General features: G+C 32.3%; 5 protein-coding genes across 5 annotated transcripts; 3 read left to right on the plus strand and 2 right to left on the minus strand.

Moving 5' to 3' along the window:
* The first annotated feature begins 14729 nt into the window (after window positions 1-14729).
* Window positions 14730-15642, plus strand: LOC110630461 (heavy metal-associated isoprenylated plant protein 23). The gene is made up of 2 exons (XM_021777972.2): window positions 14730-15062; window positions 15215-15642. Exons 1-2 carry the CDS (start codon window positions 15008-15010, stop codon window positions 15511-15513), a joined length of 354 nt encoding a protein of 117 aa, XP_021633664.1. The 5' UTR covers window positions 14730-15007; the 3' UTR covers window positions 15514-15642.
* A 13838-nt stretch (window positions 15643-29480) lies between these two features.
* LOC110629419 (photosynthetic NDH subunit of lumenal location 4, chloroplastic) lies at window positions 29481-34466 on the minus strand. Its single transcript, XM_021776384.2, has 6 exons — window positions 33958-34466; window positions 32686-32778; window positions 31562-31622; window positions 31391-31459; window positions 30616-30731; window positions 29481-29788 (listed from the first exon to the last, which is right to left on the minus strand). Exons 1-5 carry the CDS (start codon window positions 34324-34326, stop codon window positions 30652-30654), a joined length of 672 nt encoding a protein of 223 aa, XP_021632076.1. The 5' UTR covers window positions 34327-34466; the 3' UTR covers window positions 29481-29788; window positions 30616-30651.
* A 907-nt stretch (window positions 34467-35373) lies between these two features.
* On the minus strand, window positions 35374-38058 carry LOC122721507. Its single transcript, XM_043949353.1, has 9 exons — window positions 37851-38058; window positions 37364-37498; window positions 37185-37249; window positions 36998-37079; window positions 36737-36871; window positions 36327-36563; window positions 36194-36204; window positions 36026-36100; window positions 35374-35406 (listed from the first exon to the last, which is right to left on the minus strand). Exons 1-9 carry the CDS (start codon window positions 38056-38058, stop codon window positions 35374-35376), a joined length of 981 nt encoding a protein of 326 aa, XP_043805288.1.
* A 9525-nt stretch (window positions 38059-47583) lies between these two features.
* On the plus strand, window positions 47584-50673 carry LOC122721508 (agamous-like MADS-box protein AGL104). The gene is made up of 11 exons (XM_043949354.1): window positions 47584-47768; window positions 47857-47910; window positions 48002-48020; window positions 48125-48186; window positions 48379-48406; window positions 48684-48745; window positions 48822-48921; window positions 49030-49080; window positions 49266-49396; window positions 49483-49696; window positions 50548-50673. Exons 1-11 carry the CDS (start codon window positions 47584-47586, stop codon window positions 50671-50673), a joined length of 1032 nt encoding a protein of 343 aa, XP_043805289.1.
* A 14114-nt stretch (window positions 50674-64787) lies between these two features.
* Window positions 64788-66749, plus strand: LOC122721280. Its single transcript, XM_043949355.1, has 2 exons — window positions 64788-65070; window positions 65473-66749. Exons 1-2 carry the CDS (start codon window positions 64788-64790, stop codon window positions 66747-66749), a joined length of 1560 nt encoding a protein of 519 aa, XP_043805290.1.
* The last annotated feature ends 5340 nt before the right edge of the window (window positions 66750-72089 follow it).

Raw genomic sequence — 72089 nt, forward strand, 5'->3', positions numbered from 1 at the left:
ATTATAAATGATTATTTTTTATAAAAATGAGATTTTATAAATTAAGATTTAAACTTTTAAATAACAAATTAAATTTAATTTAACAATGAATTTATAATTTAAATACAGTAAAATTCATCCTCTGTTCTTTATAGAAGTTACAATTTTTTTTCTTTTTTTTCTCTTGATTCTTATTTTTATCTGTTCAATTTTTTTTAAATATAAATTAGTCATACTTAAAATAGATTGATAAAAGATAAATTTTGATGTTTTAAGAAGTTTGTGAAAGATTTCAAAGATGAAAAAAAAAATTATCGGCATTTCATTTCTTTTTTTATTATTATTTTAAAAAATTATTATACTCATATATGAGAATCATTATTAATATTTAATATTTTAATAGAGATGTAATGCTTGATATTTTAAAAGTGAATAATATTCAAAGTATATAGTGAGATAAATTTTTAATTTTATTACTTTTAAATTTTATTGTAATAATAATTTATTGAATTTATAAAAATTTTAGTTTTTTTTTGAACCAAATCATATAATTTGTTAATTATTCTAATTATTAACTATTATATTTAAATCTTAAAGTTAATAAATGAATATTTGAATTTAAAAAATAAATAAAATAGTAAAAAATTGAAATTTTGAGATAAAATTATTAAAATAAATATCAATTTGATAATATTTAATTATTAGATAATAGATTTAATATAATAAGTGATTCATTATAATAAAATTTATAAACATTAGAATCGTTTAAATTTAAATCTAACATTTATTATTGAAAAAAGTATTCACAATTTAAAATTCAATCTCTCTATTTTTATATAAAATATTATCATTACTAAACTTTATTATCAATGGATAATGACAAACTAAATTTATTAATATTAAATATTGATTTTGTTAAATTTAATAATAATTTATTTATTAATTCAATTTATAAAAATAATTAATAATATCATACAACTTACTAAAAAAGTATAATAAAATATTAATTAATTTTAATAATAATAATAATTAAAATATTGAAATGAATTATTAATAAATATATTTATATTGAATAATTAAAATATATAAGAATTATCACTAAATTTACACAAATTATTAAAATAATAATAAAATATTAAATAACATGTTTAAATTTTAAAACTTCTTACTATTTGATGTGATTGGAAATGAGCTGAATTACAACTAGTTAATCTACAAAAGAGAAAGAATAAGGTAATTGGCGTTTATGGACAGTCACTCCGATACTTATATCAGTAAATTGTTAAAAAAAATCGAGTGTAATAAATTTTTTGAGTTTAAAATGAGTATGTAATAATATATATCTTGAACTCTGTATATATTTATTTTATACAGTAAAAAAATAGAATTAGATATCGAATTTTTTAAAAATCCGACTAAACTAGTGAATAAGAAATTTCGCAATTATAAATATAATGAGAATATGTTAGGTTATATTATCCTTTACGGTAACTTTGTTCCATAAAAAATTCATCGTGGCATTCTGAATATCGAGTGTCACGATATTCTAATCTTCCTTTTAATGGATGAAATTTCTACGACTACATATTATAACTTATTAGGATCTTATAACATAATTATGTATCATAATAATAGTTTATAACTTATTTTATTTGATTACTATGTTGGATAAGTATTATCTATATTTAATTTTTATTATAATTTAATTCATAATATATATAACTCACGATTAAAAATAAGTATAAAGGAATTTGAAAAGAAAAATTATTAAAACTAAAAGTTTTGATTAGAATATCAAAATGAAAAAAGCTTAAATAATAATAATGATTTAAAGATTAATTTATCTAAAAAGGTCCACGTTTGCATATATTTATATTTTAATTTTAATTTTTTAATCTATCTATAAACTTTTAAAGTTGATAATTTATGTGATAAATTAATAGTTTAACTTGTATGACAGGTATATTATTATTATTTATATAAATTAATGACTACGTGATTGAAAAAATTTCAATATTTATATTATTTTATATTTTAATTTAAACAATTAAACTGACCTAACATTTATATTTCGTTATAATTTTAGTAAATTTTTAAAAATTAAAATATATGAATGTAAATAGAATATTAAATGTAATATTTTATTATTTTTTAAATATAAATTAATTTTACATATAAAAAGAATATTAATTCATATCAACTATAATTAAATAATATAATTAATTTTAAAAATAATAGTAATTTAACTGTTATATATATTTACTGATAAATAAATTTTATTTTATATTAATAATTATAAATATTTTATAATAAATATATTATTTTTAATTATTATATATATTATTAATTTAAATTAAATAATATATTTATTATAAAATATTTATAATTATTACTATAAAATAAAATTTATTAATTTATAAAATTTATTACAGTTAAATTTAATAATTAAATTATTTATCTTTAATTTTAATTTTAAAAATTAGTTAAAATTACACTCAAATATAAATTTTATTAATTTATTTAAATTTAAATATTTAAATTAAAATATAAAATAATATAAATATTAAATTTTTTTAATTTATTGATGCTAGTTAAACAATTAAATTATTATATCAATTATTAAATTTAAAAATTAAAAATTAAATTAAAAGTTAGATTAATTTTAAAATTACATTAAAATATAAAAATTAGATTAATTAAATTAAAAATTAAATTTAAAATAAAAATATAAATATAAATATGCACAAAAATTAAAATTTTTTAAATCAATTGACTTAATTTAAATAATAATAATATTAATAACAATAATAATAATGTAGTTGTTGTAATAGGGTCTTCCAAACCAGTTAGATTCCAGTATATAGGACAGGCTTTAGGTCTTCTCTTCCAACGTTAATTTTAGAATAAGAAAATTAAAAAAAAAAATAAAATTAAAAGTTGCATAATATGAATCTTAAGCTTATTAGTTATTACCAGCAGCTTGACAACTGGCTCCCGCGGCCTAAGGGGTCCGGTCGGTTCTGCTACGCTCCCCATGAGCCAATGCACAATCCCACTCCACTGCCCAGCGCGTGGCCTAAGCTGATAATTTAATACCAACTTTTTTTTTTTCTGCTGTAGCTAATTATAGAATAATTATGTAAAAATAAAAATATAAAATAGACATATACTCTCACTTAATAATTTAAATAGAAACATAAATATTATATATTTTAATTATATATATTATATATATTTAATTTCTTTTTTTATTCAAAAGTATAAAATTTCTAAAAAATATATAAAGCGACTAACAAAATGAATGAAATGAATAATTCGAAACCACTGAGATTTTTTGAGTTTAATTTAATGTAATTATTACAGGATTAACTCTGTCATTACAATTATTAAATATAATTAATAATAAAATCTGCATTGATTTAATATAATTATCTTTTAACCATTGGCATTAGAAAATTAGTATGAGCGCCTGAAACTAAATATTTTATCTGGATTAATTTATTATTATAATTTTATTAATATTATTTATCTGCAGTTTAATTTTAAAGTTTTAATTTCATAAATTTTAATATTATTTGAATACTATTCAATTAATGTTCCTTACTATAATACGGACTATTTTTTTGACAATGCAATTAAAAGGCTACGTGGCAGGCTTAAAATGCAGGAGCCAAAGTGAAAAATGCATATACAGAAACTTCGAGTCGGGTCCATGAACACAATCTCCAGACCCATAAACCACAAGCCGACGGCCGAACCCCAAGTCATTTGGTGAAACAAGTACTGACCATCATCTCTTCCACCGCCTTCAGATGTTTACAAGTTCGGTGAATACGACAAAGATATTTTTTCTTTTTTAATGAGAAAATTATTGTTTAATTTTTAAAATATAGTATAATTAATAAATTTATTTTTATTTTTTATAATTTAATATTTTTATTTTTAAAATTTAATTTTATTAAAATTTAAATTTTTTCATAAAATTTTTTTATTAAATTAATGATTTAAAGAAAGAGAATAAAATTAATTTTAAAAATATTTTTTATTAATAATAAAATAAAAAATTATTATTTAATTTTTATAATATGAAAAAATTCAATATTTAATTTTTTAATTTTAAAAAATATATTAAAATATTTTTAATATTTTAAAAAGTCTATTAATTAATTTCTCTATTAATTTTATTACTAAATATTTTAGTATTTAGTCCCTATAATTTAGAAAAAATTATTAATTGGTCTCTCAAATTATTAAAAAGTTTACTAATTAGCACATTCATATCAGGGATATTTAAATTTTTTTTTATAATACTTAACGACTAAAATTAAAAAAAAGATTAACTAGTAAATTTTTTAAAATGTCAGAGGCATTTTAATGACTTTTTCAAATGGCAAGCAGTGATTAATAACGAACAGCATTACAAAAATAATTTTTATTAACTTTTAACTTTTTATTTTTAATAATTTAAATTTTATATATTTTAATTTTTATTATTTTTGTTCAATTTGAATATTAAATTTATTGAAATTTTTATTTATTATAGAGATTGAATTTGAGATTTTCTTTCTTGAATTTTAACGAAATTAAATTTCAGATACTAAAGCGTTGAATTTGAAAAATAGAAGGACAAATCTATTAATTATGTAATATCTTAGAGACGAAAATATATTTTTTTTCCTTCAATTCTTTGAGAGAGTGACCTATAAATTTGTAAAAATTAAATTTCAGATACTAAAGTATTAGGTTATATAAATGATATTTCGGTCATTTTTCCTGTCATTAATGGCATTTTTTACGGAGAGACCTCTAATTTTAACGGAATTAAACATCAGGGATGAAAGTATTGAGTTCTAAAAATAGAGTAATGAATCCGTTAATCACACTGTACCTCAGAGACTAAAAAGTAATTTTTTCTATGTATAAAAAAAGAATGTGATATTTTTTTTCTTACGATATTTTCAAACTGATATTTTTTATATATTGAAATAAACTATTTCAATATTTAGAGTAAAAAAGAATAGTTACAAGAGGTTTTTCAAATCGGAAAAAATTATTTTTTTTTATTTGTCAATATATCTAATTTTGAATTTTCTTGATTCCCATCCAGATAAAAAGTTTGATAAAGTAATCTATTTTTACATCATGTCTCTTTAAAGTAAAAATGGCACTACAAAAAAATTGTGAAATTGCGACCAAAATTAGCGACCAAATTTTTTGGTCGCTATATAGCGACCAATCAGCGACCATTCTGCTACTAAATGAATGAAATAATATTTTTATTTAATAAAAAGCTTAGCGACCAATTTTTGGTAGTTAATTGGTCGTTATTTAGCGACCAAATATAAAATGGTCGCTAAATCTAGCGGGAATTAATGGCGCGAATTATTAGCGACCATATTTGCGACGAAATTGCGACAACTTTTTAGGCGGGAATATAATGTTGTAATTTGCGACCATATTTAGCTACTAATTTTTTTAGTCGCTAAACAGCGACCAATCAGCGACTAATCAGCGACCATTTCATTTTTAAAATTTTAATTTAATTTTAAATTAAATTTTATTTTATTTAAAATTTAAAATTAAGATTAAATATACTGTTAAAATATTTTTTTATAATTTTACGTATATTCTTATTTTTAGTACAATTTATTTTACGTATATCCTATGTCACTGCAGGTTTGGATGAATATTTTGAAATTGTGATTTCAGATGTGTGCTTTCTGAGGTTTGTGAGATCTAAATATTATGATTAAAGAGGAACAAAACATGACTAAATCTTTAATTATTTTAACTAAAAAAATTAATTAATTAATTTTAACTTAAAAAATAATTAATTTATTTTAACTTAAAAAATTAAGTAATTAATTTTTAATTGAAAAATTAACTTAAAAATTTAATAACTTAAAAAATTATTTAATTTTTAATTGAAAACTAATACATTTCTAAAATAAAAAGTCCTAATAGTTTTTTTAAATATATTTTTTAATTAAGTTATAAATTATTTTTTTTATTATTATATATCTTTATCAGTGTATATGTATATCTAATTAAGTTATTATTATTAATTCTACTCAATTTAGATTATTATTATCTATTATATTAAGTTAATTTTAAAAAATACAATTTTATATTGAAACCCTAATTCTAAAATCACGTTGCATCCCTCACCCACTCCCCCTTCTCCTCTCCTCCCTGCTCCTCCCTGCTCCTCCCTGCTCTCTCTCGCTCGGTCTCTCTCGCTCGCTCTCGCTCGGTCTCTCGCTCGGTCTCTCTCGCTGGCTCTCGCTCAGTCTCTCTCGCTCGCTCTCTCTCGCTCGGTCTCTCTTGCTGGCTCTCGCTCAGTCTCTCTCTCTCGCTCTCTCTCGCTCACTCTCGCTCTCTCTCTCGCTCTCGCTCGCTCTCTCTCGCTCTCGCTCGCTCTCTCTCGCTCTCTTGGATTTCTATTGCTTCTCTCTCCTTAACTCTGTAAGCGAATCCTTGCTTTGTAAATTTGAATATTTATTTTATCACTTTGATTCCTTTGATTTTTTTTCTATTTCTTAAATTTAGAAGTTATATTTGATTTTTTTTTTTTATATATAAATGTGTTGAAAGAGTGTGATTCCAAGAATTGTGTGAAATTAGGAATTTTGATTACCTTGTTCCCTGTTTGTCATCTGCTGCATTTGATTACCTTGCTCCCTTGTGTTAGCATTTAAGGTGCATTTAATTTCTCTCTTAAAGGAAATAATTTGTAAAATTTCTTTACATGTTTGAGTTAACATTATTATTATTATTATTTATCAAAACAGAGTTGTGCAGGAACTTTTCAAAAACTATGGACATTTCAGGTAACTTTCTTGAAGTTTAATTCTGTCTTGGTATATACAATGTAGCTTCTTAGTTGATTTTATTGTTGAATATTTTTCTGTTTTATTTATTCATGTAAATGGCTGATATTATTGCTTTTCGATGGGAATTGCGGATTCAATTCCATGTAATAATATCAGTGGTTGCATGTGCTTCAAAATCAATCAATTTCATTTTTAGTAGGTGACATAAGTACTAAGGAAGCTTTTGATATTATTGCTGAACATTCTTTTGTTTGCATTTTCAATAACGGTGATCAAGTAATTTTCAATAACGGATTATTTATATTGTTTAGTTTTGGTGCTTTTCACTGTACGTATTATTTAATTCATGTAATTTTAAATATCCATATTATTTAGTCTCTCTAGCCAAGGCTAAACAAGGTTAGTTGCTAAAAAAGGTTGACTAACAGACTATTGACAGAAGTACTAAACAGTTTGATTTACAAAATATAAGGACATGTTAATTGAGTGATTTTAATTATAGATGAACTAGTGAATTCTCTAAAATTTCAATGACCCAATAGTAATTCTCGCTTAACCCCCAATATTCACTAGATTACTGCTTTTTTCTCTTCCAAGTAATGGAGATCAAATTCATATAATCCAGTTCTTTTGTCAGAAATCTTGATGTGTGTGCCAATTCTCAAACTAAAATTTTGTATAATGGTTTCATTTTTGTGTTACAAATTTTGTTTATATGATCTTACATTCTTGAAATTTTGCATACTATGCTTTTGTTGAATGCTGAATTTTCCTTTGACTAGGGCATATTAAAACAAGCATGCTTGCATGTGTGCTCTCACATTTTTTATTTTCATGTATTTATTGAATGAGTCTTCTTCAAAACAAGTTGTACCCTTTTTTTCATTCCTTTTGAGAATTTTAATTAGCAATGAAGTTGTTAATAAAACAAGGACACACCAGCTTTGATCCTCCAAAAGCTATTAGTTTTCTCTTTCTCCCCTTTTCTGCCTGTTATCATTGTTGAAGGGAAATGCTTGTAGTGTTAAGATGTACATTTGATCTCGCTTGTCATTGTCTTTACAGCTTGCTTGCGACAAAGCTTGGCTTCTTTGCATGTGCTAGTGGAATTAGAGGACTTCGTGTTGTTTTATGACATTTATTGAGATGCTTAAACCACATTTTTTGGCTCTTAGGATAATGTTATCTCCACTCCTGCAATAAAAGGGACAATCCTACCTGGCATTACAAGGAAGAGTATAATCGATGTTGCTCGAAGCCAAGGATTCCAGGTACCCATTTTAGACAATATATCCAATATTATTCTCATAAAATGTAACTGTCTGACAGATATTTAGGATATCCATTATCTAATATAATATATTTAATGTTAGGCATATTGTATTGAACTGAGATGACGAAAGTTGGAGATTTGTTAATTCTAGGTCTAATATTCTTTTCTTTGATAAGATTTACAGAAATATAATTTTAGTTGAATTCTAGAGGAAATCAATTAATTATTCTCCCCCGGTACTAGATGCCTTAACGTCAGACTTTGCATATATGGCTGTTTGATGAAATTGTTTAAGCAATCCATGTTGTTAGTCATTTCAGCTTGGCGAGGCCTGGTACTATTGACTTGCAAATCTGGATATTTAAATTGACGCTGGATTTCTACAGTTACTCTCCTAAGTGTATAATTTCTTAGATGAAGGCTCACAAATGCCTTAACGTTGGGTATTGCATTATTCCATTTCCACTTTAGTTGTTACATGACTATTCTGCAGTAGCCAGCAGAATTAGTGCTCAACTAACTGCATTTCACATTGCTCATCCGGTAAAATGCCAGGTTGAAGAACGACTTGTGGCAGTGGATGAATTGCTGGAAGCAGATGAAGTTTTTTGTACTGGGACAGCTGTGGTTGTTTCACCTGTTGGCAGCATCACTTACAAGGGTAAAAGGTAAGAGTATCCTGGCTAGCAAATTTATTGAAATTAGATTGTGCTATCGAACACTAGGAAAAGGACTTGTAAAGCACCAATTTTCTTCTTAATGAGGGTAAAAGATTTTCCCATTTGTGTTTTGTGGTATTGAAGTTGTCTTTTTTTTGCATTTTTTGCAGGGTGTCTTATGCAGAAGGTGGTGGCTTCGGTGCTGTCTCACAATAGCTGTATACTGTGCTTACTAGACTACAGATGGGCCTTACTGAGGACAAGATGAGCTGGACTGTTGAGCTGTAATTCAGCCAAGTGAATGAAGTAATCAGAGTTCTACTTTCATTTTTTTTCCTTTTTAATTGCATTTTAATCTTGTGTAGAGGTTGCACGAACTCCATTCATCGTGTGGCAGTTGAAAGCTGTGCACTTTGGTTTGCTATCTTTTTCAGTCATATGTAGATAGTGTTCTCAGACTTGTACTTAGTTTTATTTAGCATGTTCTTAACTGTATGTTAAATGGCTATGCAAAAAAATAAAAAAATTAATTTTATCGCCATCTCGAATTGCACCAACACAAGTGAGATGTTTTCTGAAAATATTTTCCAACAGTTTTTTCTTTCTCTCCCATTGAAAAAGAGAATTTTTGATGATTATGAACCAGTGTTATCAATGTGAGAGACACACTAGAGTGATAAAAACTCTTAGGCGAGCTGACCTTTTTTTTAAAAGAGCGACAGATACTAAAATTTTTATATATTTTAAATATACACATAAATATAATAGACACACATTATGAAATGAAGTTTATGTGTATATATTGTCTTTGATGTTTTATGTATTGGAATGTGTGTGTAAATATTGATATTATAGCAGGTTTATGAATTTATTGAAAAAATGATATGAATCAGATTTAAATGCATTTATTAATGACTAATCAGCCATAAAAATAAATTAAATAATAAATATTTTTTTTATTTTACTATTAATTTGCGACGAAATAGCGACTAATTGCTCTTCTCTGATGCGATCAAATAGCGATTAAATAGCGATCAAATTAGCGACAAAAAATGACCAATTTACTTCCACATAGCGACCAAATGCTCTTCTCTGAGGCAATCAAATAATAATGAAACAGCGATCAAATTAGCGATCAAAACAGCGACCATTTAGCGACCAAAATTTAACGACCAATTTATTTCCACATAGCGACCAAATGCTCTTCCCTGAGGCGATCAAATAACAATGAAATAGCGACCAAATTAGCGACCAAAATAGCGACCATTTAGCGACCAAAATTTAGCGACCATTTAGCGACCAAACAGCGACTAATATTTCTAATACCTAATTTGCCACGACACCAAATTAGCGACCAAAAAATGGTCGCTGATTGGTCGCTATTTTAGCGACCAATTTCCAGATTGTCGCCAAAAATTTAGCGACTGGCCAAACACCGACCATTTCATTTTGGTCGCTAAATGGTCGCTATTTCATAATAGCGACCAAATTCTGCCTTTTAGCGACCAAAATTTTGGTCGCTAATTCACTGTTTTTTTGTAGTGTGGAATTCATCTTTTATTTTTTCCTTTTCATTCACTTGGATCTGATACGAATTTAATAGGGTAAATTTCCAATAATAATGTGAAACAACCTTATATCATTCAAATATATTTGAAAAAAGGAGTTCAAAATTATATTTATATGATTTAAATACGCTTAAGGCGTGTTTCAATTCACATGTAGCAAATTTGGTATAGCAAATTTGGTATAACACTTGCAATTATGAGTTTAGAGGGTCTAATCAAGTCTATGGGGTAAAACTACACAAAGAGATTGTTAAAGTGAAGGTCAAGAAAAGTTTTAGTGAAAATTCAATTTTGTTATAATGGGCTTGCAATGTATTATTTAAATACATGCTTTATAGAAAAGTTTTAGTGAAAATTCAACTTTGTTATAATGGGTTTGCAATGTATTATTTAAATACGTGCTTTATCTTGACTTTATTTGGACTTGTATTCTTGTTCTAATTTATCTTCTAAATTTTAGAGTGTTTGGTCATATTTTGGCCTTATATTTTATTATTTATGAATTTGATATATTATTTTAGTGTGTGAATGAATTTGAACCTAATATGTAGTTTGCCTGAGTATAAGAAGAGTGTTTTAAAATTTTTTTTTTTTGTTTTTCTTGTAAGAGATACCAGAAGATAAATTGAAATAAAAAAAATAAATTGAAAAAAGAAACAAATAAAAATAGATAAATATAAATTTATTTATCATCGTGCTCTGATACCAACTAACGTGGAATTCTATAACATAAGTCTCAAACTCACACATACAAGTAGATATAAAATGTAAAATTTTGATAAACTTACCTCCTATGGTACCCCACACTTAGAGAAACTGAAATATCAATGATAGAAAGATTTAGATAAGAATCCGATAAATATCAACTACTTAGCAAAGATTCTTAATACAATTGATGAAAGCAAATTCTCAATGTCATTCAAAGCAATATATGCCAAAGGCATAAAAAAGAATTATGAAAATTTTGATTCAAAAGTTCCTCTTATAAATGTTATTTATCCTTATATAATAAGGAGAAAAAAAAAAAACTCTAAGACACTCTTTTTAGACTTGGCCGAAACACACACAAGGCCTAAACTCATTCACACACTAAAACAACATATCAAACTCATAAGTAATAAAATATAAACAAAAAACATGGCCCGATACTATAAAATTTAGAAGATAAATTATAGTCAGACCACAGTTCCTAATAAAGCCAAAATAAAACAAATGTTTAAATAATAATACATAGCAAACTCATAATAAAGCTGAATCTTTACAAAATCCATTCTTGATCTTCATTTCAAAATTCCCTTTGTGTAGTTTTGGCCCATAGACTTGATTAGACTTCCTAAACCCATAATTGCAAGTGTTGTACTAAATCTGCCCATATGAATTAAAGCACGCCTATGTGTATTTGAATCATATGAATATAATTTTGAACTTCTTTTAGACCCATTTGAATGATATAAAGTTACTTTATACTATTGTTGAAAATTTGCTCTATTAGATTTGTATCAAGATCTCTTTCGTTTTATCGATTTTGTCCGGATCTTCCTTTTCTTCTGAAGAAAGGAAAGAAGAAGGATCTTCTTTGGTAGATCCCTCTTGTTCCTGTTTAGTCCTCTTCATTTCAGAAGTTTTTTCTATTTCTACCTCCCTTTTGTCCATTTATGAGGTTTTCTTCAGTTTTTTAGTAAAAATGAGTGACAGTATTTTGTCTAAAAAGTAGATATAGGTAAATAAGAGAATACTAAAAATTTGAGTCCTAGAATTTCTTATTTCTGATACAAGGTACTTATTAGATCGAGAAAGTACATTAGATCTAATAGAATTATTTTATTGTATTCAAACTAATATTAATTCAAGCCATTTCATGGTACTAATAAGGTATCAACAACTTCTACCCCTACTATCAGCCGAAGAAAAAGAAATTATAAAACACTCATACATCAAGTTGCAATGCAATAGATGGATATGCAATCCAAAACAAGAATATGCACGCCAACATAAAGATTGCCAGAAAAGAAAAATCCAAAAAACTCAGAGAATGAGCTAGAGAACAAGCAAATTCAACCTTCGCCAAACAAAACAAAGCCACCAACTCCCAAATTAAATCTTGAAACCAGGCTTTGAGGATAAAGACTCCATCACTGCACAAAGGAGAGTAGTGTGACAGAGCTCATAACTGCAATATCCCTTAAGAGCAAAAATCACCGGATGTAGCAGCGCAATCCTGAATTGTCAACATTGACAACAACAGTAATTTTCTCTAAATAGATATAAAATTTCTAAAAATAGAACTATACCAAACACAAATCACAAACAACAAAAATAAAATTAAAACAAAACAGAAAAACCAAAAACTATAAATTTTTGAATAGAAAATGAAGGCCAAAGCCTAATTTATACTGTTAGAATTGCAAACTCTAATTTGTAAATGAGAAACAAACTAAATTATTTTTTATTAAATATATTATTTAATTTTTTTATAAATTACACTTAAAATTTAAGCAACTATTAATAAATGAGAATAAATTTCTTTTGCAATTCCAACGTTTAAGACATGTTTGATTTAATTTTCAGATATAGTTAATAATGGTTACTATTCGTAACTAGTAGTTGGATAATTAATTTCAAATGATATATTTTAGTGTTTGATAAATTATGTGTAACTGTATTATTATCATATAAAATGATTAATAAAAATATTTTTTTTATATAAATTAAAAAATATTTATTTATTATGCAACATGTATAATAATTAAAAATAAAATTTAAATAATAATTACTTTTATGTATAGAAATAATTTTTATAGTATAATAATAAATAATAAATATAAAAAGTAGCTGATTAGTTTTCTATCAATTATCATCTAATATTTTTAAAGTTACTGAATAAATATTTGGCTTGCCTTATAAAAATTAACTTATAAGCACTAATTGTTTAAGATTTATAAGTATTAAAATTGTAAGTAATTATGTGTTTAGCTAAAATATTTTTATGTAGTTAATAAACAATTAATATGTTTGTTATAATTAGTTTAGAAGTGTATTATTAAAAATTATTACAATAAATATTAAATAAAATATATAATAAAATTTTAAAATTAAATAAAAAATATAATAATTTATTTAATAAAACCAACTTATATATTTAGTATTCATAAATATCAAAATTAAAAGTTGCCTTTTCCAACTTAATGTTTTAGTTTATAAACTGCACTTATAAAATAAAAAAAAATATAAAAAAATTGTTTACTTTTAAAATTTATAAACTAATTTCATCGATTTATTACCTCTAAATATTTTAGTTTAGCTTTTAAATGCTCAATTAAAAAAAAAAAGAAAAAAAAAACTGTTTAGTAGATAAATCAAACACGGTTACGGGGATTGCAGATGTGGAAAGGGAAGAGCTGTAAAGTGCTCGTACGCGCATGTTGAGAGCGTGACACTATTACGTTGTTTCTACTTTCTACGCGCCTTCTGACCGATCAAACCCAATCAATCCGAAACAACTCGTATAACAAACAAACAAACAGACGGCCCCAGCCAGCTCCTCTTACCACACCGATCGTTGATCATTGCCACTTTCCAACTTTACAACCGTCGATTTTCTCCAAACATGTGCTGTGATATTCGTTGCAACGTGCCTGCTGCTTTCCCTTAATTAATTTTGATAAATTTATTATTATTATTTTTAGACCAAATATGTTATTTAGCTTTTAACCTTTGAAAAATTAAGTTCGCATGGTTTATATTTAATAATTAATTTTTATATAAGAGCAACTTTTAATGTAATTATTAACTTTTTAAATTTTATAAAAATTTAATGAAAAGTATCGTGATAAAAAATTAAAATGTTTATAATTTTACAAAAATTAGATATTAAATAATTAACCACAAAGATTAAAATTCTAAGTGACATGTGACTTAAAAAAAAAACAGATCAAATGACGGATTTAACATTTTTTATTTATTTTTTTTTATAATCATGCTTGCAAATAGATCACACCATATAAAGGAATAATAATTAATGTGCTTAAAAGTTTTTTAGGCCAAAAATGGATATGAAATAAAGGAGGCTTAATGCAAGATGGATTTTAATCTTTATACAAAAATTTAATTATCATTATATTTTTATAGTACATAGTTATAAATTTTTTAAGGTTAGCTGTCAATGTTAATGATAAAAAAAAATTAAAATGTCAATTGAAATTTTATTAAAAATAAAAATTAAATATTTTTTTCATTCCATAATTTTTATTTATTTATTTATTTGTTCTTGATTAGTTAGAAGGCAAGAAAAGAATCCATTATTGAATATTTTGCAAGGAAGTTCCTTGTAACTTCTCTTTTCTAGCTACCCACTGTTGTAATTTTTCTTTTGTCTGCTGCTATAAATTTTCCTTCTCACAAACCAATCACTCTTGTCTCTCTTCCTCCCTTTCCTTTGTTTTTCCCTAGAAACTACTCTCTATTTGTTTTCTTTTTTACTTTCTGTGAAGCTCTTGAAACTCTTGATTCTACACTTGTTTCAGAAGTCTTTCTAGACCCATTTTCTTCTTTCTCTTGTAGCATCATAATACCCAAAAAAGGAAAAAAAAAAAGGGGGTTGGAGGGACTTTGGAGTATTTGTCTGATTTAGTGGGAAGCAATGGCCATAAACGCAAGAAGGAGAAGCAATTACAGACCGTAGAGCTGAAGGTGAGAATGGACTGTGATGGCTGTGAGCTCAAGGTCAAGAATGCCCTTTCTTCACTAAGTGGTAATTCCATTGCCTTCATTTCTCTTTGTTTCATGCTTTTTCAAAGTAAAGTTTACATACTCCACTGTTATAACTCCTAAGTTGGTGTACTGCTTGTGTAAATTAACCATACTTGAGTCTTATGAGTTATATTTTGTGGTATATTTTCGCAGGAGTTAAGAAGGTAGAGATAAACAGGAAACAGCAGAAGGTGAGTGTAACAGGGTATGTTGGTTCAAACAAGGTGTTGAAGAAGGCTAAATCAACAGGAAAAAAAGCTGAGATTTGGCCTTATGTTCCTTACAATTTAGTGGCTCAGCCTTACATTGCTAAGGCTTATGACAAGAAGGCACCTCCTGGTTATGTCAGAAATGTAGAAACCACAGCAGACATTGGGACTGTCACCAGATATGAAGACCCTTATATCTCCATGTTTAGTGATGACAATCCAAATGCTTGCTCTATCATGTAATGAAACCCTAACCAAAATTCCAATGTATTTTATTTTTTTAATTTTTGTTTGGTATTATAGTATTGTGTTTCATTAGTGTAACTTCTGAGCAGATTGGTGAGTTCATGAATGTTTTCTTGCTTTGCTCTTTGGTCTGGACTTGTTCTGTTTTTACCCATTTTTGGTCTTTTTGAATGCCCTTATCATTAATTAATCTGTAATTTTGCTGAATCAGCTGGGAGTGTGCATGTGGTGCCCCCGAAGACAAATTTTTTTAAGGAAAAATTACTATTCAGTTAATTTAGCTTGATTTCAAAAAATATATACATTAAATATCTTTATATTTTTTAAAAATTTAAAAATTAATCATTTTGTGAGTTTTAGATATAATTATTTATTATTTAATTTTTTAGGAATTAGTTATTAAGTTATAAAAATATATTAAAATATTTCTAAAAGTTTAAAAAAATCTACTAATTAATTTTTTTTGTTAGTTTTAATAGTAAATTATTTATTATTTAATTGAGAATTAATTTTTTAATTTTAGAAAATATATTAAAATATTTTTAAAATTTTAAAAAATCTATTAATTAATATCTTATTTACTGTTTAATTTTTATAGTATAAAAAAATTTACTAATAATTAAATTTTCAATTTTAAAAAATACATTAAAATATTTTTAAAGTTTTAAAAAAAATTTACTAATTAATTTATCCGTATTGAATGATATTTTTAGATTTTTTTCTTTATTTTTAATTAATTAAAAAATAATAAAAAGATTAATTAATAAATTTTTTAAAAATTTTACATATGTTTTTAATTTATTTTTTTTTATGCTTGCTCTCTTTTAAATAGAGCGATACTTCACATAAAATTATCTTTATCAAGCAATCCAGCAAATCTTCATTATGCATGTAGTCGCAAAATCACCAATCAATTAACTGATAACATCCTTATCAAATAGTCGGCCACATTAGTACCAAATTTTCAGGAAATATTATACTTAACTCCACCTTCTTACAATATAAAAGTTAACGATCACAAAAACAAAAGTTAACGATCACAAAAATAAAAGTACACAATTCTTATACAACTACTTTTGTATTCTAAGCAATTTCTTATACTCGCACTATTCTCTAGTTTACTGACTTGAGTGTCGGAGTGACTGCTGTACGTGCCAACCACTTCACTATTTTTTCTCTTGCAGATTGACTAATAACAATACAACTCTTTTTTTTCAGTCACATTATTTGGTTCATTGCCGGAAACTAAATTGAATTCTCTCTCTTTTTTTATTTGGATTAAAATCAGTCTCTTATCCCTTTTCTCTGAAAAAGAAATCTTTCTTTTTATCTCTTTTGAAATGGTCGACAATTCACGAGCAGTTGCTAAGGTTGCTACCAATGAGGGCACTATCATCTCTTCCACTTCTGGCAGTGGACAAAACACACCCTTTATGGTCAACGAAGTAGATCTTAGTAATATGAACAATGAGAAAATGCTCGAATATATCCAAAGGTTGCAGGCTACTCTTGAATAGTATAAGGCTCGGGGGGAGGCGTCATTCATGGTTCCTAGGGGGAGGGAGGAAGCCTCCGTAGACACCTTAAGGACTCGGACACAGGTGATCAAGATGCAGTCGAAAGGGAAGGCTAAGTTCGAAGAAAATGAATCAGACGAGGCTTTGAAAGGTATCGATTGAAAGCTAGTATGGGTTGTTCAAAGGTACCTAAAGGAGAAAGAGGAGGACTTTGGTCTAGATGGTGCCTTCACTCTTTCAGAGGAAATCTTAGCAGGAACTTTCTCAACCAAATTCAAGCTGTCTAACTTGGACAAATATGATAGAACAACAGATTTCAGAAGTCACTTGGCGATCTTTAAGATGACTATGCAGTTTTAGAATGTCAACGACTTCATGTTGTGCCGAGTGTTTTTGTTAACATTCACAGGTTTGACTCATAAATGGTACCAAGATATGAGCCTCGGTTTAATTCAAAACTTTATACAATTTGCTATGTTATTTAAGTCCAGATTTATTACTTATATACCTCCTAAAAAGCTCTTTTTTGACTTGCGGAAGTTCTGCCACAGAGAGGGCGAGTCTTTAAGGAACTTTATCTCACGGTTTAATATAGAAGCAATACAAGTGAATGAGTTAAATCATGAGATAGTGTGTGAAGTGATAGAGCACAAATTAGTCCATTTTATCTTAATATTATTGATGATTATTTACATGATTTCTGCTTAATTTAGTGCTTTTGATATTATTTTGCAGAAAATGGTGTAAAAGGACATTTTGGAGAAAATCTCCCTAAAACTGCCTTAATTGGAGCAAAAGAATGCAAGCCTGCCAAGTTGAAATCAAGTCAAACTAAATAAGGAAAGTTCTAAATAAGGAAAGTAGCAAATATGGAAAGAACATTCAGCCAAGGCAATTTGAAATTCAAATTTCAAAACTCCAAGTAGCCTTTTCCTTATTCAAGAAGCCAAGTTTCAAGTTGCCATAAATGAATAGCCAAATAAGGAAAGCATTTTGAAATTCAAATCTCCAAAATTCATATTCAAATTTTGAATTTCAAGATTCAGCTTAGTAAGGAAGCCAAATCCCAAGATCACATGTTTCATGCCATGCACATTCAAAATTCAAATTGCAAAAGGAGGCTCCACCTTCCTTAATTGTGCATGAGCGGCAAGGATAGTGTGAAGACAAGTCTTGGGCACCTTGGGCAGTATCTTGAAGACACTTGGGCAGCAAGCAAAGACCAAAGGCCCCACTCCTTGCACTTAAACACATGCCCCACGTTTTTCCCTTCTCACATGTGCATGGATGGCACATCTTGGACCAAGGGCATTTTGGGTAGCCTCTTGAAGTATTTTGGGCAGCCTCTTGACACCTTGGGCAGCCTCTTCACTAATTAGGAAGCAATTATCATCTAGGGCAACACTTTTCAAGTATAAAAGACACATAAGGAGCCTCCCCATGCCCTTTCAAGCCCCCTTGGAGGCACCTACGGGATTGCAAGTGGCCACTTAAGCAAGTATCTCTTGAAGTCAAATAAGCTCTTTTTGCTCTAGATCCTTTATGTCCACTTAAACTCTTACTCTAGACCCCTATTTGAATCATTGCAGTGAAGAATATATGCATCAAGGTTACTCACCTTCTTTCCTTGTTTCTCTTTACTTACCATGGCTAGGATTTGTTTTCCTCAAGAGAGACATTGCACATGCACATAGTCCTGTTCAATTAAGATTTTTTTTTTTAGCTTTCAGAGTGATTTTCCCTTTACTTGAAATACTTTATTCAGCTTTTTGCACATTTAATCTTGCTTGAACAAGTCACCAACCTTTTTACGTGAAAGTACATATTGGTGATACCCACCTCTAGTTACTCAGTTGGTCACCTATTCAAGTGGCTACTAGCTCTGTTCATAGTCAATGACCATTGGAACAGTTTTCAATTTGTGCTTTGAAGTTTCTTTTGCCATTGCCGAATTGCATTCTCTTCAACGGATTTGGGCAAATCAACACTAATTGCTAAATCAAGTCACATTAAGTTCATTCACACAATTTTCAATTCATTCTCTCTAATGAAGGTCATCAATATATTTTTCACCATGGCAAGCTCAAAGATTCAATTCAAAAGGCAATTCCCAAAAATGAATACAACTCACTGCAATTGATTCAACTTAAGTTTAAAGAGTCATCACATCAATGGGGTCATGGAAAGAAAGCTCATCCAACACAATCTATAAGTTTGAGTAAAGCATCTCAAAACTGAAAGAGAAACTGTGGCTACATGTGTGTGTTATTGAAAGCAAAAATAACAAAAATGAAAAAAATTTTGCCTAATGCAAGCAAACTAAAGATTAAAGCAAAAATAAACTTAAAAGTAAAAATTCATAGATATGCATCCCCACACCTAAATCATGCATTGTCCTCAATGTATTGGAAATATTAAAATGCAAAAGAAACTGAGTACTCCCCTGGGTGTGGTGTGCATGGTGCGATCCTCTTGATCAAGGCTCAAGTAATTGGAGAAGGAAAAAGCGTCCCAACTGCATTGAGCAAAAAGTGTAGCATTCCTTTTGATTTGGTCATAGCCCATCCTATTTTTTTCATGTAATCATGAAACAACATGATTAGCTTCTCTTTTTTCAGATGAGGTGTGCCTCTAGCCCTTATGTTTGCATTTTTGAGCACTTCCAACTTCAATTCATATCTCTCCATAGCTAGCTACAATTTAGTACTTAATTCAGGCAAAACAAACTCTACCTTATCCGGAGATTTGGGAAGGCATTGGTCTGCATGGTCCTTTGGTTTGGGCTCTTGAACTTCCACTTGTTCCTTGTGAGCATGGGCTGTTTGTGTTGGTTGTCTGGCTGAATTGGTTTTCGGTTCCTCTTTCTACGCAGGACTTACCTGAAAGGGATGATTGTCTTGCGGTTCAAGCTAAAGACGCGTGCCTGGAATGCTCTCTGTCTGTGCAAGGTTGATCTGCGCACCAAGCTGAAGTGGTGCGATATGCTTTTATTCATTCTGCGCATGGCTGCAGTCCATCTATTGGATGCAACAGTCAGTTTCTTTCAGTTCTGGCTCTTTTTGGCTCTCTTCCCTGCATAGATCATTATTTAGTATATCATCTTGATTCATATAAAAAATTTCTTGGCTCATACAATCAATGATATCTAAATCAACAATAGGTTCTGTTTGATCGGTTTGTTTGGGCAAACAGTTTTCTGTTTGTTTTTCTTCAGCAGCTTGTTCTTGTACTTGCGAACTTTCATCATCTTCCTCATCATCTTGAAGTTCTTGCTCTCTTCTTAACATGCATGTTTGCTTTCATTGAGGTGGCCAATTGTCCTATGTCCTGTAGCATGCTTTGCATGGAACTTACCATTGTTTCTATCATCTTTTCAAGGTGCTGGATGGAATTTGGAGGTTCTGGTTGGGCTTGATATCCTTGATAATTCTAGTAGTCATTATCCCATGCATAACTGTAGTCTGGACAGTCTCTCCAACCTGGATTGTATGTGACATAGTAGGGCTCATGTCTTGGCTGTCCATAGAATCCTCCAAATGTATGTACTTATTGGTCATACTCATAACGTGTAGGACATTGATCAGTTAGGTGTCCTACATATGAACAGATCCCACATGGCCTTGGTAGCTGGAATGCTTGAAGCTGTAAGAACTATTCCTATGGCAAAATCTTTCATAACAGATGTGAGTTGAGAATAGAGAACAGATGTACTTACCTCATCCATGATTCAAATCTGCGATGGTGACTTCTTCAGAGGCAGATTCGGTGGTGCTTTTTTTTTTGTCCTGAAAGAAAAACAAATAAGTTAAATCAACTCCCCGGCAACGGCGCCAATTTTTGACTCGCGGTTGTCGAAGCCGGTCAAAAATAACCTTTCTGGTTATCAACAATTTTACAACTGTAGATAGTGGTGAAAGGATCGAATCCACAGGGAATTGAGAACTTACCAATTTTTCTTATCAAGACCAAGAGAATTAACTGAAATAAAAATAAACTGAAAGAGAAATAAACTGAAACGAGAACTAACTGAAAGCAAATAACTGAAAGAGAAATAACTGAAATGAGAATTAACTGAGAGAAAATAACTGAAAGCGGAATAAACTGAAAGCAAATAAATTGAAATGAGATAAATCTGAAACCAACTAAACTGAAAGTAAAATGGGGGGGGGGTTTAGAGATTGATTCAAGAGATCTAAAACTGAAAGCAATAAAAGAAGCAAATAGTAAAAAGAAATAAAGAGAAATCAAATATGAGAAAGATCTAGCTGAAGAGTTGGATCCACTTTAGTTGTTGGGATTGATCATTGACACTTAGTTTCCCTTGATAGATTCAATAGATTAGTTATGGAGATGGAAGACACTTCTCACCACCATGTCTCTCCTTATGATTAAACTAATTAGGGAACGTCCTCTAATTAATTACTAATTAACAAATTGCCAAGGAACATCCTTGGGCCTTAGGCATCAAAACAATTGTTAATTGCATGAAGAGATAGAGAGATCCAATCCTAACTACTCAAACGCATGAGATGTCGTTAGATCATACAATTTCCTTAGTTTTTACACCAAGTGTTCTTATGTTTGAATAATCCAAGCAATTACGGACTTAAATCATCCAAACTAACATATTATTACTTTGCAATCAAGAATCAACGTAGATCTAAACAACAAAGCAATATTGAAATCAAGCATGAAATTGCACAAATATTGAACAACCAAAAGTTAAATAATGTTTGATCAAGTCTCCCAATCCATATAACAACTAAAGTATCACCTAATCTTCAACTAGAATAAAGGGTTTCAGCCTCTCATGGCTGAACCAAAAACCAAAAAAATAGAAAAAAGAAGAAAGGTAGAAGAAGAGATGTGGCCACTTGCAATCCCGTAGGTGCCTCCAAGGGGGGCTTGAAAGGGCATGGGGAGGCTCCTTATGTGTCTTTTTATACTTGAAAAGTGTTGCTCTAGATGATACTTGCTTCCTAATTAGTGAAGAGGCTGCCCAAGGTGTCAAGAGGCTGCCCAAAAGACTTCAAGAGGCTGCCCAAAATGTCCTTGGTCCAAGATATGCCATCCATGCACATGTGAGAAGGGAAAAACGTGGGGCATGTGTTCAAGTGCAAGGAGTGGGGCTTTTGGTCTTTGCTTGCTGCCTAAGTGTCTTCAAGATACTGCTCAAGGTGTCCAAGACTTGTCTTCACACTATCCTTGCCGCCCATGCACAATTAAGAAAGGTGGAGCCTCCTTTTGCAATTTGAATTTTGAATGTGCATGGCATGAAGTGGGAAACATGAGATCTTGGGATTTGGCTTCCTTACTAAGCTGAATCTTGAAATTCAAAATTTGAATATGAATCTTGGAGATTTGAATTTTAAAATGCTTTCCTTATTTGGCTCTTCATTTATGGCAACTTGAGACTTGGCTTCTTGAATAAGGAAAAGGCTACTTGGAGTTTTGAAATTTGAATTTCAAATTGCCTTGGCTAAATGTTCTTTCCATATTTGCCACTTTCCTTATTTAGCTTGACTTGATTTTAACTTGGCAGACTTGCACTCTTTTGCTCCAATTAAGGCAGTTTTAGGGGGATTTTCTCCAAAATGTCCTTTTACACCATTTTCTGCAAAATAATATCAAAAGCACTAAATTAAGCATAAATCATGTAAATAATCATCAATAATATTAAGATAAAATGGACTAATTTATGCTCTATCATGAAGCATTGAAAAAAGAAACACGCACTGTTAAGTTCATGGATTTCTTAATAAAAAACCCAGCTGCTACATACCAAAAGTTGATGGATAAAGCCTAAAAGTATATCAGACTGGGTGATGAGGTCCAAGCACTGAAAGAGGACAAGTGGGTGAACCAAAAGCAAAATCAAAAGTAGGAAAGGCAAAGATATGAAGGAGACTACAAGAGTTATCCCGTCTCCCGAATGAGGAATGACCAAAGTAAGTATAAGAATTATACTTCATTAAATGACTCACGGACACGTATAGTAATGTGGATCAGAAAAATGACAAGGAGGTCAAGTGGCCTCCTAAGCTCAATCCCAATAAAGCAAAAAGGCGAGACAGGACCAAGTATTGCAGTTTTCACAAAGACCACAGACATACAATAGAAGAGAGTCGGAAACTGAAAGATGAGATTAGGAGATTGATAAGGGACGACACTCTTTGAAACTTCACTAGAAAGGGAGGAGAGGAGACTTGAACTTGAGCAACAACTTGCGAAACCACCCTTGATAGGGAACCTGTGGGGATTATTTATATAATTGCAGAAGGACCCAGTGATGATCAGAAAAAAAATAAGCGAATTATAGGAGATGTAACAGGCGGTTTGGTAAAATGGGCGAAAACTAGAAAGGACCATTTAGGACCTTGAAGGTTATTCGTATAGGGTTTTATAAGCTGGCCAAGTTAGATGACCGAGTCATTCCCCACTCATGGAATATATGTAATCTAAGAAAATTTTATCAATAATAGTTAACGAAGTATTTTTTGATGTATTGTGTTGTTCAGTGATAAGGAACAATGGGGTTAGCTTCTTCAAAAAAAAAAAAAAAGATTAAAGAAATTCATGCTAGGCCACAAGTTGGGTTTTGTTAGGCCAAATGACGGGGTGATGGTCCCACTGTGCAAGACCAAAAGTGGGTTCCACAAAGCTAGAAGACTGGGCGTTAGTCCCACTATGCAAGGCCACAAGGTGGATTCCGCCAGGCCAAAAGATAGGGCGTTGGTCCCACTGAACAAGGCCACAAGGTGGATTCCGTCAGGCTAGAAGACTGTGTTAGTCCCAATAAACAAGGCATTAATACCAGACCACAAGGCCATGAAGACCGGGTATTATTTCCAATAAATAAGGGCATTCATGCCAGGACACAAGGCCATAAAGACCAGGTGTTAGTCCCAATAAACAAATGCATTTATGCCAGGCCATAAGACCATGAAGACCGACCGGGTGTTAGTCCCACTCAATAAGGCCATAAGATAGATTCCGCCAGACCATAATCTGAGTATTAGTCCCGTTAATCAAGACATTTTATGCTAGGCCATAAGGTGGGAATCCATTAGGTCATAATCCGGGTATTAGTATCGCTAATTAAGGCATTCATGCTAAGCCATAAGGCGAGTTTTGCCAGGATCAACTATCGGGTGTTAATCCCATTTAAAAATTTCTGAGGCATTTGAGGCCCAAGCCACAAGAAAGGTGTTTGCGATCGAGTGTTAGCTGCAAGTTTATAATAAATTCTATAAGGTATCTTAGGCCCAAGGTGGGCATCCGCTAGACCATATATTTGGGTGTTAACCCTACTATTCAAAAGTTTTCAAGTTATTTATTTTATTACCACCATGATGGTCAGGTATTAATCCTTTAGCAATCTTTTAAAGAGATCATTTAAGTCTTGTTGACAATGATAAGACAAGATTTATGGCTAAATACTGATCATACAAAATTGTCAAAATAAAAGTTTTTTTTTTTCATTCAAATAAAAAAGAGTATTACAGGGCAAGAAGGACATCATCAGTCACCTCCCGAGCTTCTATTACAGGTTCATCATTGGCTATTATTGTAGAAACTGGGCCAAGAGGGTTGTCTTCAATTATCCCTTCCTCGTCTCGCCCACCCTCATCCTCATCCTCCTTATCAAGGAAGATGTCGTCGATTCAGGAGAAGTCTTCTACAAGAAATCACTTGAGAAGCTCCTTCTTGATAGAGTCTTGACCTTGTACGAACATCTCTTCACCCCAGGTCACCGTCTCTTGAAGTACTGTTTCAAGCCTAGCGATCCTAGCAGAGGCGAACAAGGCCTCCTTAGCTTGAGACTGCAGTTCTAGTACTTAGCGATGAAGCAGGTCCACTTGATCCTCGGTACTCTATGCTCAATTCTCAAGGGCCAGTTTGGAAGCATTGGCCTCACCTAGCTTAGCCTGGAGCTTGTCCACTAACTCTAGAGTCTCCTTCATGGTGCCTTCCACCTCATCAACCCAAGTCTTTAGCCTTGACCATTCCTCGGCCAAGAGTCTTATATCTGTCTCTTAAGCCTAGAACTCCCACCTTAGGATCTTGTTATGCTCTTTGGCCATATACGCATAGAGGGTACTCTCCAAGGCAGAATACATGACGCTGTCAAAAAGCTCATCTCTCTCGACCTCGTTCAGGTGATGATGGTCCCCAAGCCTCAAAGCATTCTTGGTTATTAGGACGGTCAGATTGGGCTCGTCAAGAAAGGAGGTCGTTTGGGTTAACGCCAGCGCCAACTGTTGGATGCTACGAGGCTACGAGGAATTGACCCACACATTTGCAGAAATGGGCTCAGCATGGACGTCGACTGTTGCAGAAGATAGGGACTGCGGTAGGGGCACCCCTCGTAGAAGACTTGGGCTGAGAAGGGGCTGACTCTTCTACTGCAGAAGGGTTGGTGGAGGTGGGAGCATGATTGCTGCTTTCGCTCGGGGAGCACGCTTAGGTAAGGGACCGGTCGCCCTAGCAACAGTTTTGTCCTTGCATGCAGTATGAGCTACCTCAGCAAACCTATTCTTCTTTCTAGCCATATCTAATGGTTTCGATGGAAAGATTTAAATACGGCTCGATAAACAGAGCAATCATCATTAATGTTAGGAAATCTAGAGATTACTGCAACCCAAACACGCAGCGAAAAAATTAAAAATCTCTGATTTCCTTCCCGGGATCCATGTACCTCGTTTAATTTGAAAGGAAGGATAAGCTACTAACCTGTTAGACTTGACGAGAAGATACAATCCCGGACTCAAGGTGCTGCTTTTTCAACGAACACTCGCTATGGTATCCACACGAACATCTCTTATCCTTCTAGAGTGCTAGCTCTCTTAAGATGGATATGCTGTTGTGTTTCAATCTGCAACTCAAAAACGAATTCACTAAAATGTTACTTCCACTTCGCAGAAGCAGTTTTTATTAGTTTTTAGTCTTTTGTTTTCCCACAACTCTTTTCGTGAAAGAGTTGTGTTCATAACCCACTATCACGATCTCGCAGATACTCAAATATCTTATGTGATAGAGTTGTGTTTATAACCAACTATCACAATCTTGCAGATACTCAAATATCTTATGTGATAGAGTCCTTTATCTGTAACAGTTACAGATAAACTGCATATCCTTTTAAATATTATTATCTTATAATAATAAATAATTAATATCAATAATAATAACACTTTATTATTATTAATTATATTAATGGGCTTCAGACTTTTAGCCCATTAATATGATATAGCACATCAACAACGTTCTTTTGTGTGTGACCCAATAGGCTCACATTAATTGGCAATAGGCCCAGTCCCACAAGGCCCATAAATCATAAGCGGCCTTTAGCAAGACATTATGACTACCCAATTAATATGAGGATCAATAGTCTGATAAAGCCTAATAAATAGAACATGTATTAATCCCTTTATCACATAATATCTAGTTTGAACATAAGTCATGATCAATGTAAAACTTATAATGTTCAAACTTATGATTTCTCGATCTCTAAGTAGACTGATAAAATCAAGCGATATTGATCACACTATCAATTCATTTGAGCATGGTCATGCATTCCTCAGTCTCACTTATCGAGGGGCCCAGAAGATATCTTTCTCAAAGAAAGGGACAAATTCTATCTTAATTGTTCAATTTCCTCTACATAATTTCTATTATGCTCAATCATAACCTTTGTGATTGTCCGATTAAAGACAATGTTTGGTTATGTCAAAATATAATAATCCTTATGTTGGAAGTTATGACAATCTCAAGTTAAAGGATTAAGACATAACTACTTTGAGATTCACTTATGATAATAACCCATGTAGTAATCTCAGTGCAGGTCCATCCAATACTTTGTTCTGTAACAAGTATCTATGATTATTGAATTATATCAACATATACATAATCATCTCATAATTATTAATCAATAACCATACTAGTTATATTTTATTATTATCAACATAATAATAAGTAATCAGAGATATTAATCATTATTATGTAACATGTAAACAAATAATAATGATAATAAAAATCTCTTTTATTAATAACCAAAATGACATACAAGCAGATTTAAGATAATAGTCTAGGACAAATACACTAACAATTAATGTGTAGGAGCATGTAAAGCGACGCTAACAGAGAAAGGCCAATTTAAGTCAGCCATGTGCCCCAAATCGTGAAGACAACTACCACATTTGAATCTCAAGAATCGAAGATCAGCGGGAGACCTCTGTTGTAACACAATAATCACCCAAAGTAGGCCTTGAGCTACCATAATAAGACAGGGCTATTTGGCAAGAGTCTGATAAGTCGATACACGGCCCATCTGAGGAAAGAAATATCAGAACACCGTAGCGCCCGGTTCTTTATCGACACTCGTCCTCTCCTAAATAGGACGATTCTTCACATAAAGTTACCATTATCAAGCAATCCAGCAGATTTCCATTACGCTTGTAATCGCGGGATCATTGACCGATTAGCTGGTGATATCTCTTATCAAATAACCGGCCATATTAGTGCCAGATTTTCAGGAAATGCTATACTTAACTCTACCTTGTTACGGTATAAAAACTAACGATCACACAGACAAAGAAAAACAATTCTTGCACAACTACTCTTATTTTCTAAACAATTCCTTATACTCACCCTATTCTCAGTTTACTGACTTAGCGTTGGAGTGGCTGTTGTAGCGCCAACCACCTCACTCTTCTCTCTTGTAGATTAACCAATTATAACACAACTCTATTTTTTAACCAATTATAACACAACTCTGTTTTTTAACCGCATCACTTATTTTTTTTAAAAAAATTCATTGGTTTAATCTATCTATTTTAATTTTATTGAAAAAATTTATTTTAAATAATGCAAGATGGACCTTCAGTTTGACAAGTTAAAATAAAGTGACTAATCTGTCAGTTTTAAAAATAGAGAAAGTATATCTCAATTTTGAAAAATGTTTGTATGCATTTATGTGTTATACACTCAAATAATTAAAAATTAAAATATTATATTTATATGTGAATCGTATTATGTATTGGATAATTTATTATAATTTTTTATGATGTGTAATTTTTTAATTGGATAGGTTAATGCACAGGAATTTATCATCTATTTCAACACAGCCTTTGCTTTATTGTCCTCTTAATAGTCGTCTATTTTTTGTGCCGATTTTGGCATGGTCACAGCTGTAGTCATATAGGAAAAAGAGTGCACGCTCGGTGGATACAGGATTAGGTGATGAGAGAGATTCACTATTTATAGTCAGGCTGCTATTCATGAACAGAGGAAGAAAACGCATGACAACATGGGATGTCACTTGTCAAGCTCAAAGGTTGCAGCTTTTTTTTACCAAAAATGATTTCGTACACAACTGCTATATATACAATGTTACATATTAATCATTTATTAGAGTGGAACTCCCAATAAACTCTAGTTATGATGTAATTATTGTATATTTAATGGTTATATATCAACTTAATTAAAAAACTATGTTTACATTCAAAATTCATTAATTCGACCGATTCAAATTTAATAGTTATATTTTTTTTTGAATAAAAAATTTAATAGTTATATTAAAACCATTATAGGTACAATAGTTATATATTATAATTTTTCTAATTAATTCATGCCGACTTGAATCATTTATCACCGTTCAGCTTAGCTTTTTTTTAGTATATACTATGGTATCCAAAATCCACTAATTTTACTGATTCGAATCCGCATCGATGTCATTAAAGGAGAGAAATTGCTCTCTCTCATATTTTAAAGGTGCTCCACACCCAATGAGTGAATTCAAAATCTCTAATTAAGGGAGAAATAATTCATAATATCTTACCTAATACTCAACTCAACTTTCTTTTTGTTGAAATAGGGATCGGAGATTGAACAGAATACACTTACTACCAGGCTATGTTAGTGAGTGCCTCAACTCAACCCTTTAAACACATTATTATAGTGAAAATTTGGGTTTAAGTTATAATGAGGGTCGTGAGACCTAGTCAAGCTTTTGGCTGAACTTGCAAGAAGGCCTACCCTTGAGATTTGGCAAACTGTATTGACGCTAGCAATTGAAGTCATAAGATTTCAAATCCATAGACTCGCATAGGAGCAAGTGGTAAAGCAAAGATTTTCACAACAAAAGTATAGACTTCTTTTCTTCCCACAAGAACCTAACCAAACGTGAGAGGAATCTTTCTTTTCTATTTCCTTCAAAATTTCTCTGATCCGAAGGAAGCGTAAAGACATTCATGCGATTTCCAGAATTCAAAAAGCATATTTACACCCAATTCTAATAAAGATTTAGTGAAGATGAAGCACTTCATAAGAATTTATCTTCATTTTACACATCCTTCCATCAATGTTCTATTTCACAGTACAAAAGAATTTCAAAAATTCATAGGGATTCATCTTAAATTTCTGTTCCTTTTTTCAGGCAGACAACAGAAAGACATTGAAAAGACAGCTTTCTAGCATGTAAGGCTTGATATATGCGTAATTCAAGTAAACAGTAATACAAAAAGCTTGACAAAACTATATAAATAAGAGCTAAAACTAATTAGGTACAGAATTTACATCTCTTGCAATTTAGAAATGAAAGGAACTGACTCGTATAACTTCATTTGCGCGACAAAGACAATAGAAGAATCCCCTCCTCCAAGTATGCAGAGCTAAGTAATACCCATTCTCTTATATGTGCAAGAACCATCATCATACTCGGACATAAATTTGATCCATGCTCTATAAGTCTTCAATTTCTGTAAGACATGAGAAATAACTAATTTCAGGAAAATTCAAAGTACAAAAGCAAAGAAAGCATATCAGTATAACTTCAACAACGATTTTATAGATCAAATTTATTTATTTATATCAAAGCCATTGTTCATGGTAAAGCAGAAACTGCCCATAAAACTTTGGGCTACCATTGGTAGTTCTTGTAATCAGCCTGATAGGGCTAATTGTTTATGCAACAACTAACAAGTAATTGTGGGAAAAAAATTATCATGTGAAGTATGAGGAAAAGACTGATGATTGATGCTCATCATATGCATAATATTAAGGATTTATGCATAGTTGCTCTGCTTTCCTAGTTGACATGTTCACAGCAAGAGCATCATAAATCCAAGAGTGTGTGTATATACCATGCATGTGCTCCTAATAGTATTAACCTCACTCTGATGCTGGCACTATCAGTCGCAAACTAATCATTGACCTCCACCATGGGCTTGTCAAAATTTTAGACAACTTTAAGTTTTGTATAGAAAATTGGAAGTGACATTAAGAGCCACAATCCCACATTTTAATAATTCTTGGAGCTGAACAGGATTTATCCGGTCTTTATTACCACTATTTTCCCAGTATATCACTGATTTTGCAAGGTAAGGTAGGAAAGAATATAAATTTCAGGAACCAATTGAAAGTGTGAATTATTAGACAGGAGTTCGTCTGAACAAAATGATCTTCTGTTTCTTAGTTAACCGGCCATAAGAAAGTGGATCACATAGTATTATGATTAACATCCAAAATCTGAACATATCTCCAATAATTTGCAAAAGTATCATTTTTAATATTTCAGGAGACTCACGCATTCTAAATTGGGCTAGTCATGTGATCATGGACTTCACTTTCTATTTCCTGAGTAGATGCCAACAAGATTGATATCATATACAAGAGTTGCATTGGCAGGGATATTGCAGTCACCTGGACAGACAATATCATGGATGTTAGTTCAGAAGTAATTGTTCAGTAATAATTGATTGCATTAGTGCTTGTACTTTCTCACACACACAGAATAATAAGAGTGAAACCAAAGCTTTTGCATTAAAAAAGTCTCTGCATCTATTTCATAATGTATGAATGAGAAAATAAGAGTAAGACCAAATGAATAAAAGAGACTAGATAAATCTATGACCAAAGTGATAAAAGTTTCTGTATGATGACAATTTGACAGCAAAGCCTGCTGTTTGAAAAAAGAGGAAAAACAGATTTCTTGAAACAAGAGCACTTGATACAAATGCATGCAGGGAGGTAAACGTACACAACAAGTAGTGGGCCTAACAAAGAGTTTATATCTCTAACACACTTCTCACATGAAGCATGTTGGGCTTACGGTTGTTTGGAGAGGCTATGATATCATTACAAAAAGAACTAAACCAAAAAGCTAAGTTTGTAGGTATGGTAGCTTATATCTCTAAAAGTACAGATAGATGGATGTTGCTTCTAGTTGAGAAGTATTCTTTCAGACCTAATTGAGTAACTAAACCAGCTGCATCTTGAATGCATTTTGATATTATGAAATCTTTCAAGCTTGTAATTTGTATAATCAGTTGCTTAGAATATCAATCATATTTGATATTCACCTGAAAAGCATCCTGCAGGTTCTGGCCCATATGCTAAATGTGGAGGAATTTGAAGCTTACGTTTCCCACCTGTGAAAGGAAACATTGGAAGGGTGATCATTCCATGTAAATAATAATCATTACATAAAACATAAAAGAACAGAAATACATCTGTTGTCATCAAATCCATACCGACTTGCATAGGTGGTACTCCTTCACCACCGAGAATTCCCTGATCCAATCCTCTAATGACCTGGAAAATTAATATTTGTTTAGTAGATGATTGATCAAAATATACATATAACGAAGGTAAAGAAGAGATGTACCATTGCCTGTCATGTTTGTTTTCCATGCTTACTTTTCTTGCACAAAGGAAATTACACTGATCCGGATAAATTTTGGAATCAATGCTCTCATATTGAAAATTTTCAGTTCAGCTTCCAATTCATTTTGTTTTTAACATAACCTCACATCGTTGTTGTTGGCTTCTCACAATGGGCAGTTGATTTATCCAATATTCGATTTCCTTAGATTGTCCTTAGGGATTGGAAAAAATGAGAAGAAATAAGCACAAGAAAGAGGCTGTAACACTCCAGGAAGCTTACTTGTTCAAAACTCTAAAAAGTGAGCATAATCACAAGGTTCTTAAAGTTGATCTATGTTCTTGGTAAGAGGTCTTTACATGGCTAAGAAAATTTCCCTGTAATTGCATGTCTAGTGCATGTTTTCCCTGTATATTCTTATGAAATATACAAATATAAAGATTCTTGCGTGGCCATTATGACGTTGTGAACTAAAGGGAAGCTGACTGCTCTATCGAGAACTACAACATCACAAAGATTTAGAAAGGCCATTATATTGATTCTAACAGGGAAGGTAATAGAACACCAAACACTTCCCTGAATATAGGCACATTATTTCAACAGCATATGTAATGTGCAAAAAATTGGAATAACTACTTATGAAGCCAACCCGAATAGAAATAGACTAGTTTTTAAGAATGAAATTTTGGTGCTCACATTTTTATGTTTGATGAAATTTAATAATGGCATGGTATGAACAAATTAGCATGCAAGTGCAGATAATGCAACTGATGCATGAAAACAAAAGTGCAGCGACCATATGTAAAATCTTTGAATAGCATTTTTATTGGATAATTTACAACATGTAAATAGCAAGATTTTGACCCTAGTAAGCTTGTTTTACAATCAGGAAGCATGAGTCTTTAAAGTGGGAGACCAACAGATCACCTTGCTCATCTAATGATTGAGAAAGTAATTGAACTGAAACAAAATGACAGCTAATAATTTTCTTACTTTTCCAACGCCAATGCGCATGGTGAGAGGTCTACCACGTTTATAGCTGCTGTCGAAAACTATCCCATCTGCAAATCTGGCAGTGTAATGTACCTACATTAAGAGAAGAAAGTAATTGAACTCAGGTGTTGTTTATGAGATTGCATATGTCTACCAAATATTTCCCTAATAAGGTTATCAACAAGTTGAAGGATGTCTGAACTGGTACTAAACACCAATAACCTGAAAGCATCACACCATTGTCAAAGCTACTATGAGGAGAAACTTTTAGTTTCTGTTATGGATGCTTTTGTGGGAAGAGCTTATAGACGTCATAATAAGCATGCTGCAGCTGTTGAAGTGGAAAATGTTGCTGCTGAAACAAAATATGGTTGATGAATTCAAATTTCAAGCAACTGGCATCTTATTAGAAAGACTTAGTTTGTTTAAATTTGTTTGTTATTATCAGCAAGATTTAGTTCGTTTACTTAATCTGTTGAGATTGGTTGTTAATTTTCAGTTTTCAAATTTTTAGATAAGTGCTTTGAATTCAAATCTTTGATATAAATCTGAATGTAGCCTTCACTATAAAAGGCATTGATTCATAGAATAAAGCATGCAGAAAAAATATTATCGGTTACTCATGAGATTTGAGAACTCTCTCTAACGAGCTCTCATTTGTTTTCACAATAAGTTCTTTGAGGAGGATTTTCCAATTCATAGACCCACGAGGAGATTCTAATCCCGGGCACATAACAGTTTCATAGTTATTTGATGGAGCATTTAATATGGCTGTTTTTTGCTGTCTTGCCAGCACTGTACTTATCTGAGGATGGACAAGAATTACAATGTTTCTAATGTTCTTTTATCCACAATTTTCGATCCCAGCGTCAAATTATTATCAAGGATATTCAATATATTGCAATTCCTAAGCGCATTCTAGCTCAGTACATATTGTTTAATAGTTTAGTTGTCATTATACGCATACTGGTTTTACCGTGCATATAAGACTTGGCATGCGCATCATAATAATATGATCAACCACAGAACAAGCATGCTATCAGTTTCACTTATATGTATCTTACCACAAATTTCATGTCTCTAATTCACAAATCATATATCAAGCAGAAAACAGAGAAAAATTGCATTGAAACAAACTAAAGTTCAATGCGCTAATTGAATGTTTGAAATAGAGAAGAAATGAGCTACACAGAAATTAAACAATTGAAAAATTGAAGTTGCTAACCGCAATTAGAATCAATAAGACAACAATTGCCAAGGTTCCGAACTTACATTAACGAGCTCACCATATGGAGCCTCCTCACCAGACCCAACAGAAATATCACAATAACCAAGACCAGAGCGAACAAAGTTGAAGTCACATAAAGGATCTCCTACGGTAGCGTAGTACTCAATCCTAGTGGCATCAGCATCCATTGCTGAGAAAGCAAGAACTGAAGCTGCTAAAAGCCCAATACCCACATCAAATAGGCATTTCTTTCTTGTGTAATCAGAACTCGATGAGAGCATTGGATCTTTATCACGCGACAAAGAACAAAAACAAGAAAATGGTAACAAAGAAGTGGGTTTAGAGCGAAAAACTGGTTTGTGATAGGTGAAAGGACATCTAGGAGATGTGAAGGCTGTAGCACAGAGTGCCATTCTTATTTTTCCAGAAGGATTGAATTGCAGGGGTGTATTGTGCTATCTGGAGAGTGAAGTGAGTGGTTTTGAAAAAGCGGTTTAGCTGGATTGAATGGAGGGATTTGTGTGCAGAGAATTTATAGTCGTTAGATATGGATAAGAGATCAACTGATCATGAGGCCTTCGGCCTAATAGGACATGTGTGCTCGTTGGAGGACACTTCCATTAGTCTCTAAATTAAGATTCTTGCGTGTGTAGAAAATAACTTAAATTTGAAAAGTATTTTTCATATTTTCCGTTCCATGGTAAATATTTTGGAACGGAAAGACCTTTTTATTATTTATTTTTAATCTTAAAAATAAAATATATTAATAAATTTATATACAAATATTTTAATAAAATTATTAAAATGTGAAAAAAACTTAATTTATCATTAATCAGAAAAATATTTTTTATTCACTAATTTTATGAAAAAATACAAACGCTATAAACTTAAAAAATATTTTTTAGAAAATATGTACCTCTTTATTTTTAAAGCTTGTTAACAAAAGAAATCCAAAATTTGGCATATTTTCACAATTCAATCTAAAAGTTTAACGATTGTTGTAATTGTCCTGATTTTGATTTTTATTTACAATTCTATCAATTTGTTTAATCCAAAAGTTTAACAATTGGTACAATTTTATCCGAATTAAAATCTCAAATTGAGAGAGTGTCTATCCAAGCGGCATGACATTTTTAATTAATAAAAGGTGAGGCGACATTCTAAATAGGATGACCATAGTTAATGCAATTCTTAATTTCATATTGGAGCTTTTTATTTAGAAAAGTAAAATAAATAAATAAATTCCAATCATTACTATGGAAATTTTTTTTTATCAGATCATACTGATTTATTATGCAATTGCACCTGTGGGACACGATAAAATTTATGGTGTTTCGTAAATGCAGTAGAATTAGAATTTAAAAAAAATATTTAATTAATTTTACTAAATTTATTAAACTCGATAGAGATGGAAGAATTTTTCATTTGGGATGATAGGACAACTCTAATAAATTATCCTATTATGGAATTTTGGAGGAGTACTTTGACGCCTCCTACAAATTTTACCACGTCTTAAAAATGCAGTAAAAAAATTTAAATTTATTATTGTATTTTTATAGCCGAATAATAAATTAAAAAAATAAAATAAAATTACATCCAGAGCAAAATTGCATCAAAATGATTAATTATAAAAATATTTTAAAGAGCAAAATTATTAAAAATAAATTAAGACATATATATATATATATATATATATATATATATATATATATATATATATATATATATATATATATATATATATATATCATTCATTAATATCAAAATAAAAATTAAATCCTAATTTCATTGTAAATTTAAAAAAGTAATTTAACTAGATTTAAAAATAAAAATCTAATATAGAGAAATACGATATTTTTTGAAATCATAGAAACCATTTATAATATATTTTATACAAAATTTCTCAGCAATATCTTTTTCAACATAAATAAGTAATGAGTCTGATAAAAAATTATTTTCCATCTTATTGCATAATCTAGTTCTAATCAATTTCACAGCAGAAAATGATCACCGTTATTGCAGTAGAAACGGAAAAAATAAGCAAAAGAGTTCTCAATCTATATACACGAGGATAAACTTTACTTTTCTTATTGTCACTAACCATGGGCATACCTTAGATATAGTTGACAACTTTTGAAAATCCGAATACTCATGAATACGTGAATAATGTTGAAGTTGTAATTCTAGCTGTGACATTTTACAATAATCAAAATCCAGTAGATAATATTTTTTTACCAATTGACAAATATAATCAATTCTAAAAGATTTATCCTATCACACTGGATTCAAAGCTAAATTGAAAATAAGTAACTCCATTGATACTTTAGAAAATCTATTATTTAATTTTGGAGTTGAGAATCTATAGTAGCATAAAATATATTCATTCGATAATGATACTCTATAGTAACTTTACCTTGTTGGTGGCGAGCTCGTCTTTTTCTTGCAATATGATGAGCAGACAAATCTAGAGTATCAATATTGCGCAATTCACAAAAGCATTTCACCTCAATAAGTAGTATATTCCATCCATTATCCCTTAATTCTTGTATAAGTGACTTTGTTGATAATACAAGATGCATAACATCCAACATATCTTGGGATTGACATGGTAAAACTTGATAAAGTAGATCACTTATTTTCAGAACTTTTTCTATAAGATGTAAGATAAAGACAAATTCAAAAGATGCCATTACCTCTTATGCTGAATTAGCATCTCCATGTTGGCTGAAGTGGTCCCTTCATCAATGATATTAAGTAGAACTACACAAGTTGCATTAAACATTTTTATCAAGATAGAAACAAATTCTAAATGGGAGCTCCAACGTGTATCTCCAGGCCGTTGCAAAGTGTCCATTTGATTTAACCCTTGCACTGTGTCTCTCTCATCTACAACAAGCATATGAGTTAACTCAATTGCTTGAGCCTTTTGTAACTCATCTTGCCGTTTACATGATGCACCTACAATATTAACAATCACACACAACTTGCTGAAGAATTGATAAATAGGAATAACTTCTTTATATGATGCAACTAGGGCCAATTATAAACGATGAGTAAAATAATGAACATAATAGGCATAAGGACATCTATTAGAAATTAAAGCTTGTAATCCTTTCCATTCACTGCGCATATTGCTTGCACCGTAATAACCATGTACACAAATATTCTGAATATCAAGATTGTGATAAGAAAGAATATGAAATAACCCTTACTTTAAGGTTAATGCTGTTGTATTTGAAACATGAACTAGTCCAAAAAAACATTCACAAACAAAGCCATCTCTGTCAACAAACCTTAATACTATAGCCATTTGCTCATTTTTTGGCTCATCTCTAGCTTCATCAACAGTTATGCAAAAATTTTCATCATTAATTTCTTCTCTAGTTGCCTTCTTTATTCTTGTTGCAATAACATGCAAAATTTCCTTTTAAATTTGTGGTAAGGTATAACTAGCATTTGGAGGAGCATTATCAAATACAATCGCATCAACTTTCTCATTATGACAAGCTAAAAATTTTAGCAATTTTAAAAAGTTTCCACGATTACCGGAATATCTAGATTTATCATAACCTCTAAGAGCACATCCTTGAAAAGTAAGCCATTGAATTACTTCAATTGAGGAATTCAATTGCAAATGATTATTTGCAATTTCCTGAGAAGTAAACTTTTTAAATGCTCTTAGTACATACTAAACTTGATTCATCAGATGATCACATGATTTCTCAGCTATTTATATGAGGAAAGTGTGGATCTTTTCTAAGGTGATTTGCAAAAGCATAATTCTTACCATCTCTTACTTTCTTCCAATTACAAAAGCCATCAACAGAAAAGGCAGTTTGTCGAGATGGCCAAATAGTTTATGAAATAAATAGTATGGCAAACAAAAGGCAAATCTTTTACCACAAAATATTCTAACCATGAAGGAAATAAATCAAACCATGAAGATTGAAAGCTGCAGCGATGAGTTGCAGGACCAAATTTGGATAATTTGAGCGTACAGATTGAAATGAACCAAAAGTAATGTATGCTCGTCGTACTTCATCTCTTTGATCAGGTGGATAAGTTAAAATTTGAGACTGTAATCCAAAATCACGTTCGAACAAAGCGACATAAAATTTTTTTATTTCAATTTTCAAAGACTTCATCAGATAATTTTCTCTAATATGAGTACTCAAATAAGATGTAGACAATAATATATTTGCTTGTGGAGAGTCACTTCCAAAATTTCACTATGTTTTCTTTTAAAGTACTTATCAATCGTACTATTGCCTTCTATAAATTAAATATAATATAAAATACATAAATTAGTATATCTGAAATATATAAATAAATTAGAAATTTAACAATATTTAAATATTAATTTTCTCTGCATTACTACTATAATAATTAAATTAACAAAGTTGCAAAATAATCATACAAACAAAAGAATTAAAAGCCAAATAAATATTAAAAGTTTAAATTGCGTAGCAATTAGTAAGATAATAATAAAAAAAAACATACCTTTATTATCAATTGTTTAGTTAATAAATAGTTTATTAAAATGGAATAAGAAGAAAAAAAAGTTGTTTCTGATTATTTAGTTAATAAATAAATTATTAAAATGGAATAAAATTACCATCCTAAAAATATTATCATGAACAATAATATGCAACTGTGCGAATAATTGATTTTTTTTTTTCAAGGAAAACAAACTTACAGAAACAAAGAAATGATTGATTGGTTTGGTGTTTTTTTTTTCTTAATTTTATATTTCAGGTTTAAAATAATGCATAAGCTGCTTCTAAAATATTATTAATTCTGTATACGCTTTACCCATGTAAGGAAGCAACAAGAAAAAAAAAAAGATACATAATAATAAAAAAAATAAATAAAATAAGTTTTAAATAATTAATTTTAACTTTACTTTTATTTATTAATTAAAATTAAAATATATAATTATTTTAATAATTATTATTGATATAAAATTAATATAATGTGTGTTTATTCTATGATTAGTAATATAGTATAAATTTTATATGATAAATTTATGTAAATTGTTGAGTTTTTTATTTGTTTGATAATATAAATATGTTGAATAGTTAAGTAGATAAAAGTTAAAAATTTTAAATTAATTTAGAAAATTTTAAATCACTTATAATTTAGTAATTTATTATCAATAATTCATAAGTATCATTAATTTTAAAAATAAAAATCTTAAAATATTATAAATTGTATTTTAAAATTTTATTGGGTTGGACACAAATTATGAGATTGTGTAAATAATTTAATTTAAAAAATTTTAAAAATTATTGTTAATCTATTTTATTTAGTATATATAATAAAATGTAAGTTTAACCATTTATTTTTGTATTATATATTTAGTACATATAATAAATTGCCATATTTTATATAGCAATAATTTTTTTTGATATAATTTTATGAAATTGTATAAATAATTTATTTAAAATATTAATAAATTATTGTTAATATCTTTTATTTAGTACATATATTATATCTAGTACATATAATAAATTGGCATGTATCGTAATTATGATAAAATATAAAATTTTAATTTAACATAAAATTTATGTTATATATGTTTAATTACTTCAATATGTTTTTTTTTGGTAATTGTTGTAAATACATAAAAATAGTCATTAATTTAAATATATGTAAATTTAATTATTTATACAATAAATTTTAGTAATTAATTATGTAATAGCACTTATTATTGTAATTATAGTTCAAATTTTCCACTTACATAATTAATTTATAATATAGGTATAATTTTATGAAATGATAATTTCTCACTGGTTTTATTCATTAGTACAGACAAATTATTAATACAAACGTGAAATATGATTATATTGATAGTGTGATGAATACAATTTCTAACATATATTTTATATATGTTCTCAGTATTGAATTAAATATTTTTTTAATTAATTTTATATATTTTGGTGATATTTTACAGAAAAACAAATAAAAGATGAATTTGATGAAAATGAGTAAAAAGAGTTGAAATTGACTTGACCGATGATTTGCTCAAATCTCTGGGTAAACCACCAAACAACAGCAGAGGCAGACTTGACAGTGACTAACAAATTAATTCAAATTTGAAATAAAAAATTAAATTTCTTCATTAAAAGCTATAGGATCTCACATGATTTTCCCCCTTCAGCAAGGCATAATATCCTCCTTAAATCAAGGATTTCTCTCCTGAATGGAAATATATTAAAGAACGATTCCTCAATTGAAGCAATTAAGATATTCTATTTTCAGAAGAATTCTGCTAGGGTTAAACACCTATTTAATATGGTTTTTGTGGACAACCGCACATCATCTTCTGCCCATCTCTTCTAGCCGAATTTCTTCTATTCTCTTTTATATTTTCTTTCAAGTCATGTATGGCTAAACTCTTTATTTTTAGTTGCAGTTAAGTTAAAATTTCAGTTTATTCATAGATTGTAAGATTTAGACATCATTGTTTATCTTTTATTCTTCCAATATTTATGCAATTTCAATTTTTAATATTATTATTGCTTTATTATTTAATCAATTGGGTACACTGTTCATATTTTTAAGGTGATATATTATTAGTTTGAATATTTGAAGTCCGTAATTGTTTAAATTATCCAACAACAAATAACAATTAGTGTAATCTACTAAGAAATTGCATAATCTAATTTGAACTCACTATACGGTTTGATTTGTTGGTTAGAATTGAGTCTCTCTAAATCTTAAAGCGGTTGATAAATTAAATCTCATAGACATTCTTTGGGTTACTTGTTGACTAGAGTTAATTAGCGAACGTTTCTTAATTAATTTAAATCTAAGAAGATATTGGTTATGTGGAGCGTCTTCTATAACTAGAATTAATTTATTGGAATGAATAAAGATATTTTTGTTTCTATAATCAATTCCCAAAACTGAAATGGATCTTAATCTTCAACTAGAATTTATTTGCATTGATTTGATTGTTCCCTTGACAAATGCTTTCTTTAATTGTCTTGAACTTTTAGTCTAATTTATCATCAAAACCCCCATTTTATTTTTGTTGTTTATTTTTCTAGACATTGTTTGGAAATTTTTAGTGTCAATTCTCTATGGATTCGATCATATTCACCTTATAAGCAATTCATATTTAGTGGTTTTGAATAGATTATTTTTGGTGGCTTTGACACCCATAAAAATTTGGCGCCGTTGCCGAGGAATTAGCCCAGGTGCCAAGTGCCAGCAATTTGAAAATCTAAGCAGCAGAAGCCAAATGCCATAGACGCCCATTATGGTCTATGAAATCTTTGACATATGGGGGATAAACTTCATGGGGTCATTCCCACCTTCCTTATAAAATTTAGCAGATTGTTGTAATTTCACTTGATCTGCATTTACATCTTTAGGAGATAATGGTACAAGTATATGTTTTACACCAAGGAACGTAAAAGAAAACCTATTACTATACCCATCATGAATGACACACCTGTCAAATTGCCATGGTCTATCTAAAAAAATATGTCCAGCCTGCATGGGTACAGTATCACAAGTAACCTCATCTACATACTTACCAATAGAAAATGACACTTTATATTGCTTGGTTACCTTTGTCTCGTCACTATTGTTCAACCACTGAAATCTGTAAGAATTAGGGTGTTTAATAGTTTTTAGTCCTAATTTATCAACTAAAATAGTACTAGCACAATTGACTTGACTATCCGAATCTATTATCATGCAACAGACTTTACCAACTATCAAACAATGAGTGTGAAAGATGTTTTCACGCTGTTCAAGTCCCTCTTCTTTAATAGAAATATTTAAAGTACGCAATATAACTAAGGACTCTCCCTGAACATGATACTCTTCTATCTCTACATCAGAACAATCTTCTAAAGGTAGTATTTCATCAAAATCAGAATCAGTTTCGAAGACTATCTCATCTCCCCTCACTATCATGGCATGTTTATTAACACACTCATTGGCATAATGTACACGCCCTTTACATTTAAAGCACTAAATATCTCTAGTCCTATTAGATTTAGGGGCTGGTTCATTTTTACCATGAGAGTCAAATGTTTCTTTGGAAGGTAACGTGCCTTTTTGAGTTGAAGACTTATCAAACCTTTTAAGATCAGCCTTGGTGTTCCATTTGGAATCCCATTTGTTGTTAGAGTTTTGAGCAGCGCTGTTACTCCCCCATCTACTACGGCCTCTTTGTCTTTCCACCTTAATGGCAATGTTCACCAAGTCTTCCAAATTAATATATGGTTGCAAATCAACCACATCAGCAATCTGCTTGTTTAGACCACCAAAGAAACGAGCCATAGTCTAGTCTTCCTCCTCCATTGTGTTTGCTTTGATCAGGAGCAACTCCATCTCCTTATGATACTCATCAACATATTTTGATCCCTGGGTTATTTTTTGCTACTGATGATGGAGATCTCTATGGTAATAAGTAGGTACATATTTCTTCCTCGTGATTCACTTCATCTCTTCCCAACTAGCAATGGGTAACTCTCCATTCCTTCTCTTAGATTTCACAAGCTCATCCCACCATATTAGTGTATAATCTGAAAACTTAAGGGTAGCAAGTTTTACCTTTTTATCGGTGGAATAGCTTTGACAGTTAAAAACCATCTCCACTTTACGCTCCCACTCTAAATAGGCATCAACATTAGCCTTACCATTGAAGTTTGGAATCTTCACCTTTATGGAGTTCATATTATTATCTACATAGGGTACACGATCATTGAACCTTCTAGCTTGGAAAGGGGCTGATTGTGCCTCATTTTCCTTTTCATAGGATGAATCGTGTGTATCATCATCCTTCTGATTGGACTTGCCCTTTGAAGATCTAAGGTTGTCCTCAAGATTATCCATTCTCAAATTTAGCTTCTAAAAGCTATCTACGAAAGCTTTATACATAACTTTAAGATCAAACGTAGGGTCAGAAGTATCACCAGTATTATGCCCAGACATTATAGAAACATTCACAATTCTCTCAACTCACGTGTTTAACTTTCAAACACTCACTTGGTATCTCAAAAGTGTACTTCATAATAAAAACTCAATAAGCTAAGCTTGTATGATTCAAATAACAAGGAAAGTAAAGAAAGACCTAACAAGAAAAGATAGGAAACAACACTAGATGCAAACTGATCAAAATGAACAAACGAATTGATTTAGCACACAAAAGTGAAATTTCGTGTACTAAGTGTAATTAGATGTTCAACAATGTGCAATTTGTCAAACTAAGTATAAGGAACCAACAGACAGAAAGACACCAAATTGACAAACTAAGAATCAAAATTGATAAGACGGATGTGCTTAACACGAAATTTTCCCTAAGTATGCGATCCAAGGTTAACTGATGTTAATATTGACTCAACAAAAACAATTCAAACCAAGCAAACAAAATAGATACTTAAAATAGCAAGTATTAAGTACAACTGTTTTGTGAAAATACTACTCAAATTGGCCCTAAACCTACTCCAAACATGTATTTCGAATTTCAAGCCCAGAAATATGTTCAAGATATATGAAATATGATTTATATTAGTAAGTATCAATATCAGAATGAAGTTTCAATAATTGATCCAAAGTTGCAGAAATTATTTTTCTTTTTTTTTTCTTCTTTCTGGTATTGTTTTTATATGGACAGAAGTAAAACACTGGAAATACTGTTCTAAGAGTATTAGAATAGGAGCATACGAATTAGGGCATAAAGCACAAACCAAATCACTAAAGATAGTAATTCCGCTTAAACAAGAATTTAGGGTAAAATTCGATTTGAACAGCAACTAAACAATGAATTCGACTCTAATACGTATCCTAAATGGAAAGATAATGAAAAATTGAAGAAAATATACCGAATAACCAAAGTGATATATTTGGCCAATAATGAATAAAATTGAATACAAAGACACAAAGCATAGTTAAGAAATTATTACTAAGCCTAGCTATGATACTAATTGATGCGGAACCCCAACCTATTAGAGACTGAAACGACACATGCCCTAGCAAAAAGAACTTAGTTCCGAAAATAATTCCCCAATCTAAAGCACCCTTAATTAACATGTAATTAAGAACACTTATAACTGATTGATTTTAAGAGCAGCTAGAATAAGAACCATACAAGTTAGTATCAAACCTTATTCATGATGCAATGTCAAGAACCAAGATCTCTATTAAGCTCTCAAAGAAGAATCGCGTAAAACAATTGTATTGAATAATTGATAATCTGTGTACAATATGGAAAAAGAGATGCTTTATATACAATAGGGCAGCCTAACCTAATTAAAAAAAGAAAATAAGTAAAAACTTAAATAAAGACCCATGATCTTTACCACTATCCACTGCTATGCATGGACCCATGATCTATGCCACTATCCACTACTATGCATGAACCCATGATCTATGCCACTACCCACTACTAGTTAACTATCAAATCCTAAATAACTACCCACTACTGAATTAACTATCAACTTCTAAATAACTACCCACTACAGAATTAGTGATGAGAAATCTGTTAATGCAAATATAAAATTTGAATCGTCAATAAGGACACATTCGGCCTAATTGACTTAGAATGGCCAGATTGTTCTTTAACTTCAAAATGAACTTGCAAAGTTTCAACATATCCCTTCATGAATCCTTGAAGTGCTTCCTTCAACCTCTTGGATCTCAACCTTGTAATTGGTCCTTGATGCAATGCTAGCTCATTAAATTTGGTGTTGTTGATTGTACTTGCATCATGGAATCAATTTGGGAGAATGGTAGCATGAGACTAGAAAATGACTTAAGCACAAGATGGAGCATGGAGAACTTTGGTTGGGAAGGAAACAGAGAGTTCTTCCAATCGAAAATGGGGTATCAACGCCTTCTATTGAATATGGGGAAGGAAATTCAGTGTTCTTTCAATTGGTATGGATGTTATGGGAGTGTGCTGGTGATAGATAGTATAGGGATTTTGTAACTAAATGTGTTTTACTAATTTAATTTGATTGTAAATTATTTTATGGTTTAACTACAATTACTTTAACATATAACTATTAGTCATCTTATGTGGTATTGATTAAGTAATTAAAAATTTTTTGTCTTTAACATATAACTATTGGTCATCCTATGTGGCATTGATTTAGTAATTAAAAATTTTTTGTGACTTGTCAAGTGGTAAGGACACATCCTCTCAAATTGAAATAATTTGATATTTCAATTTGAATAGGATTGAAAAAAAAAAATTATGGATAATTGTGCCCATTTTTAAAATTTTAAATTAAATAGCTAAAAAAGCAAATTTTTGATTTTTTTTTTATCAAATAGGCATATATTTTGATGTTGTTAGACTGAAGGTTTCTTCATAAAAATATTATTTTCTTTTAGTTTAATAAAATTAAAATAAATTAATGAAACTATTTATTTATTATTTTTTAAAAAATCAAGCAATATATAAATGTTAATTTTGATATGATCCAAAAATTTAAAAAATATTATATGTTTAAAGATATTTTAATTATTTTAAAATAATTAACAGAAAATTAAATAGAGAGATCTCAAGTTTGATAGAATTAAAATTAAATATTAAATTATTTGAGTTTTAAAAATAGGAAAGTATATATATGTGTATTAATTTTGATATAACTTGGTATGTAAAAATAATAGTTTCAGAAAAAAGTACCTAAAAAGTAATTAATCCTAAATTAAATGCTTAATTTTAAGGGCTTTTTTTTTCAAAAATTTTGTAATTATATACAGTTAAAATTTTGAAGCTTATTTTTTTAATAAATTTCTATTCTAAAAATAATTATTATTCCTTATCCCCTGAATGAATAAATCACCTTAATTATGTATAATCATTTATGATATTTATTCATAGCATATTGTTGGGAAATGAGTTAAAAGTATTGCAGTGGAAATTTATAAATAATAGCAAAATATAAATAAATAATTAAATTAATTAATTATTTTAATATGAAATATTAGCTTAAAAAAAGCTAAATATATTTTATTTAATCTAAATATTTAATTTTTAATATTACATGTCAAATTTTTAAATGTTTTAGTGGTTTTATCCATTTTTAAAATTAAAGTTAGAAAAAGTGTGTTTAACATGGCATAACACTTTTTTTTATTGTTTTTTTATGACCTCACATGACACATAAATAATATATGTATATTTTTTAAAATAGGTAAATATAAAAATTTAAACATTTAATATCTTTTATAAATTAATTTAAAATTTTCATTCTCAATACAATAGGCTAAATTATTAAATGTTTCATAATTTTATTTTACTTTAAATAGTATTATTATAATTTTTCAGATTAATAATTTCTAAATTAATATAAATTTAACTTTGAAATTATATTTTCCTTAGAAAATTAAGGTATGAGTTTCCTTTATCCTTCAACACTTTAAATAAAACATGAAATTTTTATGGAATATTAATATTTTTGAGTTTTAATGACTTAATCAAATTATTTAATTTTTCACACAACAAATCAAATTTTCAAATATTTTAATGATTTTATTTAATTTTAAAATTAAAGTTGTAAAACAATGATTTTATATTTACCACATATCATTTTTTTATTATTTTTTCATATGATCACATCACATATATATATATTTTTTAAATAGGCATATATATTGCATAACAATATTCAAACGTTTTGTAAATTAATTCAAAATTTTAATTCTCTGCATGATAGGTCAAATTATCAAATATTTTAATAATTATATTTAATTTAAATAATATTATTATAATTTTTTAAATTAATAATTTCAAAATAAAAAAAAATTGATTCCTAAATTATATTTTCCTTACAAGATCTAAGTTTGAGTTTTCTTTATCTTTCAATATGATCAATTAGGCATGATATTTTCATACATCCCTTATAAAGATTTTAATGTGTCTATCTAAAACAGAGGTGCATATTAACCTTTTGAGTTCTTTCTCAAAGAGTTAAATATTTATAATTTTAAATTTTCTTACAAACAGAGATGCATAAAAAAAATATTCGTTGAATTAAAAATAAAATTAGCAAAATGTTTAAAATTTCGCTGGTCATTGTTAAGGATTAAAGATTTGCATTAAAACACAAATTTTTAAGTTTATTCTCTTAAAAATGATATTTTCATATGACATATAGGTTTAATAAAAAAAAATAGTAAAAATGATATAATTAGTGTTTTTTTTTTACGTTAGAATGTATACATTTTTCTCTATTTTAATTTTAAATTTGAATAAAATTATTAAAAAAATTTAAATTAAATCATAAAAATTCAGAAAAATTTAGACTTTTCATATCAAAATTTAAAATAACTTAATTAATTATATAAATTAAAATGTAACATACCCGACACCATCTCCAAAGTCTATGATAACAGAAAATATATTGTTATTGTATACTTTAAAAGTGGAGGGTGGAATAAATTTCGTCCATGAATTCACCATTTTCCAGAACAAACTCTTCCACTCTTCAAGCTAAAATTAATCAATCATATGGCCAATGACCCTTTCTTCTTCATCTTTTTCGGGCAATCTTATTGACCATCAACCCTGAAATTTAATTTTGTTTTCTTCTTTGTATTTTTAGAAACTAATTAAGAGGAAAAAATAGTTCTTTTTGCTTCTGGGCATAGAGATCAAAGCTTCCATTTACAAAAATAATTAGAAAAAAAAAAGAAAAAAGAAAATGGGTCGAGTTAAACTCCCAATAAAAAGAATAGAGAACAACACAAATAGACAAGTCACATTCTCTAAACGAAGAAATGGACTTATTAAAAAAGCTTATGAGCTTGCTATTCTCTGTGATATTGATATTGCTCTTATTATGTTCTCTCCTTCCGGCCGCCTCAGTCACTTTTCTGGCAAACAAAGGTGATATTTTACATTATGTGAATTACTATGATTTTCTCTTTATTTTTTTCATGTTAACACTTTTTTTTTTTTTAAAATTTATAATTAGGATTGAAGATGTGATTGCACGATACATAAATTTTCCCGAAAATGATGGAGGATGGTATGCTTTTTTTTTTTCTTAACCAAATTATATTTGATTTTTTAAAAGAAATTTAACTTCATAAAGATTATGTTTTATGTTGTTATTGCAGTGATGTTCAAAACCGAGAGGTAAAGTTAAATAGTGTGCAAGTTACAAGCAAGGATTTACTTTTGAAGGAATAAGATGATGGGAGATTTTATTAAAAATTATGATCTCTATATATCCATTGCAGTATTTGCTCAGCACTCTTAAAAAACTCAAGACAGAAAATGACATGGCTCTTCAAGCTGCCAAGTATGTAATTCTCTCTTCCTTCTGCTTCTGCTTCTTTTAATTTTTATTATATAAAATACCGTAATAAATATCGATAAAATTTACCCATCAACATATTAAAAAATATCAATAAAAAACATTTTTGATGATTTGAAATATTGACTCTATTTTTTCACTTTTCTTATATGTATATACCAATTAACAACTTTGCAGTCCAGAAGTTACCAGATCAAATATAGAGGTAAAATAGAAAATGATTTATAGTTCTAAGAATCTGGGTATTATGTGGAGAAGTTCAATTTATTGCATTTTTAACTTTTTATTCAAATTAACCCAAAAGTTGCAATTTATGTTTATTTTTGCTAAAAAGCTAAGTCGCTATCAATTACTTGACTTATTTATTTTTAGGCTAAATTTTGGGGCTAATTTGGACAAAAAGTTAGAAAGGGACTAACTTGAACATCCCAATAAGTATAGGGGTAAAACTGTTAATTGTAATTTAGCTGTTCAATATCCAGGAGCTCCAGCAAGAGGTTTGCAACTTGCAGCATCAGGTTCAGATAGCCGAGGATCAATTAAGGTTAGAATACTTAATTAAGTGTTAATGTCTTGTTTTAAATTAACATTTTCTTTTTTATTATTTAATTAATTTAAAGGATATATGAGCCTGATCCTCTAAAGTTCACATCCATGGGAGAACTTGAATCTTGTGAGAAGAATCTTTTGGATGTCATGACACTTCTCCAGGACAGAAAGGTATATATATAAACATATATAGGCAGAGCTCCACAATTTAATTTCTCCATAATTACAGTTAATTAAATATTTGCTTAATTAAGTAATTATAATTATATATTCTTGCAGAAATATCTGTTGAGCAACCATGCATCTGCATATGATCCATCAACTTTACAGGTAATTCATCAATTAATCAACTAAATATAATCTCTCGTTAGAAAGAAAATTGTGGTATTATTCAATTAATCCAGTTACATGAGAGCTCGAATTCTAAATCTCTAAAAATTGTGTCATCCATCTCAATCTCTTGGTAAAAAATTGTTTTATTAAATATGCTCAATTCATTTGTTTAGAATTTGCAGATATACTTAGATTCAGAGGAAGGGCTGCAAAATTTCCAAAATGAAATAGCTAACTGGTTGCCTCCAGAGAATGGACAAAACCCAAATGCTGTAGCCTTAAAATCTGATCAATCTTCTTGTATTCCTGTAAGGTAATTAATATTAACATAAATTTCTGCTAAATGATCAAAATTTAAACAAGTAATTAAAGAGTTTATAACTTTTCATATATTAACAGCAATAACCAATCATCGACGACTATGTTTGATGGGTTGTCGCCACGTGGAACAAATGTAAATGTGGATCCATGCAACATGGGAGTAGGAGGAACAGCACAAATCAACAACTCAGACAGCGAAACGATAACTTCATGGCAACAAGCTTTCTCTTCATTGTCGTCCACTGAACTCCTTGCTGCCTTCATGCCTCCCAGCTCATTCCCTCTAATGAAGGTTATTTCATTTCTTTTATTTTTTTTTTAAAAATACTATTTAGTTTTTATAATTTAATAAAATTAATTATTTAATCTTTAAAAAAAAATTATTTAATCCCTATAATATCGAAAAATGTATATGTTAGTTACTTAATTTTAAAAAATACAATATATTCTTGAGATTTTAAAAGTATACTATTTAATCTATTTGTTAATTTTTATAGTTAAGTATTATAAAAAAATTTGAAATATCTTTAAAACGAAAAGACTAATTTATACATATTTTATAAAATTAATAGACTACTAATGAGTTTTTTCATATGATATGAACTGAATAATAGAACATTTAACGGTTGAAACTAAAGAAAAAACTAATTAATAAAATTTTTAAAATCTCATGAATGTTTGAATATATTTTCAATTTTGAACGACTAATTAATAAATTTTTTTAAATTGACTAAATAATAAATATTTTATTTTGTTTGTTAAAAGGATAATTCATGTCTTTTCAAACTTTTAACTAATTAATTTATAAAATTTGAAAGGATTGAATAGCCATAATTTTGAAATTGCAGGTACCGAATATCTGTGATTTTGAAATTATATAAATTGGATAATTGCGCATTGAAATTTCAAGGCTAATTAGTGACAAAGATATTTTAATTATTTTATACATTAATAACTAGTTAAACAATTAAAATGAACTAAATAATTAACAATTTAGAAAGTCGACATTAATTGATTAATACTTTAAAGGACAAAAACTAAATAAGCAGTTACTTTTATTAAATCAATGGAATAAAATAATAAAACTTTTTTTTATATAATTGGGGATTTTTTTTTTTTTTTTTTTTTTTTTGGGTTGGGCAGCAGCATGAGATTGAAGGTCCAAGCTTTAGTACAATGTTGGAACAGCAGCAGGCAGACACCACTCCAAATTGCCCACAAATGCCATCCAGTGGTGAAGGTTCAAACTATGACAGTTATGATTTGTGATTAGATAAGATTTCTCAATAGTGGTTTTTCAATGTATTTATTTCTTTACATTTTTTTTAAAAATTTTTTAAATGTCTAGTTTGCTTGGAAATTCAGAATGGAATGCAATTTCTTATATGGGGATCTAATTTTCTTTATGATAAATGTTCAAATGTTCAAATTTCTCTCTAGTTATTGGGACGTTAAATTTAACTCATCTTCTTTTAGCTTTGTCCAAATTAAATAAATGTCAAAATTTCTTTCTTGATGTAATTGGCCTTAAAATAAAAAAATTAATTTCTCCATTTTTAGTTAGAATCGAGATTAAATTGAAATTTCTAATTTTATTTTGCTAAAATGAAAAAAAGATTAAATTGAATATCTCTAATAAATACAAATTGAATTTTAACTTTATTTAAGATTAATACTAATATGGTGGAAAATGAATTGGAGATAATTGATCAATCTGGAAAAAAAAAAAAAAAAAAAAAAAGATGACGTGGTTGGCGTCTATAGGCAATCATTTCGATACTCAAGTCAGTAATTTATTAAAAAGGGCGAGTGCAACTAAGTAGTTTGAGTTTAAAGAGATTGTGTAAAAATACGTATCTTAAATTCTGTATATTCTTCACTTTTATACTATAAGAAGATGGAGTTAGTGAATCTCCTGAAAATTTGACTGCTATTAGCTAGTGGATAAGGTATCCCGTGATTATAGGCATAATGGAGATATGCGGGATACTATTCTTTAACGGTAAGTTGTGTCATGAAAGACTAGACCGTTTCCTGAGAGAGCAAGTCTTCTGTTATTCTGAGTATCGACCATTATGATGTTTGGGTCTCCTTTCTTATGGGTGAGACTTTCGTAACCGAGTGTCATAGTTTATTAGAGTCTTGCCATGTAGCTCTATCATATGGTAACAGCTCATGACATACTTTGCGCGAATATTATGTCATATCAAAGGTCCCTCCATCAGTCTTCAAGTTTTTAGATTCAAATATTACAGTTGTTTTCATAGTCTTTGACACATAGTATGCATGAATTGGCTCTCCGTACCCACATCTCTTCACTTGTTCTGAATATAAATGTTGATTGTCTTGCTTCTTGAGCTGCATTTAAATCAGATGTTGAAACCACAATATAAAATCTTCCTTTCTCTTACGATCATCACTTTTGCTCTCAATAACTTTTTTCTGCCTATTAAAGACTCGACCTCTTGGTTTTTAACTCTCTCATTTTCTAAAGGTAATTTCTACTTTTGCTCCTTTTTCATATTTCCTAAGTTGAATAGGACTTACTTCTTCTTCTTCTTCATCGTCTTCTTCTGATGGAGGTTAAATCTCGAGTTCTTTCTTTGGTGGCCCCATCTGTGCTCCATCTCTCATCGTTCCATTGAGGGCAGTCCATGATAATGACAGCCTTCTAGTGAATGACATCTCATCTATGCTAACTAAAAGGGATGTAGACAGCTTGCATGGCTATTACCAGATCTCTCAACAGATTTTCTGGGTTTATGCTTCACACCCAAATGTTCACTTAGACGACTAGATCCCTACTGAAGATATCATCATGGCATACGAGGAATAGCTAAAGGCGGGTCTTCGGTTTCCAATAAACTTATTCTTTGTTGAAGTCCTTCAATTTCACAAGCTGTCAGTCATCCAATTGCCTCCTAATAGTTGCAGGATTCTGGTGGCTTTTTTGTTTATTTGCTTCAACAACAATATTGAGCCGAGCATAGCCCTCTTCTCCTAATTGTACCAGTCCCAAAAAATGAAGAATTTTGGTTATTCTGCAGGAAAAAGCGTTAGAACCTCTTCGACTGAGTACCCTCCTTCTTGAAGTACTAGAAGAACAAGTTTTTCATCCTACACCACAGGGTATTCGGGGGTTTTGGACAGCTTCGGACTGACTAGAACATTGACTCGCGATTGTCGAAGCCGGTCAAAAATAACCTTTCCGATTATCAACAATATTACTACTGCAGATAGTGGAAAAGGATCGAATCCATAGAGAATTGGAAACTTATCTATTTTTCTCAACGAGACCAAGAGAATTAACTGAAAACACAACTGAAAGCAAGTAACTAAAAGCGGAATAAAGAGAAAGTGCAATAAAAGTAAAATGGGGGGGTTTTGAGAATGATTTGATTTAACAACTATTGAAAGCAATTAAATAAGAGAATAATAAAAATAAGATGAAATCAAATATGAGAAAGGTCTAGTTGAAGAGATGGATCCACTTTGGTTGTTTAGATTGATCATTGAAACTTATGTTCTTTTGGTTGATTCAATAGATTAGTTATGGAGATGGAAAACGCTTCTCACCATCATGTCTCTCCTTATGATTAAATCAATTAGGGAACGTCCTCTAATTAATTACTAATTAACAAATTGCCAAGAAATATCCTTGGGCCTTAGGCATCAAAACAATTGTTAATTGCATGAAGAAAGAAAGAGATCCAATCCTAACTACTCAAACGCATGAGATGTTGCTAGATCATACAATTCCTTAGTTGTTACACCAAGTGTTCTTATGTTTGAATAATTCCAGCAATTACGGACTAAAAATTATCCAAACTAACAATTAATTACCTTGCAATCAAGAATCAAGTGGCCAATTTGATCAAAACAACAAAGTAATAATAGATTTCAAGCATGAACTGTATGAATATTGAATAACCAAAAGACAAACAATGTGTGTTCAGATCTCACAACCCATAAAACAACCTTAGTTTCAACCAATCCTCAACTAGATAAAAAGGTTTCAGCCACTCATGGCTGAACAAAAACCAAAAATAAAAGAAAGGTAGAAGAAGATGGAGCCGGATGAGAGTCTTGTGCCAAAGGAGTTGCAAAAACGTGGAGAGAGGTAGAAGAGTTGTGCGGCTGGCCTTGTGCTCTCTTTAAATAGGATTAGATGCTGCCCGAAGTCTCCCTTGCTTCCTAATTAGTGAAGAGGCTGCCCAGGATGCTGCCCATGTACAACTTGCTGCCCAAGTTGTTGTAAAAGAGGAAAGTATAGGCGTTGCAAGCTCACCAGAGGGAAGGAGATGCGCGACTTGTCTTTAGAAGAGGAAAGAATCGTGCATTAATGCTTTCAGAAGAGGAAGGATGCGTGGCTTGAGCTTCAGAAGGAAAGAGGCACGTCCTAAGGCTTTTAGAAAAGGAAGGGCGCGCACCTTGGCTTCAGGAGGCAAGTGGCGTGCGCATGGACTGCAGAAGAGGAAGGAGAGCGTGCAGTCATTAATGTGCAGAAGTGGAAAGATATCTGTCCAGTCTTTCCTTTTTAGGTGGAGCCTTCGTTTGAATTTTGAATGCTGACTGTGGAAGAGGCAAGTGCATCTCCTTGAAATCTTGCTGCCTAAATAGGAAGATTTGACTGCTGCAGTGTGTGCTCATCTTTGAATAAGGAAAGAAAGATCTGCATTTTGAATTTCAAATAATCTTCTGACTGAGCTTTCCTTATTTGCTTTTGCTTCTACACTTTCCTTATTTGAAGACTTTCCTTATTTGAAGACTTTCCTTTTCTGAAAACTTTCCATATTTGGCACTTTTTGGCAGTTTAAGAGCATTTTCTCCAGATTGTCTCTTTACACCTAATATCTGCAAAACATGATTAAAACCACAAAATTAGGTAGAAAAGGTGTAAATAAACATCAATAAGATTATGATAATATGGACTAAAATATGCTCTATTAAATACCCCCACACCTAGCTTTTTGCTTGTCCTCAAGCAAACAAACATAGTCAAATAAGCCTTCTTTGCTACTTGATCCTTATTTCCACTTAAGCTCTTACTCAAGACACCTATTTTGAATCATTGCAGTGAAGAATATATGCATGAAGATTACTCACCTTCTTTCCTTGTTTTCCTTTACTTACCATGGCTAGGATTTGTTTTCCTCAAGAGAGAGATTACACATGCACATGTTATTGTTCAGTTAAGACTTTTTCTAGCTTTCAGAGTGATTTGCTCTTACCTTGAAGTACTTTATTCAGCCTTTTGCACATTAATCTTGCTTGAAAAAATCACCAACCTTTTGACGTGAAGGTACATATTGGTGATACCCACCCCTAGTTACTCAGTTGGTCACATGTCCAAGAGGCTACTAGCTCTGTTCATAGTCTTTTAACCATTGAAACAGTTTTCAATTGTGCTTATGAAGTCTAAGCCTTTGCTGAATTTCTTTAATCAATGCATTTGACAAATCAACACCAATTGCTAAATCAAGTCATGTTAAGTTCATTCACACAAATTTCAATTCATTCTCTCTAATGAGTGTCATCAATACATTTTTTACCACGGCAAGCTCAAAGATTCAATTCAAAAGGTAATTCTCAAACATGAATATAACTCACTGCAATTGATTCAACATAAGTTTAAAGAGTCATTACATCAATGGGGTCATGGAAAGAAAAGCTCATCCAACATAGTTCATCAGTTTGAGTAGAGCAAAATAAAAAGAAGAAGAAGGTTGTGGTTGTGTGTGTTATTGAAAGCAAAAACTAAAAAAAATCAACTTGGCTATTCAGATCAAGGCTAACGCAGAAATGAAACTGAAAGGGAGGGAAAATGCAATCTAAACGCAAACTAAAAGAAAAGAAGAGAAAAAAAAAATTGCGCAAACTGAAAGAAAAAGAAGAAAAAAAAAAGGAGGAGAAGGAAGAAGAGATATGCACCCCCACACCTAAATCATGAATTGTCCTCAATGTATAAGAAACATAAAAGAACAAAGGAAACTGATTACTCCCCTGGGGTGTAAGGTGCATGGTGCGATCCCTTAAGCTTAATGAGTAAAGAATAGATGTTCGTATGGGAATTCTTCCTTGACTGGACATGGTGCAGAGCTAGAGGGAAGTCGGCTGAGGTGGTCGGCCATAAGATTTTCTTTCCCTTTCTTGTCTCTTATTTCCAGATCAAACTCTTGTAGCAGCAAAATCCATCTAATGAGTCTTGGTTTTGTTTCCTTTTTCTTGATCAAATATCGCAAAGCTGCATGGTCAGAATAGACAACGACTTTAGTTCCTAAGAGGTATGGTCTGAATTTCTCCAAAGTAAATACAACAGCCAAGAGCTCCTTTTCTGTTGTTGAATAGTTGCTTTGTGCAGCATCCAAGGTGCGAGAGGCATAGTGAATGACGTGGGGTGAGTTTTCCACACGTTGCCCCAAGACTGCTCCCACTGCATAGTTGCTTGAATCACACATGATTTCAAAAGGCAGGTTCCAGTCAGGTGCCTGAATAATTGGGGCAGTCACAAGCAATTCTTTAATTAGATCAAATGCCTTTTTGCAATCTACATCAAAATCAAAGGTTACATCCTGTTGGAGCAATTTGCATAATGGCAATGTAATTTTAGAGAAATCTTTGATGAACCTCCTATAGAAACCTGCATGGCCAAGGAATGACCAAATTTCTCTAACATTTGTAGGGTAAGGCAGATTTTTAATTGTGTCTATCTTAGACTTGTCCACTTCAATTCCTTTAGCTGAAACAACATGACCTAAGACCATACCTTGATTAACCATAAAATGACATTTTTCATAATTAAGTACAAGGTTGGACTCAAGGCATCTCTGTAGGATCTTTTCCAAGTTGGCTAGGCATTCTTTAAAAGAGTTACCATGCACTGTGAAGTCATCCATGAACACTTCAATTGTCTTACCCATATAGTCAGAGAATATGCTCATCATGCATCGCTGAAAGGTGGCAGGTGCATTGCATAGTCCAAATGGCATTCTTCTAAAGGCGAAAGTGCCAAAAGGACAAGTGAAGGTGGTTTTCTCTTAGTCTTCTGGAGCGACTAGAATCTGATAGAAACCTGAATAACCATCAAGACAACAGTAATGGGACTTACCTGCAAGCCTTTCTATCATTTGATCAATAAATGGTAGAGGGAAGTGGTCCTTCCTTGTTGCAGCATTTAGCTTCCTATAGTCCATGCATACTCACCACCCATTTTGAACTCTGGTGGGAACAAGTTCTCCTTCAGCATTTGGAACAATGGTGATTCCAGTCTTTTTGGGGACTACATGCACAGGACTCACCCATTTGCTGTCAGAGATTAGGTAGATGATACCTGCATCAAGGAGCTTAACTATTTCTTTCTTGACTACCTCCATCATCGGTGGATTCAGTCTCCTTTGAGCATCTCTGACTGGTTTGTACTCCTCTTCCATGTGTATTCTATGCATGTATGTGGAAGGAAAAATACCTTTTATGTCATATATGGTCCATCCTATGGCACCCTTGTGCTTTTTCAGGACTCTCAGGAGGCTTTCTTCCTCAATCTGGCTCAACTGGCTGGACACTATCAGTGGATGTGTCTTTTCAGCTCCTAAGTATAAGTACTTCAGATGGTCTGAAAGAGGTTTCAGATCTGATTCTGGTGCTTTCTGACTGGTGTTCTGTGTTGGACTCTTTTTAGTTGTACCTTGCATAAGATCTGACTGCAAAGGCGGACTGGAAGAGCTTGCCTGGGCTAGAGGATGAAGAGTTGCGCTGAAGATGGTTTCAGTCTGTGATGGGGGGCTGAGGTGAAAGGTTCGGCGGCCAAAAGATGGTGGAGTTCGACGGCCGAAAGGTCATGGCTTCAGTCTGCGCAAGTCCTTCCTGAAGTGGTGCAACAGAGTTTCCTTCATTCTGCGCTTGACTGCAGACTACCTGTTGGATGCTACAGATAGTCTCTTTTAGCTGTGGCTCTTTCTGGCTTTCATTCCTGCAAAAATAATTTTTGAGAATACAATCTTGATTCTCATCAAACATTTCCTGGCTTAAGCAGTCAATAATATCAAGACCATAAATAGGGAACATATCATGTGGATATTTCATAGCATCATAGACATTAAATTTAATGACTTCCTCTTCAAACTCCATAGTCAAAGTACCATCATGTACATCAATCTTAGTCCTAGCAGTACTCAAGAAAGGACGTCCAAGAAGGATATCAGAACTAGTATTGCAACTATCTTCCTTAGTATCAATCACATAAAAATCTGCAGGAAAGACAAGTTCATCTACTTGAACTAACACATCTTCTAGAACACCTATGGGATATACCACAGATCTGTCAGCTAATTGTATCACAACTCTTGTGTCTTTCAGTGCACATGCATTCAGAGATTTATAGATAGAAAGAGGCATAACATTTATAGATGCACCAAGATCACACATAGCTTTCTTTATTTCAACATTCCCTATTTTGCAAGAAATCGCAAACATACCTTTATCTTTGCATTTAGTAGGGAGCTCTCTTTTAATAACAGCAGTAACAACTTCACCTACACTTACTTTCTCTCTCTCAGCAAGCTTTCTTCTGTTGGTACACAACTTCAGGAATTTTGCGTACCTGGAAATCTGCTTGATAGCATCTAGCAGAGGTATGTTGATTTCTGCCTTTCTGAAAGTCTCAAGGATCTCCTTTTCTTCCTTTTCTTTTTGTGTTCTTTCAAATCTCTTTGGAAAAGGAGGTGCAATGTGAAAACTTACCTTTTGATCAGCTTTGTGCGCAAGAATGGCTTCAGATTGCGCTGGAGGCTCTGCAGAGGCTCGCCCTTGCGCAACTGGCGCTTCAGAATGCGCTGGAGAGGCTTCTGAATCAATTGGTTCTTGTGCAACTTGCTTCTCTTGCTCATAACTAGCATTTTGAAGTTCTTTTCCACTTCTCAAGGTAATGGCACTCACATTCTGTCTGGGATTAGTTTCAGTTTGAGAAGGGAGCTTATCTTGGGTTTCAGAATTGCTCCTAGATGCGGTCAGTTGGTCTATGCGCTAATTGAGGCTTTGTATAGCACTTGCCATGGACTCCATCATCTTTTCAAGGTGTTGGTTGGGATTTGGAGGTGCTGGTTGGGCTTGGTTCCTTTGATAGTTCTGATAATTCTGATTGTTGTTGGCCCTTCCATAGCTGAAATTGGGGTGATCTCTCCAACCTGGATTGTAAGTGTTAGAGTATGGATCATGCCTTACCTGGCTGTTGTATCCTCCAATGGCATTCATTTGATGGTTGTCTTCTTGGAGTGTAGGACACTGATCAGTTGGGTGTCCTACATATGCACAGATCCCACATGGCCTAGGTGGCTAGGATGCTTGAATCTGTTGAACCAGTCATATGGCAAAATCTTTCATAACAGATGTCAGTTCAGAAATCTGAGAAGAAGTGGCAGGTGAACTTACCTCATTTACTCCTCTCTGCAGTTGCTTTTCTTTTCCATATTGCCTAGATGAGGCTCATCTCTCTAGGTGTCTTGTCTGCAATGGATCCTCCACAAGCTACATCAATGAACTTCCTTTCTGATGAGAGCAATCCTCCATAGAAGAACTCCATGAGGGACTTATCTGACATATCATGTTGTGGACAACCTGTAAACAGTTTTTCAAACCTTTTCCAATAATCATATAAATCCTCAGTTGGTTTCTGTCTTATGCTAGTGATTTCTCTTATTATGCCAATGGCTTTAGATGTTGGGAAATATTTGTTCAGAAAAGTTATAACCATATCATCCCAAGAAGTGATAGATCCAGATGGCAAATAAAATAACCAATCCTTAGCATAGTCATCTAATGAAAAAGGAAAAGCTCTTAACTTAACATGATCTTTAGAAATACCTTGAGGTCTCATAGATGAACAGACAATATTGAACTCTTTCAAGTGCTTGTGTGGATTTTCATTTTGCAAAGCTCTAAATTTAGAGAGAAGATGGATCAAACTTGTTTTCAGTTCAAAGGGAACTGTCAGAGGTGGATAGGTGATGCAAAGTGGTGCTTGATCGCCTACAGGTGTTGCCAATTCTCTCATGGTTCTTTCTCTTGGCATTGGAGCTCTGTTTGCTGGATTTTCTTGAATTATTTGGTCATGGACAGCCTGTCCATTTTGGGCAGCATGTTGTGCATTAGGTTCAGCCATTGGTCCAAAGTTCAGCGGCTGGAGAAGGGAAGGTTCGGCGGCCGAATATTGATGAAGTTCGGCGGCTGAATGTGTTGCAGAAGGTTCTGCGCAAGGTGGCTCTTCAGCTGCGTTGGGAGCTCCTTCAGGTGGAACTACTTGCTTTCCTAGTCTTCTGAGAGTGCGTTCAATCTCCGAATCGTAAGGCAGAGTGTCCCTACATTCAGATCTGGTCATGAAAGAAAAATAAACAAGTTAGAACAATTCCCCGGTAACGGCGCCAATTTTTGACTCGCGGTTGTCGAAGCCGGTCAAAAATAACCTTTCCGGTTATCAACAATATTACTACTGCAGATAGTGGTAAAGGATCGAATCTACAGAGAATTGGAAACTTATCTATTTTTCTCAACGAGACCAAGAGAATTAACTGAAAACACAACTGAAAGCAAGTAACTGAAAGCGGAATAAAGAGAAAGTGCAATAAAAGTAAAATGGGGGGTTTTGAGATTGATTTGATTTAACAACTACTGAAAGCAATTAAATAAGAGAATAATAAAAATAAGTTGAAATCAAATATGAGAAAGGTCTAGTTGAAGAGATGGATCCGCTTTGGTTGTTTAGATTGATCATTGAAACTTATGTTCTTTTGGTTGATTCAATAGATTAGTTATGGAGATGGAAAACGCTTCTCACCACCATGTCTCTGTAACGACCCCAAAATGGACCGTCACCGGCGCTAGGATTCAGGTCGGTTTAAGGCCGCCAGAACCCATAGCAAGCCTGCTATACTCCCTGGATACCTGTAAATCTCATATATGATCATACATTTCCTGTGGAAATAAAAACTTTTCTCTGGACCAAGGCTTAACCTGTGCATGCACTATCTCTGTACTCTGTACCCCTGACTAGAGCTTGCTCTAGATGGGTTAACTCATACCTATTAAGCCTGGTTTTTCACATGCTCATAAAACTGTTATACAAACAGACCATATACATAAAAGATGTACAGTACAACTGAATCAAGCACAACTCTGACTCTGTACAACTATTACATCTCTTTATATAATTACATGTCCACACTATACTATTACAAAGCTCTTTACTCTTTCTGTACTCTGCTGATCTTCCCCTGTACAACCTGTACACTGAACCTGCAAGACTGGGGTTAAGGGAGTGGGATGAGCTCTATAGCCTAGTGAGTAGAACAATAAAACAGGTCATTAAAACATGCTCTTATGGAATGCATCATATCACAGACAAATCATATTAAGGGTAAACCTGTCACCAAATAGCCTCAGTATCTCTACCGTGCCAGGGCGTAGAATCGAGCACCTGGTCTTCCTGTCATATATCTATATGTGTATATAACACCTGTACTTACCATTGCCAGGGCGTAGTCAAAGGCTCCTGAACTTCCTGTCTGATACTCATTTGGAACACTCAGCATCCACCCACATCAACAAATAAGTATGCAATGCAACACATTCGTGGATTCTAATGCAATCAACCTATTGCATAGTCATGGTGCGTGAAATATGCTAAAAACATTCCATTTCTCAATTAAAAGAATTAGGTTTAGTTCCACTCACCTCTGGCTATCTGGACTGACTCTGCAGGCTCTGAAAACTCTGGAGCAGTACTCACTGCTGCTCTCTCTGGTTCCTCTGGTCTGTGCCTACACAGATGGACTCAAATGAGGGACCGAACTAGCTTATGACCAACTCTATTAAACTCCCCAAGAATCCCCTTAAACTCACTCAAACATCCATGCAAAGCATGCAAAGGAAGGCTGGACAGGGCACTTTCGGCAGCAGGTTCGGCGGCCGAAAGTCCTCTCCAGAGACGAAACTCATGCACCTTCGGCGGCCGAATCTCTACTTTCGGCAGCTGAACCCTTTCGGGGGCAAGTTTCGGGGGCTGAAAGGCACTCCAGAGACGAAAGTCCATAACCTTCGGCGGCACCTTCGGCGGCCGAAACTCCCCTCCAGAGCCGAAAGTCCAAAGGCTCGGGGGCAAGCTTAGGCAACCGAAGCCACCTCCTCAGCACATTCGGCAGCCGAACCCTTCTTCGGCGGCCGAAGCTGGGTTCATCAGCAAGGCAGAACCTTGCTCTGCCTCACGCCAAAATGCACCAAAACTCTCCCAAACTCAATACCTCAATTCCTCAACATGCATACACCTAAGTATATGCTCTAAGGGGTCAAAAACTACCTTAAAACCCCAACAACACAAAACACATAACATATAAACAAGCTTTTCTCACAAAATCATCAAAAACTCACTCATAACCCTATTCATGCAACTCTCCCCCAAATCCTCATAAAACCTTCATAAATCATGAAAATAAGCTCAGGATCTTTACTTACCTCTTGAAGCCAAGAAGATGAACGATCCTAACGTGGAGTTTTGGAGCAACTCTCCTTTAAACTCTCCAAACTTCAAAATTCAAGTTTTTAGCTTAAAACCTTCAAAATAACATAAAAACTAATCAAACCTTTGCAAGATTTGATGAAAACATGAAGAATACTCAAAAAGGACAGGGTCTCACCTCAGAAAGTGAAAGAAACGGCGATCCTTATCTTTCAACCGACTGAGGGCCTTTTATAGGTGGCTGGCCAGACCACCTTCGGCGGCCTATCGTGAAACCGAAAGCCATGCATGTTCGGCGGCCGAATGTCACCTTCGGCGGCCGAACCTAGCTTTTCTGCCTTGGTTCATTTCTTTCAAAAACTCATTTCCTTATACTTTAAAACTATGAACATATCAAAACATGGTAGAAAAACAGAAATCTGACCCTTCTAGAGACTTTCAGCATCCTGGACTCCACCGGAAAGTAGAATTCCGACGCTAGACTCTAGCCGGGTATTACATTCTGGACCAAGGCTTAACCTATGCATGCACTATCTCTGTACTCTGTACCCCTGACTAGAGCTTGCTCTAGATGGGTTAACTCATACCTGTTAAGCCTGGTTTTTCATATGCTCATATATGAGATTTACAGGTACCCAGGGAGTATAGCAGGCTTGCTACGGGTTCTTATGATTAAATCAATTAGGAAACGTCCTCTAATTAATTACTAATTAACAAATTGCCAAGAAACGTCCTTGGGCCTTAGGCATCAAAACAATTGTTAATTGCATGAAGAAAGAGAGAGATCCAATCCTAACTACTCAAACGCATGAGATGTTGCTAGATCATACAATTCCTTAGTTGTTACACCAAGTGTTCTTATGTTTGAATAATTCCAGCAATTACGGACTAAAAATTATCCAAACTAACAATTAATTACCTTGCAATCAAGAATCAAGTGGCCAATTTGATTAAAACAACAAAGTAATAATAGATTTCAAGCATGCATTGTATGAATATTGAATAACCAAAAGAAAAACAATGTGTGTTTAGATCTCACAACCCATAAAACAACCTTAGTTTCAACCAATCCTCAACTAGATAAAAAGGTTTCAGCCATTCATGGCTGAACAAAAACCAAAAATAAAAGAAAGGTAGAAGAAGATAGAGCCAGATGAGAGTCTTGTGCCAAAGGAGTTGCAAAAACATAGAGAGAGATAGAAGAGTTGTGTGGCTGGCCTTGTGCTCTCTTTAAATAGGATTAGATGCTGCCCTAGGTCTCCCTTGCTTCCTAATTAGTGAAGAAGCTGCCCAAGATGCTGCCCATGTACAACTTGCTGCCCAAGTTGTTGTAAAAGAGGAAAGTATCGTGTTGCAAGCTCACCAGAGGGAAGGAGACGCGCAGCTTGTCTTCAGAAGAGGAAAGAATCGTGCATTAATACTTTCAGAAGAGGAAGGATGCGTGGCTTGAGCTTCAAAAGGAAAGAGCCATGTCCCAAGGCTTTTAGAAAAGGAAGGGCGCGCGTGATGAGTTGCAAAATTCACATTTTTTTCCTCATTTAACTCCTTGATTTTACTGTAATTTTTATGTAAATATTTAATTTTAATTTGAATTTAATTTTATACAGGTTTGTGAGCAGAAGTTGATAAAAGGAAGAAAAAAATGCTGAAATAAAGGATTTTTATACTGGGAAGCTACAATCGAAGGGAAGATAAAGATAGATTTTGCCACCTAAACAATGATAAGATCATATTCAAATGGGTCAAGTTGAAACAAACTCAATCAGATGAGGATAGAGATAAGATTATGATAGAGATAAGATAGGAATAATAGATTTTATTTTAATTATTAAGTTTTATCTTTTTGTGCCTATATAAAGGCTCTAGCATTCAACCTAGGGGGACAGATTCTACTTCTCACTCTCATTTCCTCTCTTGCTGTTCTCCCACCTTCTTCTCCATCTTCTTTTCTTCTTCTTTTACTTAATTGTTATAATTTTATTATGGCCATGAGTGGCTAGACAATTATTTTTCAGTTGAAGGTTAATTTAATTTTGAGGTTTGTTTAAGTTGTGAGGTTATGTGCTTTAATTCTCTTCATCTTATTTTCTATTTTCTATTAATTTCTGAATTCGAGGAACACCACCTCCATTGTTATTTTCTTGAGAATTCAAGGGGCCCATTGAATCTCTTGGGAAGACAACATATTGCTAATTAATCTAATTAAATCCGTAATTGTTTAATTGGGTTAATAATAAGTAGCAATTAATATATTAGTTTATATTAAGAAATTAGTGGATTTGATTTAAAAAAAAACGCGTGTTTTTATTGATCAAGTTTGGGTTCTTCTCTCTTAATGCAGTTGACTAATTAAATATACACGCGTGTTGGGATTATTAGTTAACTAGGAATTAATTTAAGCGCGAAGCAGATTAATGTATTCATAAGGAAGAATTGGTGGGATTCGCGTGTTTGACCACTATAACCAAACAATAGATAATAATATGAAATATTTTGTTTCTAACCAATGATCAACTGCAAATACCTCAATTTGATTACCTTCAGCTGAAAGTTTTTATTAATTAGTTGTTTCTAAATTTTCAATTACATTATTTATTTATTTATTTTTCTTTTATTTTTATTGGCTTGCCCAAGGTACAACCATTTTCATAGAAAAGAAAAATCTCTTCTTCTCACTTTTTCATTAAACTATTTCTCTATTTCAATTTGGTCATTTAAATTAAACAGTTTTAAGGTCTCTGTGGGATCGATACTCACTCACCCTATCTTCAAGTTCTTAACAATCAAGAGAAGGGAAGTAAATTTAAATTGACGGATTCGACACCCGTCAAATTTTGGCGCCGTTGCCGGGGACCTCTAACAATTTGTTTTTGTTTTTATGACCAGATCTGAGAATAGCAGGATTCAGTTTGATCCAGAAATCGAGAAGACTGCAAAAAGGTTGAGAAAAGCAACTAAGTTGCAAAAACAGGCCAATTTGGGAGCCTCTCAACCATCTGCCCGATCTCCTTTGCGCACTGAAGAGACCTCATCTTCAACACCAACTGAGCCTCTAATTGACACAAATCAAAGAGACAATATGGCCGCAGCTGCTGCCGCTGAAGAGCAACCCCTTTGCATAACATACCCAATACTGAATGCACCCTTGGAATTACGAACAGGTATGATTCATATGTTACCAAAATTCCAAGGCTTGGAGAATGAAGACCCTCATCGTCATCTAAAGGAGTTTTATGTGGTCTGTTCAAGTATGAGACCACAAGGTATAACTGATGAACAAATAAGGTTGGTAGCTTTCCCTTTCACTTTAATTGAATCTGCTAAGGATTGGCTCTACTATTTGCCCCCAGGTTCAATCACCACTTGGGCGCAAATTAGAGACTTATTCTTAGAAAGATTTTTTCCAACGACCAAAGCATCATCAATGAGAAAGGAAATAAGTGGAATTAAGCAAAGAAAAAATGAAAATTTACATGAATATTGGGAAAGGTATAAGAAATTAATTGCAAGTTGTCCAAAACATGGAATCACTCCAAAACAACTTAATCTTCACTTTTACGAAGGACTGTTGCCATTAGAACGAAGAATAATAGATGCTGCTAGTGGAGGAGCCATTGCAGAAATGGAACCTGAAGAAGGTAAAACTTTAATCTCCAAATTAGCTGCCAATTCTAGACAATATGGCCGAGAAGAGGACATTCCAAGAAATGCCAATGAAGTAAGTATTGCATCTTTAGATTCTAAAATTTCACAACTAACAGCTGCAATTCAACAATTGGGTGCAGGGAACAATACACGAACTTGTGGCATTTGCAAACAAGCAGATCACCCCACAGATATGTGTCCTATCCTTCAAGAAGGAGAGCAACAAGTAAATGCCATTGGAGGATTCAATGGACAACAATTCAATGGACAACAAAGGAAGTATGACCCATTTTCAAGCACTTACAATCCAGGGTGGAGAGATCATCCAAACCTTAGTTATGGGAATAGACAGCAGAACTACCAACCAAGGACCAACTATCAAGCTACAAAATCAGGTATGTCTCTAGAAGACATTGTTCAATCCCTTGCTAATAGCACTCTTGCTTTTCAACAGGAAACAAAGTCAAGCATTCAGAATTTGTTGAATCAAATGAGCCAACTTGCTACATCAGTAAGCAAGCTAGAATCACAAGGGAAACTGCCCTCCCAAACTATGCCAAATCCAAAACAGAACGCAAGTGCAATTACCTTGCGAAGTGGGAAGGAGTTGGAGTCTGCCAGCCAGAAGAGGCTTGCCCAAGGTAGTACAACAGACCAGAAGGTAGAAGCAGAAATAGAGATTCCAGAAGAGAAACAACCCCAGGAATCTGAGGAAGAACAAACTCTGATGCAGGTAATTCGTCCACCTTTTCCCGAAAGACTTGCACAAACAAAGAGGGAAAAGGAAGAGAAAGAGATCTTAGAGATCTTTCGCAAGGTCCAGGTAAACATACCCCTTATTGAGACCATAAAACAAATACCCAGGTACGCGAAATTTCTAAAAGACCTTTGCACTAATAAAAGAAAATTGTATGGGCATGAAAAGATTAAAGTAGGGGAGAATGTGTCAGCTGTACTCCAAAGAAAAATTGCACCAAAATGTAACGACAAAGGCATGTTTGCTATATCATGTAAAGTAGGAAACCTTGAACTAAAAAAAGCAATATGTGACTTAGGAGCTTCCATAAATGTTATGCCTCTATCAGTTTATTTGTCTTTGGATGCAGGCCCGTTAAAACAAACAGGAATCACACTCCAACTCGCCGATAGATCAATAGTCTATTCTAAGGGTGTATTAGAAGATGTTTTGGTCTAAGTGGGAAAATTAATCTTCCCAGCTGACTTCTTCATCCTAGACATGGAGGACGATAATTCATCCAACTCTACAGATTTGTTTCTAGGAAGGCCATTCCTTAGCATAGCCAGAACGAAAATTGATTTGCATGAAGGCACGCTCACAATGGAGTTTGATGGAGAAGATGTAAAGTTTAATGTCTATGATGCAATGAAGTATCCTGATGAAAACTTTTCTATTTGCAGCATAGATGTAATCGAACCTCTCGCTTAAGAAGCATTTGAACTAAGCAAGGAAGACAAGTTGGAGGTAGTTCTAACTGAAAACTTGACATTAGATTACCTTGACGAGTGCACAACCCAGTTTGATGAAGAGATCATAGAGACCATCCACTCATTGGATACACCAGACTAGAAGGTAAGTACCTCTAATTTACTTTCAATACCCAAGTCTCACCACAAACTTCTCCCTTCAATTCTTCAGGCACCGGAGATTGAGCTAAAGGCTCTTCCCACACACTTGAAGTATGTCTTCCTGGGGAAAGAAAACACCCTTCCGGTCATAGTCTCTAATAAACTGAGTAAAGGTGAAGAAGATAAGCTTGTTGAGGTACTAAAGGAGTATAAGGAAGCAGTTGGGTGGACAATTGCAGATCTTAAGGGGTTAAGCCCCTCTACGTGCAAGCACAAGATCCTCCTTGAAGAAAATAGTAAGCCAAAAAGGGAAGCACAAAGAAGATTGAACCCACCTATGATGGAAGTTGTAAGAAAAGATATGCTAAAATTGCTTGATGCAGGAATAATATATCCAATTTCAGACAGTAGATGGGTAAGTCCAGTCCAAGTCGTGCCAAAGAAGACAGGAATAACAGTAAGAACCAACTCAGAAGGAGAATCAGTTCCCACTCGTGTTCAAAACGGGTGGAGGGTTTGTATAGACTATCGCAAGTTGAATTCAGTAACTAGGAAGGATCACTTTCCTTTACCTTTTATCGATCAAATGTTAGAAAGATTGGCAGGAAAATCTCATTTTTGTTGTTTGGATGGCTTTTCAGGGTTTTACCAGATACCAGTGGCCCCAGAAGACCAAGAAAAGACGACTTTCACATGTCCATTCGGCACCTTTGCCTACAGAAGGATGCCTTTTGGGCTTTGCAATGCACCAGCAACCTTCCAGAGATGTATAGTCAGTATATTTTCAGAATTTGTTGAGAAGATAATCGAGGTATTCATGGACGACTTTACAGTTTATGGTAATTCATTTGATGAATGTCTAATCAACCTCACACATATTTTAAAACGATGTTTAGAGTCTAATTTAGTCTTAAATTATGAAAAATGTCACTTCATGGTGGATCAAGGCTTAATTTTAGGACATATAGTCTTTAAACGAGGAATTGAGGTCAATAAGGCCAAGGTTGATGTAATTAAGGATTTACCATATCCTACTTGTATACGAGATATTAGATATTTTCTTGGTCATGCAGGATTTTACAGGAGATTTATCAAAGACTTCTCAAGGATTGCTCAACCATTGTGTAAACTTTTGCAAAAGGATGTACCATTTAATTTTGATAATGAGTATAAAGAAGCTTTCGATACTCTTAAGGAAAAGCTAGTTGCTGCCCCCATTATGCAAGCACTAAATTGGCATTATCCATTTGAAATAATGTGTGACGCAAGTAATTATGCTTTAGGGGTTGTTCTTGGTCAGCGAATTGATAAAAAACCCCATGTAATATGTTATGCATCCAGAACTTTAGATAAGGCCCAAAGCAATTATACCACCACTGAAAAAGAACTCTTAGCAATTGTCTTTGCCTTAGAAAGATTTAGATCATATTTGTTGGGTACTAAAGTAATTGTATTTTCTGACCATGCAACTTTGAGATACCTTTTAAAGAAGAAAGAAGCGAAACTGCGACTGATTTGTTGGATTTTATTATTACAGGAATTTGACCTTGAAATTAATGATAAAAAGGGATCAGAAAACTTGGTGGCTGATCACCTCAGTCGTTTATTTCAATCCCAAGATGAATTCCCTTTAAAAGATGAATTTTCTGACGAACAATTATTTTTTGTGCAGGTGACAAGCCCTTGGTACGCAGATTTGGTAAACTATATGGTGACCAAAAGTTTTCCAGTAGGAATTTCAAGAAGCCAAAAAAAGAAAATGAAGCATGATGCATGACAGTACGTTTAGGATGAGCCGTACTTATGGAAATTTTATGCTGACCAAATAGTAAGGCGATGTGTCCCAGAAAGTGAAATAGAGTCTATTCTTCATTTCTGCCACTCAGAAGCCTGTGGAGGGCACTTTGGACCAAAAAAGACAGCAAGGAAGGTGTTAGAATGTGGACTCTACTGGCCCAATATATTCAAAGACTCTTATATGTTTTGTAAGGCATGTTCCAATTGTTAAAGAACAGGTAACCTAGGATACCGAGATCAGATGCCCCTTGCACCTATACTGGTAATTGAAATTTTCGATGTATGGGGTATAGATTTTATGGGTCCATTTCCCTCTTCATTTGGAAACCAATACATTTTGCTTGCTGTTGACTATGTCTCAAAGTGAGTGGAGGCTAAGGCCACCAGGACTAATGATTCAAAAGTTGTTTCTGTTTTTTTGAAAACTCATATATTTGTCAGGTTTGGAGTTCCACGACTACTAGTGAGTGATCGAGGAATCCACTTTTGCAATAAGGTGATCGAATCATTGTTGAGAAAATATGGAGTAACTCATCGTACCTCTACAGCATACCATCCACAGGCAAACGACCAAGCAGAGGTTTCTAACAAGGAAATTAAATCGATCATAGAGAAAACTGTCAATATTAATAGGAAAGACTGGAGCAACCGCCTTGATGATGCGCTATGGGCTTATAGGACAACCTATAAGACCCCAATAGGCATGTCACCATTCCGGCTAGTTTATGGCAAGCCTTGCCATTTTCCAGTTGAGCTAGAGCATAAAGCCTTTTGGGCAATAAAGCAATGGAACAACAGCTTAATAGAGGGAAGTTCTAATCGAAAGTTGCAATTGCAGGAACTAGAGGAAATAAGGAATGAAGAGAGTGCCAAAATTTACAAGGTGAAAACCAAAGCTTTTCATGAAGAATCAATTTCTCGGAAAAATTTTTAGGTGGGCCAAAAAGTTTTACTTTTTCATTATCGGTTAAAACTTTTTTTAAGGAAAATTGAGGACACGATGGATTGGCCCATTTGTTGTAATTAAGACTTTTAACAATGGAGCCGTGCAAATTCAAAGTCTTGAAACTAGTAAAATTTTTAAAGTGAATAGCCATAGACTCAAACCCTTTTAGGAGGGATTGAAGCCCAAAGATGAAGAAATTATGATTCTGGGAGTACCACAGATCGAAACTTGAAGAAAGAAAAGTCCAGCCTAGGACAATAAATAAGGGCGCTGCTTGGGAGGCAACTCAAGATTACAGGCTTGCCCAAGCCTGTAGAGTCACAAATAAGTTTTCTTTTAATTTTTAATTTTAAATTAATTAATTTATTATTTTTGGAGCATATTGGATCTTCTAGACAATTCAAAACTTTTAGAAAACCATTTTGAAGGTAAGTTATTATTTTTAAAATTGCTCTCAAAGGAAGGTAGGTTCTGTTCTACTGCATTTTATTTTCTATTTAAAATAAAAATAAAAAATAAAAAAATAATTAAGAAAAAGAAAATAAAAAAGAAAGAAAAATAAATAAATAAAATAATACTAAAAAAAATTAAAATTAAAAAAAAAAAGAAAAAGAGAAACCTAATTTTTTTCTTTCCTGTCATCTTCATCTTCTATCTTTTTCTTTTTTCTTTTTCTCTTCCCTGCAGATGGCCCGCGCCGCCTCTTGTCTTGCCGTTTCTCACGCTGCTGAGAGCCACGCTGCCGGCGCAACCATCGGGAGCCGCCGTTAGAACGTGGCGACCACGCCTCGCGTGCAACGCAAACCAGCAGACTCGCCGATCGCAGCCCCTTCCGCGCATGCCCCCTCACCGGTCACAGCCCCTTCCGCGCGTGCCTCCTTGCCGATCGCAGCCTCTCCAATGCCGACACCGCCGCTATCCACTTCCTCGCCAGATGCAACCATGCGCCAGCATTCACAGATGAAAGGTAAGGTTCCTATTTATGACTTAATGAGTGATGATGAGGAAGAATGGGAGGTGAAACCTGAAATCTTGAGGCAACTCCAAAAACAAAAAATGCAATCCAGAACCATAAAATTAATCGTGGAGGCTTCGGAGGACAGCAGCGAGGACACGACCTCGAGTGCGAGTGAAGAAATCCAGGCTGATTCTCCTCCGAAGAAAAAGCAGAAAAAACGGATGCCCAGGATAGCTGGTGGAAAGGCTAGATATCTACCTGCAGAGTAAGACCTTCATGGCAATTTTAGCTTTGTCGGCGATGATGAGGTGAGATATAAAATTTTTCTCCATTCTAATATTTATGCTTGTAAGAAAATAAATGATGATACCTTGATCCAATTGCAATTGTATGATGAAGTTTACGCTTTAATTGATTCAATTGGATGGAGAAAATTTTTTGTTATAGATTGCCCCTCCTATGTTGAGATTTGCCGTGAATTTTATGCAACCTATGAGTTTTCTTTTGATGCACAGGATTTTAATTTGAATATTCCTACAATTCGTTTTAGGTTGCAAAATAAAATGGTCCAATGTTCAATCACAACATTTAATTTGTACTTGGGTATTTATGATAATGAATATGTCAAAACTATTGAATATTTAGATTCATTATGTGACTACCCAGCGGATTGGGATCCAATTTTAGCATACAAGAAGTTAACAGGGAAACCTGAGCCTAAATTTAGGGGTGGAAAATCTAAAGCTAATGATATTCAGAGCCCTGCCATATTTAGATACCTTCACAGGTTCCTGTGTTATACATTTTCTGAAAAAAATAAAGATCCAACTAAACTCACAAAATATGAACTATTCTTCTTATGGTGCATGTCAAAAAAAAGAAAAGTTAATTCTGGTTTTTGGTTAGCCTCACAGTTTAAAAGTATATCTAATGTTGGACGTGGTATATACTTGGGTTCTATAATTTCAATGCTAGCAGTAGGGTTGGGTGTACTTGATATTAAAAACACTAATTTACACATAGCTGAGCCTATTCTTCCACTTGACATATCTGCACTTAATTCTATGGGCTTACTTTGCCTCAACGAGAGGAAAGAATTTGTGTTTTGTCCTCCAGGTCCTATCATTCCACCACGATCGCGTTTATTTCAAATAGAGAACCAGTCAGCTTCAGCCTCAACCTCCTCAGCAGCATCTCCAGAACCTAATGATCAAGCCCGCCTAGCCAGAATTGAAGCAAAAATGCAC

Source organism: Manihot esculenta, chromosome 13, assembly GCF_001659605.2.
Source record: "Manihot esculenta cultivar AM560-2 chromosome 13, M.esculenta_v8, whole genome shotgun sequence".
Lineage (NCBI taxonomy): Eukaryota > Viridiplantae > Streptophyta > Magnoliopsida > Malpighiales > Euphorbiaceae > Manihot > Manihot esculenta.

Bases quoted from the DNA above. Each gene is read 5' to 3' on its own strand.
- LOC110630461 (XM_021777972.2), top strand. From the start codon at position 15,008: ATGGACTGTGATGGCTGTGAGCTCAAGGTCAAGAATGCCCTTTCTTCA. The intron at 15,063-15,214 runs GTAATTCCATTG...ATATTTTCGCAG, and splicing joins TGCCCTTTCTTCACTAAGTG to GAGTTAAGAAGGTAGAGATA.
- LOC110629419 (XM_021776384.2), bottom strand. From the start codon at position 34,326: ATGGCACTCTGTGCTACAGCCTTCACATCTCCTAGATGTCCTTTCACC. The intron at 32,779-33,957 runs GTAAGTTCGGAA...CTCTTAATGTAG, and splicing joins CATATGGTGAGCTCGTTAAT to GTACATTACACTGCCAGATT. The intron at 30,732-31,390 runs GTGAATATCAAA...TTGTCTGTCCAG, and splicing joins ACCTGCAGGATGCTTTTCAG to GTGACTGCAATATCCCTGCC.
- LOC122721507 (XM_043949353.1), bottom strand. From the start codon at position 38,058: ATGAAGTCTTTGAAAATTGAAATAAAAAAATTTTATGTCGCTTTGTTC. The intron at 37,250-37,363 runs GTTATACCTTAC...CTGTTGATGAAG, and splicing joins TAATGCTCCTCCAAATGCTA to CTAGAGATGAGCCAAAAAAT. The intron at 37,080-37,184 runs GTTTGTGAATGT...CTTGATATTCAG, and splicing joins TTGTTGACAGAGATGGCTTT to AATATTTGTGTACATGGTTA.
- LOC122721508 (XM_043949354.1), top strand. From the start codon at position 47,584: ATGGGTCGAGTTAAACTCCCAATAAAAAGAATAGAGAACAACACAAAT. The intron at 48,407-48,683 runs GTAAAATAGAAA...TTCAATATCCAG, and splicing joins TTACCAGATCAAATATAGAG to GAGCTCCAGCAAGAGGTTTG. The intron at 49,397-49,482 runs GTAATTAATATT...ATATATTAACAG, and splicing joins TCTTCTTGTATTCCTGTAAG to CAATAACCAATCATCGACGA.
- LOC122721280 (XM_043949355.1), top strand. From the start codon at position 64,788: ATGACCAGATCTGAGAATAGCAGGATTCAGTTTGATCCAGAAATCGAG. The intron at 65,071-65,472 runs GTATGATTCATA...ACTTTTACGAAG, and splicing joins ACCCTTGGAATTACGAACAG to GACTGTTGCCATTAGAACGA.